Source organism: Callospermophilus lateralis, unplaced genomic scaffold (genome assembly GCF_048772815.1).
Source record: "Callospermophilus lateralis isolate mCalLat2 unplaced genomic scaffold, mCalLat2.hap1 Scaffold_129, whole genome shotgun sequence".
NCBI lineage: Eukaryota > Metazoa > Chordata > Mammalia > Rodentia > Sciuridae > Callospermophilus > Callospermophilus lateralis.
This window is the reverse complement of record NW_027512465.1, coordinates 1,133,880-1,205,968: the sequence shown is the minus strand read 5'-3', so window position 1 is coordinate 1,205,968 and position 72,089 is coordinate 1,133,880. Positions and strand designations below refer to the sequence as shown.

Sequence of the window (72,089 nt, the reverse complement as noted above, 5' to 3'; positions counted from 1 at the left end):
ATTATATATACTGATTATAACACAACGAGGAAAACTTACATATCATACATTAAATATTAATCCTTCCTTCACACGAGAAAATACACTTATATTTCTTCATCTTTTTCCACTTGCTATTCTATCTACTAACCCTACCATTATTCTGGGCCATCTATACTGTAAAAATAGTTTAAGTAAAACTTTAGATTGTGAATCTAACAACAGAGAATCGTAATCTCTTATTTACCAAAAAAGCATGCAAGAACTGCTAATTCATGCCCCCGTGATTACACCCACGGCTTTCTTAACTTTTATAGGATAGCAGTAATCCGTTGGTCTTAGGAACCAAAAAATTGGTGCAACTCCAAATAAAAGTAATTGACGTATTTTCTTCGCTCATCCTTACATCACTTATAACTCTTTCATTTCCCATTTTCCTTACCATAACTGATCACTACAAACACAATAACTACCCAAACTACGTAAAAATCTCTATTATCTGTGCATTATCGCTCTGCATTGCACCAATACTAATATTTATTAATTCAAACTATGAACTCATTATCTCAAACTGACACTGAATTACTATTCAAACATTTACCCTCTCCATAAGCTTTAAACTAGACTATTCTATTCTATTTATACCCATAGCATTATTCGTTACAATTATAGAATTCTCAATATGGTATATGCATTCTGATCCCTTCATCAACCACTTCTTCAAATATCTCCTCTTATTCCTCATTACTATAATAATTCTAGTTACATCTAACAACCTATTTCAACTATTTATTGGCTGAGAAGGAGTAGGTATTATATCTTATTTATTAATCGGCTGATGGTACAGTTGCACAGACGCTAATACAGCAGCTCTCCAAGCCATTCTGTATAACCGAATTGGAGACATCGGATTCGTTTTAGCTATAGCATGATTTCTACTCAACTCAAACTCATGAGAACTACAACAACTCTTTATAATAGATGTATCCTTACTTCCCCTACTAGGATTACTCTTAGCCGCTACAGGAAAATCTGCCCAATTCGGCCTTCACCCCTGACTACCCTCTGCCATAGAAGGCCCAACCCCTGTATCAGCCCTACTCCACTCCAGTACAATAGTAGTACCAGGAGTTTTCCTCCTCATCCACTTCTACCCACTAATAGAACATAACAAGACTATTCAAACACTTACTCTCTGTTTAGGAGCTATTACTACTCTGTTCACTGCTATCTGTGCACTAACTCAAAACGATATTAAAAAGATTATCACATTCTCCACCTCAAGCCAATCAGGGTTAATAATAGTTACTATTGGGATTAATCAACCCCACTTAGCATTTCTTCATATCTGCACACATGCATTCTTTAAGGCTATATTATTTATATGCTCAGGATCAATTATTCACAACTTAAATGACGAACAAGACATTCGAAAAATAGGACTATTTAAAGCACTTCCATTCACCTCATCCTCACTTATCATTGGTAGTCTAGCACTAACAGGAACTCCTTTTTTAACCCGATTTTACTCTAAAGACCTAATCATCGAATCTGCAAACACGTCACATACCAACGCCTGAGCCCTTACTATCACCCTCTTTGCCACTTCCCTAACTGCTGTCTACAGCACACGGAATCATCTTCTATGCTCTAATAGGACAACCTCAATTCTCTGTATTAACTTCTGTCAATGAGAATCACCCCCAACTACTTAATTCAATTAAACGCCTCCTCATTGGCAGCATCATTGCAGGATTTATCCTTTCATTTAATATCCCACCCATAAACGTCCCAATTCTAACTATACCCACTTACCTAAAACTTACAGCACTATTAGTAACCATTTTAGGATTTGTAATCGCTATAGAACTAAACTCAATAACCCTTTATCTTAAAACCAAAATATACTCAAATACATCAAAATTTTCAACCTTACTAGACTACTTTCCCACCATTGTTCATCGATTGACTCAATTCTAACCTCAATCTTACCATAAGCCAAAAACTCTCATCAACTCTATTAGACCTAATCTGATTAGAAAAAACTATTCCCAAATCTACTACTAATTTTCACTCAACATCCTTTATTATAACCTCTAATCAGAAAGGCCTCATTAAACTATACTTTCTATCATTTCTAATTTCAACACTTCTAGCAACCATAACCGTATTCTATTTCCACGTGTAATTTCAATTACAACAAAAATACTAACAAATAATGATCAGCCAGCCACAACCATCAATCAACTTCCATAACCATACATAGCTGCCACCCCTATTGAATCCTCACGAATTAACCCCAATTCATCTCCCTCAAACATTATTCAATTCTCTGCCTAAGCATCTAACTGATGCTTCCCCTCCCCTGCCTCTTCCTGTCCTGTTTTTTCTACCTTTCTTCCTTCCCTCCCTCCTCCCATTGTTTTTTCCTTCCTTTGCTATGTTTCTTCTGAAACTTCTGGATTTTTTTTTTTTTTTACAGATTGGATTTCTCTTATTTCTAACTCTCCCAGTTTCTTTCCTACCTTATGTTCTGTCTTCATGGCTAATTTGTGCTGTTTTTGCTGCCGGTAACTTTTTAGCATCAATCAGTTTTACCTTTCTGAGTCAACCAAATCCATTGAAAACTTTTTTTGAGTTTGTTTTGCTCTTTCTTAACTTAAAAAAACTATAATGTCATCTTTAGAATTGTCATACTTTTTTGTAGTTTTTTTCTTTTGAAGTACCTACTATGAATTCTTTTTATCTAAAGATATAAGTTAATGAAACTTCCATCATTGATAATACATGCTCCAATACTCTGCCACCTTATTCTGTACTATTCATTTTCATTTGACTGAAGATATTTGTTTTATTTGTGGTCTTTTGGATATGTGTCTTTCTGCATTTATCTTTAATTCTAGTACTTCTTGCATGCAGAGGTTTTATATGTGTATGCTCAGCAAGGAGAAAGTGTTATACATTATTATTACGTGAGTATCTTATTGAAAGTGCCTTCATCTTATTCTCTTTGATGCTATTTCTAGTACATTGGGAATTTGTTATATTTCTCTAATAGTAAAAACCATAAAATATCAATTACCCTGATTTAATAACACACTGTAGATGAGTATCAAACTATAATGTTAAACTCTATAAATAAGTACGAACACCATGTCAATGAAAAAAATTAAATATAACATGGAAAAAGGCAAAAGAGTAAAAAGTAAATAAGATGATTAAATAATATCTTTATATTTACATTCTGCACATCTACTTTATTCAAATGCCTATTATATTAATCAGTTTCAAAACGGAAAAATTGCATACTATAATTGCAGACACCCTAAGGCCCAGGAACAGATTTGTCCTCAGTATTTGCTACTACATTAGACTTAATCCAGTTGAAATTGCCTGCTGGAAAAGACATTGCCTGCATCTGAGAAGCAGTACAGAATTCCTGTTGTGGGGTGGGAATGGGAAGGAGTTAAGCATCTTATATAATTTTTTTTCAAGTTCTCAAATGTATGGTAGTCTATTGAAAGCTGAATTTATAAGGACAGATTTCATTTAAAGATTCATAAAGATCAAAATAAAAAAGGTACAGAAGCCCAAGGATAACATTTTTGCTGCCATGAATAGAAAGCACAGAAAATGATGGGTGCTGTAAAAGCATTTTCCAGTTAAACACAGATTGGTTAGACCATTGTTAAGCACATACTTATTATTTACACTCCCTACCTTTTCGGGAGAAAGAGACCTCCTTATTCTTTTTGATAGTGGCCTTCACCATGGCACTTGTTTTGGTCATTGGAATGTGGGTGGAAGTGTTAGTGTGCACATTTTACTTCAGATATTAAATGCCATTATCTATTTCTATGTATTCCTCTTGACAATTCAGACGTCTTTTACTTTTGGGGCTCCAGCATGAACACACATAGATTAGAGCCACCTCTGACAAAGAGCCTATAAATTGATTCACATAATCTTTAATAAGAGAATAAATATTTATTTTCATGACACAGCAATTACAGGGTTGTTTTATGTACCATCCAACTGACTAATATAAATACCTAAAAATTAATCAGAGCGCTCAATATTTTCTCCTCAGACACTCTGTTAGATATAACTTAGCCCCTTCAAGCAGAACATGGTGGTACAGGCCTGATTGCAGCAGTTCAGAAGGCTGAGGCAGGAGGATCACAAGTTCAAAGCCAGCCTCAGCAACTTAGTGAGAACCTCAGCAACTTTTCTTTAAAAAAATATTTATTTTTTAGTTTTTAGGTGGACACAATACCTTTATTTTTTTTAACATGGTGTTGAGGATTGAACCCAGTGCCCCACACATGCCAGGCAAGTGCACTACAGCTTGAGCCACATTCCCAGCCCACCCTCAGCAACTTAACAAGGCCTTGTCACAAAAGAAAATATAAAAAGGGTTGAGGATGCAGCTCAATGGTTAAGTGTCCCTAGGTTCAATCCCTGGTACCAAAAAACAAAAGCTTAGCCCCTTCAACACTGGAATTTAATATATGTTGTTTCTTAAGATTTACTTCTCTCCTCTGCCGACCCATTGTTTCTTAAATTGTGGTCTCCTCTCACCCTTTACTGTCCAGTTTACATATATTTCACTCAAGGCATACTTTTACATTTTCTAAAGTTCTACATTTCTTAGGATAGTAGTATTATAGTGAAGGGATTCTGCTAAGATAATTGAAACTATATATATTTGGAGCAACTGACTAGCTTAAATGAGAGAAAATAAAATATAAAATAAACAAGATGACTACTCAACAAATAGAAAGATAATAGAATGAAACACAAACAAATCAGTTATTAACTTGAATAAAATTGAACTTATTTATTCAGTTAAAATGCAAAGATTACCATATTGAACAACAGTAACAACAAAGTCAACTACATACTGCTTCTAGGTTATTCACATAAAATATGTCAAAGAAAGCTAAGAAAAGAGGTATTGAAAAGATATACCATGTAAACATTATCTAAAAGGTTTGTGCGAAAATCAAACTAGTAGACTTTCAGGCAAAAAAACACAAAATCTTAGTATAAATAATATACACATACACACGTCTCTCTCACATATATATTATAAAGAATTTTTTATAAAGTTAAATAGTTAATACAATGTGATATTGGTGAAATAATATACATATAGACAGTGAAACAGAATAAAGGTTACTGAAGGAGATCCACACATATATGAATGCCAGATTTATGATTTAAATATACCTCCTAAGGAAGAAAAGCAAATAGTAGAGACTACCAAATGGAATCTTAACTACATGATAAAACCAGATATTAATTTTGAGTATTCTTTTAAAATAAAAATTCAACTAAAACCATTTCCCTCCCCAAGAGCCTAAATTATCCTGTAGCTAGAAGAAGCTCAGCTGAGTTTCAAGGAGAAGGAAATGTTTAGAAATCCAGGCTGGTGATCAACAGTGTTAGAGGACTGGTAGCAATATGAGGGTTATGAAGTTGAGGTTCAGGGATAAGACATAGGATTCAGGCAAGACCAATATGTACAGTTATACAGTTGTGAACACAAAGTTGTCCAACATGGGAGGCAGTAAGGGCTAAATTCCAATCCTATACTTCTCCAAACCCCAGCTTTTCTTCCCAGAGAGGATAATTTTTTTCTAATTCCCTCAAAAATATTATGTAGACTAGTGATAGCTATACAATTAGGGTAATTAGCAAGTGACACATAGCCCCAACCCCAGCAGACACACAGGTAGAGTTTTTGGCATGATTATGAGAACAAAGCAGCAGCCAGATTATTAAATTTAGGACACGAAGTCAGAATAAGAAGAGTATTCCTGCTTGTCTTCCAGGCTCTCAGGTCTCCCTTTTTAATTACTTCTCAATATAGACAGATTTGCTCCTAAGTCCTGGGGCAAAGGCAGTGCTGAAGGTAGGATTCAAATGGCTTCAATTTAAGTATAAAAGAAAGGGAGAGAATAGTTAGAGAAGGCATTATGTCATGTTCCAGTTTGCCTCTACTCCATAACTCCAAATTAAGAGACAACAAAACATCTTGCTATTAGCTTGTTGACTTTCTCAAATCCATTCTCTAGATCAGTGCCATATAGTATCTGTCTCAGCATATCATTTCTTTGCTAAGAAACCTCTGCTGACTTCCCACCATATGTATGTGAAATAAATCTTGAAGTGGCTTACAAATGCATACATGACATGATGCATTCACATTTCTTGAACTCTATTTGTTCTTTTCTCTATGTTTTCGCCGCAGTCCGGTTGCAGCAAAATAACCAGGGGGTGACGAGGAACTTGTGTAGTAGTGGAACAACCTGCATGTTCATCCTTAATGTGGAAAACCACATACTTCACTAAGCACATAGGCAATTTTGACAATAAGCATAAGACATAAAATCTAATAAAATCAAGCATACAAGTACTATCAGGCATAGTGGCACATGCTTATAATCCCAGTGGTCCAGAAAGCTGAGGCAGGAGTATCCAAAGTTTATTGCTAACCTCACTAACTTACTGAAATCCTGTTTCAAAATTATAGAATGACTGGGAATGTACCCCTGAGATCAGTTCCCAGCACCGGGAAGAAAAATATAAGTACTAACCAAGTGTTCATTTTTTATGTGACAATAGGGACAGAGTTTTTTATTCACCTCAATATTTCAATGAATATAAATAGTTCTTTCTAAGTTTATGTGCTAATAAGTAAATGTGTATTGACTTGGGAGGAAGGGGAATAAGTAACCAGCTGTTTTCTGGTGAAATAACTTATTGGGGTTTCCCAAATGAGCAATAATTGGCTTCTTCTTCGTCTTTTTTTTTTTTTTTTTTGTTCCAGGAGTTATACTTAATTTACTTTAAATCAAGAAAAACCAAATATTTTAAGCTTTTAACTTACACAGCCTTTTTGTTTCCAGTAACTTTTTCTGTTGTCCATTCTAACACAACTTAGAAAGTGGTCGGGTTTTAATCAGTGTCCTGCTGCCTTTCACCACCTAAATGTGTTTTTTAGGTTGACTGGCCAGTTATCCAAAGCAGTGAGTCACTCAATTGCAAAGCAGTTGGTAGAAGAATTAATTTGAGTGATGAAATAATATTTTTGGCATTTTTTGAAAAAGTTTGTGAGGGGAAAGAGGACTCGTTAGTGTCTAAAGGATGGTAGTGTGGCTTTTTATTTTTGAAAGTGTGTCTCAGAATTTTCAAATTTAGAAAGAAGTACTGAAGTATATAGTACAAACTCTGCTAACTGCCAATGCCTTTGTAAAAGATTGGAGATAGACTGACCTCTGGGTGGGTTGAGAGAGAAAAGAAATGGGAAATGAGCAGATGATCATGATGGAAAAGGCTGTCTATGCCCATTGGTCCCCTTTTGTAGGAGAAACCTATTTTCTTCCCTGGCAAAAATCAAAGTTTTCTTTCTGCTCTAGAGAGGAGAAAAGGGGAAAGAAGAGCCTTAAAAAGAGGGGAGAAGAGGCAAGGGAAACATATTTCTTAATTTTCTGAATAGGACATTATTGAAGCTGAGCACTTCTTAATTTCTTTTATTATGATATTCATGATGGTTGCCTTTCTCTCTTACTAGCTAATTTTAATTTGAAAATACCCAAACACTTTGCTAATTAAACTCTCTAAACTGACATTTTATATCCCCTATATATTTGAATTTTCAGACCTTTAAGTGTGATTAATAATAATCAGCTTGTGTCATTTGTCTTTGAAAGGAGCAGTATAAAAATATAATAGGTCACTAACTTTAGTTAGATGGCATAAGGCTTCAAGCAAAAATTCAATTTATCTTTAAATATACCCAGGAAGCTTTGTAAATTTGAGAAATGACAAATCATTAAAAAAATATTCAATTATAAATCTGAGCACCTTGAAATGATTCCCCAAAGTAGTGGGAATATAACCTATCTTGCAAATTTCCATGAGGACAAGAAAAGAATATACTGGAGTTGTTGGGCATTGTCTGTCAATGTCAATAAGGTTAAGGTGGTTTATAGTTTTGTTCTGACTCTTGTGTATCATTAGTGATTTTTTATAGTGTTACTATCAGTTATTAAAAGGGTGTTAAAAATTCAAAGTATGGATTTGTCTCTTCAGTTTTGTCAGCTTTTATATATTTGGAGCATATAAAAGTTTGGTGTATGATGTTATGGTTCAGTGTTCTTAAAAAAACACATTATGGTATTATGAAATGTCTTTCTTATCTCTTATAAAACTCTTTATCTTGAATTTAAATTCATCTGATGTTAGTATAGCCTCTGCATTCTTCTTGGCTTACTATTCATGATGTATTTTTATCTATTATCTATTTCTTGTTTTCGTTCTATTCATATTTTTAATTAATGTAATTAAATAAAATTACATTAAATAAAAATTAAATTTTATTTAATTTATCATTAGCTTTTAGCTGTATTGCTGTACATTATTGTTTTAGCAATGTTTCGAGGAATTATGCAATGCATTTTTTAATTTATCACAGTTTTAATAGTTTAAACTGTGATACTTTCTCACATCTCCCCAAGTCTTTTGTGCTTTGTCTTCATACATATTACAGCTGTATACATTATGTTTTTTACCTTAGTCATGTTTCCAAGAAATTAAAAGAATAAATATGTATACATATTGCCTTTTATATTTACCTACATTTTACTATTTCTAGTACTTTTCATTTCTGTTTATGGTGCATTGTCTTTAAAAATATCTAGCCCAAATTCTTCACATTCCTGTATCATGTTGCTTCTCTCATTATGAAGTAATATCTATTTTCCCACCCTCTGAGTCTGGGCTGGTCTTTTGCCTTGTTTTAATGAACAAAATATATATTCAGTGAAAGTGATGCCATGCCAATCCTAACCTAACACCTTGGGAAGGTGTATACCTTCTACTTTTATCCTCTAGTTATCTAATCAACAAATAAAAAATTTTAGAATGACTGAATGACTAAAAGCATTTGAGGAGATAAGGCTGACCCAACCAGTTGAGCTAGCAGACATGTAAAGGAAGCTATTTTCTCAGTTCTACCTTTGGTTAAACAATCCCTGCTAAAGGAAACCACATAAGCAGTAATAAATACCTAGAGCAAAGGACCCATCAGGTTATGTAAAACCAAATCATAGAAAAAGGAGAAATAACAAAGATTTTTTTTATTTTAAACCATTAACTTTATTACACAGTGACCTAAAACACACATTTCATCTGTTTCTACCTGGTGGATCATCTCCTTTTATCCTGAAGAGGTTCTTTTAGCATTGTTCATAGTAGAGATCTATTGGTATTGAATTTTCTTACTTTTTATTTATTTGAAAATGTCTATTCTGCTTTCAATTTTGAAGAGTATTTATCCTGGATTAGCGGTGTTTGTCTTCTAGCACCTTAAACCTTTCCATTAACTTTAACCTCTCATTTCTGATAAGAAGTCAGCTATCATTTTAGTTATTTTTACCAATGCATAACACACCACTTTTTTCTAATTGCCTTCAAGACCTTTTTCCTCCTAATTGATTATTTACAGTTGACTCTGGTGCATCTAGATGTGATTTGCTTTGTAACTAACCTTCGTATTCACTGAGTTTCCTAAATATGTTAACATCTTTTTTTTTTTAATTTGGGATAATTTTAGCCATCATTGTCTTAAATTTTTTTTTCTGTACAATTTATGCCTCAATTCTTCTAGAAATCTAATTATATGTATGTCACTTTGTACTGATAGTAACCGATTCTCTATTTTTTTCTTTCTGATTTTTAGACCAGATCATTTTTACTGGTCTATCTCCAAGTTAACTTTTTGCTGTTTTTGTACTATACAATCTGATGATAGATTTGTTTCATGAATTTTTTATTTCAAATACTATACTTTTTATTTCTTTTAAAAGAAATTTTTCATTTATATGTTGACACCCATACCTACTTATTCATTATGATTAAGCTTTTCTTTAACTCCTGGAAATTAGTTATTAAAACTATTTAAATTTTTTTTTCTGCTAATCCTAACATCTGGGTCAGCTCACGGAACTTTTTTAATATGTGATATTTTCTCTTGTGGTTCTCATTTTTCTATCTGCTTTTTATTTTTCATTCTGGCAAAATTTAATGATATTCTACATGCCTATAATCCCAGCAACTCAGGAGACTAAGGCAGGAGGATCAAGAGTTCAAAGCTAGCCTCCACAACTAAGGGATGCACTTAGCAACTCAATGAGACCCTGTATCTAAATAAAATGCAAAAAAGGGCTGAGGCTCTGGCTCAATGGTTAAGCACCCCTGGGTTCAATCCCTGGTAGCAAAAAAAAAAAAAAATTTAATTATATTCTGGTCATTTATAGATGATACATCATAGGAAGTCTGGATTATGTTATCTTCCTATAAAGGATATTCTGTTTTATGTGTCATGCAGGCTGATTACTGGTGAATTGTTTTGCTCATATTAGATTTGGTATTATTATTATTATTATTATTATTATTATTATTATTATTATTATTATTTGTTACCAGAGATTGAACTCAGGGAACTCAATTACTGAGCCACATCCCCAGACCTATTTTGTATTTTGAGAGACAGGGTCTTGCTGAGCTGCTTTAGCACCTCAATTTACTAAGGCTGGCTTTGAGCTCATGATCCTCTTGCTTCAACCACCTGAGTCACTGGGATTATAGGCATATTCCACTGTGCCCGGCTAGGTTTGGTATTTTTCTTTTTTTCCATATTTCATGGTGCATTTTACTTGAACATAATGGTGGGATTTGTTTTTATGTTTTAATACATATGTACAATATAGTGATAAAACTTAGCCAATATCATTCTCGAGTATTTCTCTTTTACCTGCTTTCCTCTCTCCCCTGATCCCTTTCCTCTATTCTACTGATCTCCCTTTGATTGTCGTGAGATTCCTTTCACACACACACACACCTTTCTTTTCCTTTTTCCTTTCTGGCTGCCACATACATTTTTAGCATGAATCAATTTTGGTTTCAAATGTAGGTCTACCATTTTTCCTTTACTCTTTTGTGTGTGGTTCTTTTTGCTAAGGCTTATTTCTGAACTCTTAATTAATTACCTGATATATTAGTGAAGCTGCTGCAACCTGACTCTGCTGGAAACCTAATTTCTTCCAACATTGCCATTTAGCATCATCTTCAGTCTTTATAGCAGTCAAACTCTGCTAAGCCTTAAAGAGTCTCATCTGGTACATTCATATCAAAAATGAATTTCCTCCAGGCTTTTAGTATTCTCTCTCTAACACACACACATAATCACATTGCACCCACCATACATAACTCAGATATTCTTGTCCACAAAATTCCAACCACTATGATAATCTTGCACTTTGATAATTTTCTCCTTAACTTAGTATGACCACCATCTTACTTGAGCTTCATCTCCCTGTATAAGTGTGTTTTGTGCACCAGGCCTACAGTCATGTCTGAAATTAATACCTGAAAATGTTTAGTTTTTCTAGTTTTATACTCTTTTGTGTCAGGAAAACAAATCTAGTACAGTAGATCTATAACAGTTTCAAGTAAAAGTACTAAATTACTTATATCCTTGCCCATCAATAGTGGTAGAGGCACTTAGGTGAACTTACATAGAAACTGCAACATCTTACATACTCAACAACAATTTCATTGCCCATGGAACCCAAAATTAATTGAAAGAGTAAACCCCAAAATGGATATCTGAAAAATAAACTGGTCAAAATTAGTAAGGCAGTCAGACTTAAGTAATCATATATTTTACCAATAGCACTAGCTTAAAAGTATAGGTCTACATTAACTAGAAAAATACAAGTTAATGTCTAGAGTCATAAAAGTTTCTATTACAATCCACTAGGCAGTCTCCTATGATGCTTTAATATTATATGATAGTTGTGAAATAATTACAAACTAATAATGAACATAATCTATTTGCAGATTAAAATGTTCTTCCCTGTATTATCTACAAAGTTTAGATACACCTCAAAATGTCCTGGGAAAGAAATTTCTTAACTCTCATCAAAACGAACTGCCAGGTTTTTTCCTACATTTGACATGACACAGTGTCAAGATTTCTGGTCCTGAATACACACTTTCTATAGGGAAGAGACATTTATCTTGGCAATTAACAGATCATTTATCTCATTTCATACAGCCAATTTTCTTCATAAGAATAGAAATGTTTATGTATTTATTCTGCTGACTTTAATCTATAATCTAATCAGGGATCAACAAACTTTTCCTGAAAAGAGACTGATAATAAATATATTAGACTTTGTAGGCAAGTCTTCATTGCTACTCAAGTGCCAGTGTAGCACAAAAACAGCCTAGACTGTGGGTAAATAATATAAGCTTCTGTGTTCTAATAAAACTTTGTTTACAAAAGCAAGTGTTATTGTTGGACACCTTGGTGTGCTCCAACAGTCGCAACTACTCAGAAAGCTGAGGCAGGAAGATTACTTGAGCCTAGGTGTTCAGGCCAGCCTGGGAAATATGAAAGAAAGAGAGAGAGGGAGAGGGAGGGAGGGAGGGAGGGTGAGAGAGAAGAATGAAAAAAAAAGAAAGAGAAAAAAGGAAAAAAGAGAACAATTTAAAAAAACTGTCAGGCTGACAGCTATGATTTGCTCATCACTGTTCCAGAGTATTAATTAATGTTTATGCTCACAACAAATGTTTGGCTAAGCTGTGTATATACATACATACATACATACATACATGAAAGCAATTTTGTTCTTTTTGTTTGCTTTCTTTTATTTTTTCCATTTTTTTTGTGATACATTATAGTCGTAAATCATGGCAGTATTTGTCGTTACATATTTCTACATGCACAATATAACACTACAGTTTGGCCAATATCATTCCCCAGTAGTTTGCCTTCACTCCTCCCTCTCCTGGTCCCTTTCCTACACTCTACTGATCTCCTTTTGATTTTCACTTTTCTTTTCCTTTTTCCTCTCTTGCTTTCACATACGAGAGAAAACATATGCTCCCTTGACCTTATGAGTTTAGCTTATTTTGTGTAACAGAATGTTCTCAAGTTTCATCCGTTTTCCAGCAAATGACATAATTCACCTTTATGGCTGAATAAAGCTCCATTGTGTGTATATGCCACATTTTCTTTATTTATTCATCCTTGATAAGCACCTAGTTTGGTTTCATGTTTGGCAACTGTGATCTGTGCTGCTATAAACATGGGTATGCATGTACTACTCTAGTATTATGACTTTAATTCTTTAGGATAAACATTGAGTAGTTGTATAGCTGGGTTATATGGTGGTTTCCTGCCTAGTCTTTTGGGGAACCTCCATACTGATTTCAATAGTGGTTATATTCATTTACAATCCTATCAACAGAGAAAAAAGTGTCCCTTCTTCTCCACATTCTCTCTAGCATTTATTATTGTTCATATTCTTTTTTTAAGTAGTTGGACACAATACCTTTATTTTTATTTATTTATTTTTAATGTGGTGCTGAGGATTGAACCCAGGGCCTCGCACGTGCTAGACAAGCGATCTGCTGCTGAGCCACAACCCCAGCCCCATATCGTTCGCATTCTTGATGGCTGCTATTCTGACTAGAGTAAGATGAAAGCTCACTGTAGTTTTGATTTGCATTTCCCTAATTGCTAATGATGTTGAACATTTTCATAGATTTGTTGCCCATTTTTATTTCTTCTTTTGAGAAGTATCTGTTTAATTCATTTGCCCAATTAAGCTGGGTTATTTGAGGTTTTGATGTTAAGTTTTTTAAAGTTTCTTATATAGTCTGGATATTAATCCTGTGTCAAAAGAGTAGTTAGCAGGCCTGGGGATGTGGCTCAAGTGGTAGCGCACTTGCCTGGCATGCATGCAGTCCAGGTTCGATCCTCAGCACCACATACAAACAAAGATGTTGTGTCTGCCAAAAACTAAAAAAATAAATATTAAAAAATTCTCTCTCTCTTTAAAAAAAAAAGAGTAGTTAGCAAATATTTTCTCCCATTTCGTAGGTTCTTTCTTCATGTTACTATTGTTTCCTTTGGTGTGCAGAAGCTTTTTGATTTGATGCCATTCTGTTTATTAACTTTTGTCATTATTTTCTGAGCTTTAGGAGTTCTAATAAGAAAGTCATTGCCTGTACCTGTATGCTGGAGTCTCAAACCTATATTTTCTTCCAAGGATTTGCATAGTTTCTGGTCTAATTCCTGGGCTTTTGATCTCCTTCAAGTTTGTACAGGGTCTAGTCTTATTTGTCTACATATGGATAACCAATTTTCCTGGCACCATTTGTTTAAAAGCCTGTCTTTTCTCCCAATATGTTTTGGCACCTTTGTCAAGGATCAGATGACTATGAACTGTGTTGGATCTTTTTCTGTGTCTTCTCTTCTCTCCCATTGGTCTATGTATCTGGTTTTATGTTGGAGCCATGCAATGGTTATTTCAATAGCTTTGTAGTATAATTTGAAGTCAGGTATTGTGATGATGCCTCCAGCTTGCTTTATTGACTTAGAATCGTTTTGGCTATTCTGAATAGTTTATTCTTCCAAATGGATTTCAGGACTGTTTTTTCTAGTTCTGGAAAAATGACATTTATTATTATTATTATTACTATTATTTTAATATATATGACAACAGAATGCATTACATTTCATATTACATATATAGAGCACAGTTTTTCATATCTCTGGTTGTATACAAAGTATGTTCACACCAATTTGTGGGTATTTTGATGGGAATTACATCAAATCTGTATGTTGCTCATAAAAACAATTTCAAACATATACAATCATATTAGTAGTGATTTTAGTGTCCAAAAAGAGATCTACTAAACAATAATTACTGGACTGGTTTGGTGACTTGTAGTCCTAACTACTCAGAAGGCCAAGCCAAGGAGGATTGCTTGAGTCCAGGAGTTGGAGATCAGGTTAGGCAACATAGCAAAACCCCCATCTTAAAAATAATAATAATTACTGATGTCAAAACACATCTCAATCATTATGATAGTCACTAACTCTTCAGTGTTTTCCTTGAAACTCTAATATACAATTAGTGAATGTCAATTTAGGACTAATTGTGCTGTTTTATAGAGGAGAAAGTTGATTATAATGGTAAATGAAATCAGCTATCATGAACTGATTTGTGTTTATTTAATTACAATTATCATGCTGATGACTCTACATATTAAGTCTCCACCTATAGTCCCCTAGGTGCTAATTTTAAAAACATGAGTTTTCATTAAAAATAAGAAAATAATCCCCTCCATATGCATTTCAATAATTCAAATTGTATCATAATTTGACTATTAACACAAAGGAAAATCAATGCAACTAATTCAGATTTAAATTTAAGATTACACAGTGCAAAAGAGGGAATAGTCTTGGAAAGGGAAGTAGAAAAATGTAATATCCCTCTTAGATTTCAGAAAAAATAAATTCAAAAATGTGATTTTTTTTTTAAAGGTAGTGTTAACTTGAAGTGGAAAACAGAAAGCAAAAAACCTTTGAAGCAAAGTCAGTTGTGTTTACAAGGGCCTTTGGGTTTCTTTGATGTTTTAGTGCTTCTGGTTTTTAAAATGTTGATTTGTGGAGGATGGGCACAGGGATTGAATCTAGGTGCTTAACCACTGATCCACATCACCAGCCCTTTTTTACATTTTTTTTTTTTTACATCCATCATGTGGATTTGGGTAAGACTGAGCTTTCATACTAATCGCAGAGAACTTACTTTCCCATATATGTTTGATCAGTGTTCCCCACTAAGTATAGTCTTCATAATAGTGTTTATGATCCTGTTTCTAATTTTATACTGCATGCATCAGTTAAAATGCTGAAGATTCAGGAGGGCTTGCTTTGCTTCAATGTATGCTCTGGTAGACTATATGTTATCCCAAAGAACATATTTTCTCCTCCACTCTCCCTGTCTCCTCCAAGAGGTGCTTGTGATCTTCCAAGCACACTTTGGGAGGATGTTATCAGCCTTACTTTGTTTCAGTGAGAAGAGAACAGTTTCCAGAGTAGGCACTATCTAAAAATGGCTCCTTAGTGATGAAAGCATTTATTGCCAAGACTTTTGTTGCTTTGTCAATTGTCTATATTGGCTGTAACAGCCAGGATTTTGCTGTTTAATTATTTAAACCACATAAATGGGCAATCTTTCATATATTATCTCATTTTCTTCTTAAAAAACGAACTATACAATTTTAACTTTGACCCATATTTGTATAGATGAAATATCTGAGACTCAGAAAAGTTAATGATTTGCCTATAGTCACACAATTAGAATTTTGACTCTTACTACAATCCTTTTGGCTATATTCCTTACTTCTGCTGTTGTTCTGGTAAGGAAGTAATTTATATTTCTGAAAACTAAATGGATCAAGCCAAACAGTGCAGGGCTGGGGATGTGGCTCAAGAGGTATCGTGCTCGCCTGGCATGTGTGAGGCCCGGGTTCGATCCTCAGCATCACATACAAACAAAGATGTTGTGTCTGCTGAAAACTAAAAAATAAATATTAAAAAAAAGCCAAACAGTGCACTGTGGAAATTGAGATGTATAGGCCACATGTCCCCAATATATGTTCTGCATTTATTTCAACACACCAAATATTTGACCTCCATGAAAAGAATGCCAAGGTAAATTAGGCAGAACCAGAAACAGGAACTCATATACATGCCATATATTAGTGGCAATTTCAGATGTTTGAGTTTCTTTCTTTGTACAGTTGGAAGTGGAATAATATTTGTCAGGGCTAGACAAACAGTAGATGCTGGCAGACGACCTTGCCTTGTATATGACTCACTCCCATTAGTACAGTACACTTCGACATGACTTTTTAATTGTGGGGAATGCCTCAGCCCTACTGGTCATGCCCAGCCTAAACCTCCATCTTCCCTGGATTTAAGGACAAGATACTTGTTTAAATTCCACTTAAGTTATATGATCCCTTTACTTAAAGTTTAATATTTTCTGCATTTTTATTCTATTAAGTCTAAATCCTTATGCTTGATTTTCAAGGAATTTCAAAATCTGACCTAAGCACACAAATATGTCATCCTTTATAGAATCTTTTCCTCTTAGCAAAATGAGGTGTCCTTACTGTCCTTTAAACATATTTCTTTCTGCTGAGTCTTTCTTATGCTGTTTAATTCACTTGCCTTTTATTCTCTTTTTAGAATCTGAATCCTATGTACTTATCCAGGTCTAACTCAAATCCCAAGACTCATCTCTTTTAACTCTTTAGTGTTTATAATTTGTACCAAAATACATTTTAGCATTTATTTTGTGGCAGGGTAGGGCCCTTGCCACCCTCCCACTACACTAACTCTTACCAAAGAGGAAACTGGTGTTACCAAGAAAGACCTGTTTATTTTTTAGGAGTTCCCACTCTCGAGATTATAATGAGGATCTAGAGTCACCTCCACCCTTGGAGATAGATCCAAGATTGGGGTCCTTAGGCACAGGTGTAAAGGTTGATCCATTGCCTAAACCTCTTACACTGGCACAGAAGATGATGTACACACACACACACACACACACACACCCCAAAACTCATAAAGGAAGGAAGGAAGGAAGGGAGGGAGGGAGGGCAGGGAAAGAAGGAAGGAGACCCTTTGAAATCCATTGAGAAATGATATTGTTCTGGTCAACCTGAGAGAAAATGCATATTTGTTGTCATTTTCTGACTTACCATATTGTGACCAAGCATAGTGCTCTTATTTTTATTAATTTTTTACTAAGACCTTTACTAGGATTCACCTGGTTTATAACTTTCTACCTTTAAATATAACTGAATCTGCTGGGAGGTGGTGGCAGAGTCTGTAATCCCAGATATTTAGGAGGCTGAGACTGGAGGATCGCAAGTTTGAGGTAAACTTGGGGAACTGAGCCAGACTCTGTTTCAAAATAAAAACTAAACTGGGCATGGTGGCACACACCTGTAATCCCAGCGGCTCAGAATGGTGAAACAGGAGAATTGGGAGTTCAAAGCCAACCTTAGCAACTTAATGAGGCCCTGAGTAACTCAGTAGGACCTATCTCTAAATAAAATACAAAAGAGGGCTGGGGATGTGGCTCAGTGGTTGAGTTCCCAAGAGTTCCATCTCTGATAGCAAATAATAATAATAATAATAATAATAATAATAATAATAATAATAAATGAATAAATAAAATAAAAAGGGCTGGGGATGTAGCTCAGCAGTAGAGCACCCTTGGATATTTGTACTAGGGAGTATAAAAAAAAAGAATTTTTCAATGCATATTACTTTTTGTCTAGTTTATTTCATTCACAATCTCCCTGTTTTTGCTATTATCAGTAGTTCTTTATTCTTGCTAAGTATGTTTCCAAAATTTATTATCTGTTTTCCTATTGATATACATTGGGTATTTTTTTTAAGGAAACCAGGTTATATTTATACAGTGGAAAATTATTAAGCAATGAAAATAAGAAGTACATTCACATTCAGCAAATTGGATAAATCTTATAAAAGTACATATGGAGCTAAAAAAGCCACACACCAAAGAACACATGTGTATGATTACACTGAATAAAGTAACAAAACAGGCAAAACTAATCCTTGTTATTAGAAGTTAAAATAGTGCCTAACTCTGGGGTAGTGGAGGGAATAATTAGGGGAGCAATGAGAGAGGGCTCATGAAGGTGCATTTGATGTCCAATTTCTTGACCTGGGTTAGGGTTTAGTGGATATGTTTACTTTGTGATAATTCATTGTGCTATACGTGATTTTCTTTTGTCTGTTATATTTAATTAAAGAGAAGTTCTATTAACAGTAAAAAAATCAATCTCTACATCCATGGAATAGTTAGTAATCAAATGCCTACTATATGGTTAATATGAGTATAAGGGTTCTGAGGCATGACATGTTCCCACAGTCCAACATTGGGGATTTTTTTGACTATTACAAATAAAACCACCATGAATAGTTGTGCACAAGTCTCAGTGTGGATGTATGCTTTTATTTCTCTGGAGTAAATATCTGGACAGATGTGATTTAATTTTTAAAGCAACTGCCAAACAGTTTTCAAACAGTTGGTGCCATTGTTTGTACTACATGTTACAGTCTGCAGTTCTAAGAGAGATACCATAGTCTTCATCTTTGTCACCATTTGTTATGATCAGTCTTAAATTTTGTCCATCCTACTGTATGTGTAATAACACTGCAGTTTTGATTTACATTTCAAATTATGTTGGATATCCTTTCATGTGCACATTCACCATATTTGTATCTACTTTGGTGAAGAAAAAAATCTTCTGCCCATTCTTTCAAATTGGGTCATTTTTCTTATTAATAAGTTGCAAGAATCATTTGTATATCCTAGATATCATTCTCTTGAGAGATATATGTTTTGCCAATACTTTGTCCTAGTCTGTCAGCTTACCTTTCCATTTCCATAACAATGAATATAGAATAGACAAAGTTTGTTGTTGTTGTTGTTTTTAATACTGGGGATTGAACTCAGGGGCATACCACCACTGAGCCACATCCCCAGTCCTATTTTGTATTTTATTTAGAGACAGGGTCTCACTGAGTTGCTTAGTGCCTCACTTTTGCTGAGGCTGGCTTTGAATTTGCAATCACCCTGCCTCAGCCTCTTGAGTCACTGGTATTACAGGTATGTACCACCATGCCCAGCATGAGACAAAGTTTTTAAGTCTGATTTATTTCTGAGAGGAGAAAGAGAAAAAAGAGAGCATGAGGCAGAGAGAGTCTCTGCCAAGCAGCTTTTTATATTTTCTTCCAGAATTTGTATAGGTTTAGCTGCTACATTTAGGTCTGTAGTCTATCCCTACCAGTAGTGTGTGAGGGCTCCCATTGATCCACATCCTTGCCAACTTATTATTACCTTTTTGATTATAACCATCTTAATAGATGTGAAGTAGTATCTCACTGAGGTTGTACATTTCCCTAATGGTGCTGGGTATCCTTTCATTTGCTTATTGGCTTTTGCTTATTTTCTTTGGAGAAATGTCTATTCTAATTTCTTGCCATTTGTCTTTTCATATTGAACAATAAGAATTGCTTATATATTCTAGGTAGTTATATTCTAACTACATGAATTGTAAATATTTTCTTCTATGATTGTATTTTCACTTTCTTCGATGGTAGCCTTTAAAAGTTTTAAATTTGATGAAGTTTATTACTTTATTATTTTTTTTTTTTGGTGCTTGGGCCTTTGGTGTCTTAACTACGAAGTCATTGTCTACTCCAAGATTTACTTATGCTTTCTTACATTTGGTTTTGGTTCTTACATATATATGTGTTGTCCATTTTGAGTTCTTATATTTATGTCTGTGGTCCATTTTGAGGTAATTTTTATGTGGGGTAGGGTTTACCTTAATTCTTTTGCATTAAAGACTACATCATTTTGAAATATATTTTCATTTGGAATGCAATTCTAGGATGTCAGTGTTTTTTTTCTTTCAGAACTTGAAAATATTGATGTGCTGTGTTCTGGTTTACATGGTTCTTGAATGAATTTTGACATTTTACTATCACTCCTTTGTACATAATGGTATCTGTTTTCTGTATATGCTTTTCAATTTTTTGTTAGAACTGATTTTAAGCATTTAGTGTATATTTGTGTCATCTTTATCATTTTTCTTGTTCATTGAGCTTTTTGAATCTGAGTGTTCATCAGATATGGAACATTTTTATTTATTATTTCTTCAAATGTGTTTTTCTCACCTCTTTTAGGAACTACCATAACACATATATTCGACTGGTTGAAGCTGTGCATAGTGATGCTCTGTTCAGTTCAGTCTCTTTCTCCGTGTTTCATTTTGGAGAGTCTTTATCACTGCATATTCAGTTTGCTGATATTGACTTCGTCAATGTAGAATTTGCTGTTAATCTCATTCAGTTTAATTTTCACCTTTGCCATTGTTTTATCTGAGTTTGAATTAGATCACTTTTATATCTTCTTTTTTCTCCTTTACATGCTTATGCTTTTCCATAGCATCTTGAACATATGGTATACAACTGTATTAATGTCCTTGTATAATAACTCTATCACAGTGTAATTAATGATCATTTCTATTAATTTTCTTTTCAACATGGGTTATATTTTCCTACCTCTTTGCATGCCTCATACATTTTTATTGGATTCCAAACATTGTGAATTTACCTTGTTGAGTATTGGATATTTTGTATTCTTTTAAATATTCTTGAGCTGTGTACAGCTTTTTTCTGAACTATCTTGGAAACATTTTTATCTTTAAGATTCTGCTAGACAGGAGTTACCTTCAATTTTGGGCTAATTTTTGCCTTTTACTGACTATGTTACTTGATGCCCTTTTATTATAGATTTTCCATTCCAGCTGGTGATTACAAAAATTGATCTCCATGCCAGCAATCACCACCACCTTTCATCCTGTTCCTTTCTGAAGATTCTTTCTTTGGCCTTACATGTGTGCCCATTGTTACTTAACCACAGACTTCAGGGGAACCCTCCATAGATGTCTAGAGAGCTAGTACATGTACACACTCTCTCTCCCTCTGCAGTTCTCTACTCTCTCCTTTACTCTGATCTCTGACTTCTACCTGCATCGGTCTCTTCAGACTTTTAAAATCCATCTCTTCAACTCAGGAGATTTTCTATTTGAGTTTCCCTTCTCTGAATGTGGCCTGAAAAATTCTTTCCAGGGCGTAAATTCGGATAATCCTAGCACTCATGTCTCATGCCTAACTTTATCTTAGAGGTCACTCTTATGCTGCTTACTATCTAATATCTGAGAACTGTTGTTGTTTGTATTTTGTCCACTTTTTTCCAATGTTTCATATGCGAGGGTAAATCTGTTGCCCCTCTTGGAGAGATTTAGTCCTCCATAATTTTTAACACTATTCTCTGGCACATCATTTACAGTAGATGAGGTTCTTCCTGGTAACGGCAGTGTTAGGTCTTGTGAATGCTCCTAGGCAAGTGCCTTCACAAGTTTCCAATGGTATATGTTATTATGCTGCCAATTATTTGTTTCAGATATGTTTTTCTTGTCTCATTTAGATTGTACTCTGACATTTAGGAACCCTTCATACTTAGAATTTTATGTCCCCTCCACCCAAACTGGATACATTTACCTTTAACAATTACTCAACCCTTACCCCGTAAGAATTCCCTTTGAGGTATTAAAGAATAATGCACTTGAGATTATTTATCTCCGTGCCAACAATCACCACCACATTCTATCCTGTTACTTTTCTGAAGGTTTTTAACATAACCTTATATTAAACATCAATGCCACATATTTAAATGCTATGAGTAAAAGTGAATGCTGATTCATCCACTAATTGTATGTATCCTGGTAGAAAGAACTACCACTACCTTATTGTGGCCAGTTGAGAAATTTTATTCTCATTATCCACCAGACTAGTTAATATGTCTTTAAGGCAATAAGTTTAAAAAATAATACTGATAAATCAAAATATTGAAAACTCTACAAACTAAGCAGCTAGTTCTTCAGTAACTGGAAGCACTAACTATGCATATAAAATTATATCTGATTATGAGTCAAAGTAAATATCAAGAAGATAATATGCAATTAGATCATTTTGCTATTCTGATTTTTCCATCAATGAATTATCATTAATCTCTATTCTATAATAAGAAAAATTCTACAACATACCATATTCTATAATAAGAAAAAATTAAAACTAGTTTTTAAAGATCTGCTTAAATATTCCAGTATCATGTAACCAGACAACTACTCTCCACAACAACTATGTTTTTATTCAATACAAACATTCAGGGGTACATTCCTGGAGTTGAGGATGCATGCTGCTGAGAGGTAGACCTTAAATGCCTTGTTCCCATAGCTTATTTCCTCTCAGTACTGTTTATATATGGGGGCTTAATAGTTAATATATGTGTTTAGGTTAATAGTGTAGTATATTTATGATATCATTGGAACCATGAGTTTATCCAACAAATCATTTGTTAACTCTCTCATACATTCTAGGCATTTCCCTAGTCACTGATATAACAGTAGTGAACAAAACAACTAATTTCCTGCTCATGTTGGAAATTGTGTTTGAGGTTGGGTTGGAGCAGTCAAGTAGATAAACAAATGTAAGGTAAGTAGTAAGAGAAGTCTAAAGTGGTAAGGCAAGTCTGAAGAGAAAGAAAGGCAGGGTGATGGGCTTGATAGTCATGGCAAGAGGCTCTATTTTGTGTAGGGTGGCCAGGGAAGGCCTTTATCACATGAAATGCCACTGTTACAAAGACATGATAAAGTGAGGGGGTAGTTAGCTAGTCAGATGATTTGGGGAGTTAAGGTTGAGGCAAAGTTGCAAGTGTATATGCTCTGAAGCAGGGGTGGGCTTGGTGTATTTAAATGGAACTAACAGAGCAAGAGAAGAATGTTAGGAAATGGGGAGAAAAGGATGAGGGGAGTCACATTGATTAAGAGCAGTCCATTATAAGGCAGGGCAGTACATAATAAAGTCATGGCTTTTTTTCCTTTTTTTTTTCCCCGATACCAGAGATTGAACCCCCAGGGACACTTAAACACTGAGCAACACCCACAGTCCTTTTAAAAATATTTTATTTAGAGATAGGGTCTCACTGAGTTGCTTAGGGACTCACTACATTTCTGAGGCTGGCTTTGAACTCAGGATCCTCCTGACAGCCTCCTGAGCTTCTGGGATTACAGATGAGTACGACCAGGCCTGGCTAAAGTCATTGCCTTTTATTTAGAAATGGGAAGCTATAGGAAGATTTTCAACAGAGAGACACAATCAAATTTATATTTAAAAATATCACTCTAGTTGCCATCAGGACAATAGATATTGGGGGAAAATGAGGGCAGAAGCAAGGACAGAAGAAGGCTATGGAAATCATTCAGGTGACTTATGATGTGGGTTTGGCCTGTATATTGGCTTAGCAGATGCAGAGGAGTGGTCAGATTCTGGGCCTGTTTCAAATGCTTACTTGGAAAGAAGGAAGTCAGAAAAATAAATAAATAAATAAAATGCTGTATGATTTATATCAAATTCTAGAAAATGCAAAACAATCTATAATGACAGGAGATGTTTGTAGACAGCCAGAAAAGGAGAGGGGAGGGATTACAAAGAAGGACGAAAGACTCTTTTGATTTTGGTGATAGTCTCATGGGTACATTCATGTCAAAACTTATCTTAAACATTTGCAATTTATTGTAGGTCAACTATATCTCAATAGAATTATAAAAATAAAGACATAATATTGTCTAATGGACTGGAGTTGGAATGTGAGAGAAAAGAGATGAAAGATGGTTTTTAAGTTTTGGGCTTTGAGCACCTGGATAATGGGAATTAAATTGTCATTCTTATTTCTGAGATAGGGAAGACTGAAAGGAGCAGATTTTGAGAGAAAAATGAGTTCAGTTTTTAACATGTTGTTAGAGATGCCTACTAGATACATTTTATAACATAATAAACACATGGTAGAAAAGAAATGAAGAATGACTCAGTTCCTCTCTATGAACCACTGGTTCTCCAGAAAGCACAGAAGTACACTGGACCAACGGGGACTTCTCATGGCCCCTGTAGACAAATGTTTGTGCACACCTTTTTTCCATTGTTTTCTTTATTTAACATTATGAACATGGTGGACGACATTCTTTTCTCTAAGTTTTAAAGATTCAGTTAATTTTGGGAAACAACTGATGGGTTCATTGTTGCAGGTTGATGAATAACTTTAGCAGAGACTATAGTAACAAGCCCTTGGTCACAGACAAATGAGAATGGCTCCACCAAGGATGGGAGCATTGCAGACACTCTTCCTTGGGCTGGCTAGCTTGTGCCTTTCCCCTTTCCCCCCCTTAACTGTACATATCAGTAATTCAGCTATATTATGATTTAAATCAGATTTTGCTCCTCTTGTCAGAAAGTACAACATTTGCTTGTTAGTTGATGGGTTGTGATGAAAAGGAGTCTACTCCTTGGGTTTGAAACTTAGCTCCATTACTCACTGGATGTGTGACTGCCTCAATTTACTCTAAAATAAGGATTGGAATAGGACCTACTACTACTGTAAGGTACTATTGTTATGAAGATTAAATGAATTGATATGTATAAAATCTTCAGAATAACAACTGGACATAAAGAAAGTGTTCAAGAAATGTTAGCTAATAGCTTTCTTCTCTGACAATCGGTTTTGATAGTTTGTTCCCACTAAGTTGTGGACTTTTTTGGACCAGGACCAGATATCTTGTCTTTTGATTTTCATCCACTCCCACACCATGCTAGGGCTTTGTCCAGCATCTGGCAAGAATGGTAGCACAAAATGAAAGTTAAAAATATGCTGTTGAATTAAATGATTTCTTCCCTTATGGATAAAGATAAGAATCTCAAGATCTTAGCCTGAAGACTACTGTCCATCTCTCTGCCCTCACTTGTCCCCGCCTTAAAAAAAGCAGGCCATAGTCTCCAGTTTACACCCTCACTCACAGTTCCATTCACTTTCCCACTTTCCCCTTTCCTAATCAGAGGGATCTTGGGGTGGGGCTTCAAGGAACCTCTAGGAGTTTGAAGGGGAGGGAGCTTGGAACCATAGACTAGCTGTGACAAGTCATGGGTGGGATTTGGTAGTTCAGAAAAGGAGGTACCAGACCAGGAATGGGCGATGGGAGTGATGTTTGAAGTGGAGTAGGCTAGTTCAGGATGGACCAGAAATGAGACATTGAGGAAAGCCAGAAAGGACCAGTTGGCAGAGTGGCGGGGGATGGGTGGGTGACCAATGGAATCATGCGGAGGGTGGCTTCTGAGGGCACAGAAGCAAAGGCAGGTGATTGGACGAGAAAGAGAGTCCTAGTTGCCACGGCAGCGACTAGAGGAGAAGGTCTTCAGTTGAGGAGAAGGTCTCCACTAGAGAAGGACGGGGAGCTCTGGCTCCCTGTGTTCCCCAGTAGAGCCAGTGCATCGACCCCCATATATTCCTGCTGACGCGTCAACCGGGAAAGGCTGAAGCCTTCCCGGGCGCCACCCCTCCACGCCTTGCTACCCACCCACCCCCTGAGCCCAGACGCCCGCAGCCTACTCCACCGCGTCACCGCCTCCCCGAGGTGACCACAACATGGCTGCGGCGCCGGGGCTGCTCTTCTGGCTGTTCGTGCTCTGTCCGACCTGGCGAGTGCTGGGCCAACCTGACCCGAGCACCGGCCGGCGCTTCTGGAAGAACAAACTCTGTGCAGACGACGAATGCAGCAGTGAGTGCCCAGGTGGGCGGGCGGCCCGGGGTCTCTGCGGTGGCTCTTTGGGGCTGCATGGGGCTCCAATCCCCCCCAGTCCCCAGCCCCGCGGGCTGGGCTAGGGGGTCGCAGGACGACGGATGGGGCGCAGGAGTGACAAGAGCCTCGGGACCCTGCGTGTGTCTTCTCCGCCTCTGCCGGCACCCCGGCCAGCCCGCTCGGGTTGCGGGGGGCTTCGACTCCCACTTGTTACCAGCGTTTTATTTTTCTCTACTGACTGAGGCAGGGGTTGGGAAACAGGATTCCCCAGGGACAGCTCTCAGTTTATTCCCTTCCAGGATTCGCCTAGGATCTCAGTGGGTGATGGGGTTGCGCGCCGCGCGCCCGGGTCTCCCTACGCTGTAGCAGAGTGCTTTTCTGCCCCCGCCACAGGGACCTGGGCCTGTGCGGTATCAGGGCAGATGCTCTCCAGGGCTCGGTGGCCCTAATCCCAGCGGCAGGTTGATGGTGGGGCTCCCTACGCTGTAGCAGAGTGCTTTTCTGCCCCCGCAGAAAAAAAATTGCTTGAGAAAGCAATTTTAGAGACTATCAATCCTGATCTAGAAACCAAAGAAAACAAACAAGAAATGAGTATAATTTGGGAGATTTTTAAGAAAAGTGAAACCACAGCCAAAAGGGTAGACATGATGGACAAGGAACGAGGTGATATGGAAATGGGAAAGGAGGAAAGTCCGCTGGCAGATGAGGAAGCCCAGGGACTCTTTGACGGAAGTGATGAGGAAAACACTCAGACTTCAGGGATATGTGAAGTATTTCAGGATAAAGATTCTGACGATCTTGAAAAAGACAACCCTAAGGAACATCTGAACACTTCAGGGTCTACAGAAAAGGCTATTGGAAAAGAAATCTCAAAAGAGGACCTTGAGGACATAGGGCATATCACGGACGCAGAAAGCCAGGGTCCTGCTTCTGCAGATCTTGAAGATGATATACTCCCACAGAGTCCACATATAGCCCTAAAGCCAGAGCTTAGCGATCAGGAGGAAGACTTGCCCATAATCCGCAGCTTCTTTACAGAACAAAAGTCCTTGCAAGGCTTCCTGAAGTACTTTGATGTCCAAGAACTGGAAGCCATGTTGCAGGAAATGTCTTAAAGCTGAAGTCGGCACAGCAGGAGAGCCTGCCCTATAACGTGGAAAAAGTTCTAGATAAGGTCTTCCGTGCCTCTGAGTCACACATTCTGAGCGTAGCAGAGCAAATGCTTGATAATCGTGTGAATGATATTAGAGACATAGGAATAAAGGAAAGTAACATATTTGAAGAGGCTGCAGTGCTTGATGATATCCAATACTTGATCTATTTTGTGAGGTACAAGCACTCCACAGTGGAGGAGACTGCTCCATTGATAACAGTGCCTCCTCTACAGGAAATCTGGGCTAAAGCTGAAGGTAAATTTCTGCCTGCGGCTTGAGCTGGAGAAAAGGAGTTGTTCCATCCAGGTGTTTTTGTGTATTATTGTAAGTTCTGTTCAGTTTCCATGTGCCTAAAGGAGAAAGAAGGCTGACTCAGGAGCCCCATATGTTCCTTTATTCATTCTTTGGGGCTAGAGCATGAAAGGACATTGCTTATTCTTTTTTTCCTTTAGGACAGTTGGGATTGGTTAGCATGTTCAAAGAGAAATTTTATAAAAAGCTAAAGAGAAAGATATATATGAGAAACTAATGCACAAAAGTAGACCTGTTAACAGTACAGATTTTATGTTAAAATTATAAAAGGGCTTTATTAAACACAATTTCTTAATCATAAAATATCTGTAGTAGATCATGTGGGTGTGGAGTGACTAGCATAACTTTTTTTTTTTTTAGAATTTAATCTCTTTTTATGTGGTTCTGAGGATCGAACCCAGTGCCTCACCTGCACTAGGCAAGTGCTCTGTCACTCAACCCTAGCCCTAGAATAACTTTTAATGGATAGCTTGCCTGAATTCCCCTCCCCAGCATTTATCTTTTGTGGATACCATGCTATTTCCAGTCTCTTGGGGGAGAGGTCACTTATTCTGGTTTTACTCCTCTGGGTTCTAAGGTCCTTGCATTCATATTAATCAAGGATGGAACCAGGATGACAAGCCTTATAATGTAGGCTTGACACATAGAAGTCTTTCAATTAAATATTCGCCAAACTGACAATGAGCCAATATCCTGATAAAAGCTTTCTGTTTCCTGGTTTCATATTTGATCATCTCTATCCATTGTTTTTCAAAATGAAATATTTCAACTGAGAGAATATGATAAGAATTCCAGAAGGACATAAAGCCATTGGAAAATTTACATCCCAAGAATGCTAATTTTACCTGATAATTTGGGGAAGAAAACAGTTGTACATTTAATCAAAGCAGATATATTTTGGATAAGAATGCAAAGTACAAGTGAATGTTCAGGGTAGAATATGAAGCTGTAAAGAGATAATCTTTGCTCTGCATCCTATTGGTCTATGTCCTGAGCTCAGGAAGGAGATAGGTTTACCATTTGGCTCCTAGGTTACTTTGAACATATTTGAAAGGCACATTAGCAAGCTAGACTTATAGAATTCCCTTCTCTATACTGGCTCGGTGAGACCAGCACACTTGTAGATTAAAGAGTTCCTGTTATTTCTGAGCAGAATAGACATTTCACATTTTTGTTCTGGACCAGAATTCTCTTCTGCACATTTATTCATGTGGGTGTATGTTGGTTTGCCAAGGGAAGGTAAGTTATTGAAGCCTCTATCATAAATGTATTTGTTTATGAAATACTTTGGATTAAAGGCTTCTTTATAAATTTGACTGTATAGTTCAGTCATCCTTTAAATGGGATGAAAACAATTAACCCTCCCGTATCCTTGCCCAGTTGTTCTCATGGGCGCATGCCAGGACATGGAGGGCAGTGTTGAGGTATCTGGAGCTGTGTGCTGAGGGGGAGTGCTGATCATTGGGCTTAAGTGGGGGTAGATAGTGTCATCCAGCTGGCTCAATGCATTCTTCTTCCCTGTAGAGATGCAGCCACCCCATGAAGATGATTTTCCTAAAGAGAACACAAATCATCTTAATAGAAATCTTCATGAAGAGCCTCGCCTCCTGAGTCATCATTTAAATATGAACCATCCTGAAGAGCCCAGCCTCTTGATTCAACCTGGGACTGAGGACATGGGTGTCTTAGAAGTGTCTCAGATCCCAAATACTGAGAAAGCAGACCCAGGTAAAGCTTGCCAATTTTTCTCTACAAAGTAGAGGCATTATCATAATGAAGGCTTTCAAGGATATTTGTTGCCAAAGGTACAAAATAGAGCAGAGAGTGATATAGGTACATGTGAGTTCAAAAAAAAATCTCTTAAGTGAGAGAAAATCAAGAATAAAGATGACTAGAAATCAAAAATAGGCCAGAGACTGTAACTCACCTAAAAGCAAATGTTTAGCTATGACTAGCTTGTGTAAACCATTTACAACTAAAGTATTGTTCTTCAAAGGCCTTATGCTCTAAAACTGTAATTTTCAACCTGACCAACAGCACCAGAAACTCTGGGGGTGGGACCCACAATCTGTGTTTATCAGGCCTTCCAGGAAAGTCTGGCCTGGTACAAGTTAGCTTGAGAATCACTGTTCATAGTCTCATAAATTCTGTGTTTTTTCCCTTTTCTTCTAAATGGAATGTAATATAGCTCAAGTCCTGTTTGACTTGCTTCCTGGACATGGTAATTAAACTTTTTCAAATGCAGTCAATGGTCCAGATCTTTATTCTATATACTTACAGGAAACAGTACAGAACTGCAATCCATTTTAGACTGACACTTATGAATACTTCATCATAGTGCACAGTATCCAGTGGGAGATGAGAAACAATTTTTCAAAAAAATCCCCAATAATGGCATCAATAGCATTCTACTTTTGTGTTGCTCACTCTCATTTTATCATTTTATCAGTAAATTAGATGATGACTAATTGTTTTATTTTATCCATCCAGTATGGTGCTATGAAGCCATAATTACTGTATTTTGTGTTTTTAAAGGTTCTGGCCTGTAAGCATAGCTATAGCATTTTCCTGCACCAGTGCAGGGCTTAGCAGCACTGATCCTGACCCCGCCCCCATCTGCACACACAGAGTGTAGGAGAACTCATAGCAGGGGGGATTCAGCTAATTTGAGAAGGAATAACATATCAGTTCTCCCATTTTCCAGAAGACATTGCATCCATATATGAACACTACTGACTTCTGAACTGTCTTTAACTCCATAAGGTTCTGAAAATGAATCACGCACCATTAAGATTTGTTATTTTCATGCTCCAAAACTTTCAAGATTAGGGAAAACTTGGCTTACAAAATTAAGCATGAATTATTTCCCTGGCCTTTTAGGTTCCACCACAAAATGATGTCAATCACCTTTATAGGTAAAATCTTCCCAAATGTCATTTAGTGTGTCTCAGGTGCTGAGATGCTGAGCCAATGGGCAGACTTCACCAGCAGTCAAATTCATAGACCAATAGTGAATGGAGGGCCTGGGGTTGTAGCTCAGTGGTAGAGTGCTTGTCTAACATGTGAGGCACTGGGTTTGATTCTCAGCACTGCATACAAATAAATAAAATAAAGGTCCATCAAAAACTAAAAAAAAATTTAAAAAGTAGGCAAAAGCTTAAAAAAATAGTAGTGAATGGAATCTCAGGGTTGAGAAAGACCTTAGAGGCAACTGGTCCAACTTCCTTTTTTTTTTAGAAAGAGGGAGAGAGAGAGAGTTAGTTTTAATAATTTATTTTTTAGTTATCGGCGGACACAACATCTTTTTTTTTTTCTATGTGGTGCTGAAGATCGAACCCTGGCCGCACGGCCAGACGAGCACACTAGCGCTTGAGCCACATCCCCAGCCCAACTGGTCCAACTTCTTAATAACTGCATGTTGGACTCCTAGCTGTTTAATCAAACGTACCCCAGGCTCATGTAACTCATACTGAAATTCCACCCCTACAAGCTCTCAGGTCTAACTGGAATTCTACCTCATTCACAGAGCCTCAATGCAGGTCTGAATCCAATTCTCTTTAGTCTCTCTTGGTATTACTGTGTTCTTTTTAAATAGCTGTCATCTGTCCACTCAATAAATAGTTGTTGAGTATCTCTGCCAGATGCCAGATGCTGTGTTAAGCCTTGGCTCATTCCACCTGTAAATCTGCAAACCAAGACTCCCTCTCTTTCAGCTTTCCTAAAATTTTTAACATAAAGTTTCACCAGCACTAAACCCATGTTTGTTGAATGTGACCCTGACTATGTATCTCTGGTTTTAAAAATTTTCCTTTAGTAAATATTGTTCTGATTGCAGTTGTATGGCCATGGAAGTAGTGGAGAGTAGACTGGAGATTGTTCATTTTATAATTGAAGGGTCTGACAGCTCTAATTAGGATTTTGAAGTTTTCTTCTCTGTGTTAATTGTCTTTAGGAGAGCCACATATTCCAGGCACTGTGACTCATATATAGTGAAACACTCGATGAATATTGAAACTGAAGAGAGACAATTCTTATTCTATAGCATAAAATAAAATAGCCATTTCCCCTTTCAATTTTAGAGCTACTTATAACAGAAGGTACTCCTGTTGATGATGCTGATACAGAAAACCAACTAAAGGAGACAAAGGTGGAAGAGCCAGCAGATGCCACCCTTTTGGACAACGTGCTTTCCTTATTATATTCATTCTTGCTTTATTTCACTAAGATGGTAAGTTTAACATAGTTTCTTCAATTAGAATGTTGATTATTTATTAGTTTTTAAGTGGCTTCTGGTCATGAAGTGAAGAACTTAAAATGTCTTTATGAAAATGACTCCTGACCCTTTGAGTAGATAGCTCCTAAAACAAAAGCCATAGGGGTGTGGCTTAATGGCTACTTAGTTTAGCATATGAGGAAGATTTGCTGTCTACCAAGGCTGGACATTTGTACACCTGTAAAAACTTGGTTCTTCCCCTCAGAACCTTTCATTCTGGCAGGGAGATAATAGCATTCACTTGAAACACAGTAAGATAATGGCAGAAAGAGAGGTATTTATTTGATGGTAGAACATTATTGTCCATAAATGCATTTATTATGGTTGGAAGGGTGATCAATAAGGTCAGAAAGTAGTTGAGATGTGTTTGAAGCACAGGCAAAGGGCAAACAGGAGTGTGACATGTGGTTTGTTGTTGATGAGACAGGCTGGGGTGGAGGATGGTGGGGGAAGCTGGCAGTCAGAAGAAATGTGTTCAGAGAAATGGAAACATGAAGAAAAGGATATTTGGGGAGGCCAGGAGAAGGTGAATAGTTGGTGTTGTATAAAGTGTGAAGTTGGAGGGGGATGGTCTCTTGGAGAGGCCAGCAAATCTTAAAGGAAGTCATGAGCCAAAGTAGCATTAGACCATTAATAGTGGGGATCCTTAGAAAGTTTTAAGAATGAAAGGAATTAGGTTAGATCTGTTTCTTAGAAAGATTCACTTAAGGCTGACCTTTCTAAAGAAAATCATGATCCAATCAAGACATTTAATCTGTCTAGAAGCTTATCTAAGCATTTTAAGACTTACCTCCCCGTCATGGTATTTGTTGATATTGGACTTTTAGAGTTTAAATAGGAATGAGAAAGCTTTTAGAGATTGGAGGATAAGATGATCCTAGGGCCATTGTGACATTAATCCTTCTCAACTGAAGTTGTTTCCTGTAGGTTGTGTTATTTCAAGACTTGTGTAAGAAAAGTGATGTTGTTGTTTTCATTGTAAAATCTATAGATTTTGAAGCCAGGTAGATCTGGTTTCAAATCCCAAGGTTATCATTTAAAAGTTTGGGCAAATAACTAAACTTTTGAATATCAGATTCCCCATCTGAAAAATGTAGATAATGCTTACTCCAATCATAAGAATTAAATGATTTGACAAGGTAAAGTGTCTGGTGAGGTGTCTGGCATTTTGTAAGGTTTTTACCCCCACGCACCCCCTAATTCTCATGTAGGCAGTCAGAGGTGGTATAAAGACAATGAATACCTGGGGAGGAAAGACCACCAGGGTGGAAAAGATGTGATGGGGAGAAATGAATCATTTTTCAGTTGGCTCCATGTTTGTTCATGGTGGTGGCAGCCACCTGGGTAAGGAGTATGTACAAGCCAGGCAGTTACAATAATGATATTTCCAGTGATTAAAACAGTCTTCCACAGTCATAATTTGATTATCAGAATGAATCAACATCACTTGGAAAGTTTACAGCCTCACGATATGGGAAGGATTTCTTTATTCATATTTTTAGGTATGCACAGAGCCCTCCTTTAGGTCTAGGTCGGGGTACACGAATGTGGTGCAGGTATGGTCAGTGATTTTGCGGTGATAGGTAAGACATTGACGTGAGTGGCAAAGAAGAGGCACAATGTTACGAGACTGATTTGAAAGGAGCCTTCAAAAAGGCATTTTGATGGCCCAGTATGTACAGGACATTGTGCGAGGACTAAAAGAGTCTAACAGGTGTAAGGCATGATTGTGATTTTTGAAAGCCTTAAGAAAAGGACTTAAATAATATATGTAAAAATTATGAACAAGTCAATGTAAAATCTTAAACAAGTAGTATGATATCTGATAGGACTGGAGAGTAATAGGCTCTGATGTGTTTGGGAGATGTGCACCAATCAGAGTCATTGATCAATGGAATCTTAGTAGAATCTTAGTGTTAGAAGAAACCTTGGAAGGCTGTTAGTCTAGTTTCTCACTCATTGCTGTAATTTTCTTTACTGTGGCCCTGACGAGTAGTTATGAGGCCTGTACACCAGTATTTCCTAGCATGAGTCACTCTCTTACAAGGCTATATGTTCTTCTGTTGTCTAGTTCATCCTTGTATTGACTCCAAATTTTCCTCCACATGATTTCCTCTATAAAAGTGAATTCTTTTCTACATAGAAATCCTTTAAATATTTGAAGTTATATCTTAAATTAAAAATTATTTTTAGTATTTTTATCATGGAAAGTTTCAAATAAGAGCAGAGAGAATAGTAGGGGACTATAGGTAACCATAACATACTGTACATTTCAGAATACTAGAAGAAAAGATTGTGAAAGTTTTACCATAAATGATGTTTGAGGAGTTAGATATATTTAACTTGATTTAAACGTTACATAGTGTATACATGCATCAAAATGTCATGTTACCTACTTCAATAATTATAATGTTTATTTCTATGTACTAATTAAAAAATAAATTTAATTAGAAAAGCTTTAAAGAAAAGCATAGAGAATAGTATAATGAATCCACGGGCCATCACCCAACTTAACAGTAATTCCTTGATAGCCAATATCAGTGAGTTTTTTTTTAATTTATTCTAATTGGTTATACATGATAGCAGAATGCATTTCCATTCATTGTACATAAATGGAACAAAACTTTTCCTAGTTGTGCACAACACGTGTAGTAGTCCTACATGTACCTCGGGTAATGAAGTTCATCTCATTCCACCATCTTTGCTATCCCTATGCCCTCTCGCCTGTCCTACCTCTCCTTTGCCCAATCAAAGTTCCTCCATTCTTTCCATGCCCCTTGCCACCCACCTCACCCCCATTATGGGTCAGCATCCACTTTCAGAGAGAACATAAGCTTTTGGTTTTGGGGATTGGCTTACTTCCCTTAGCCTGATATTTCCATTCACCCGCAGATGCCATAATTTTTTTCTCTTTTAATGCTATAAGTAACATTTCATTTGCATATGTACCACAGTTTCTTTATCCATTCATCTGTTGAAGGGTTGTTTCCACAAAACTATGGAATGCTTCACAAATGTGGGTGTCATCCTTGCTCAGGGACCATGCTAATTTTTTCTGTATTGTCCCAATTTTAGTATATGTGCTGCCAAAGCAATCACACTCTGAGTTTTAACAAATGTAGATACCCATGTAAAAACTACCATAATCAAGATATAGAACAGTTTTTTCACTAGAAAAGGGGTTTCCTTGGGATCCTTCCCAGTGAGTTCCTTCACCACCTGTTCCAGGCAACCACTGTTAACTTTTTTTTAAACTATAGATTCATTTTTCCTACAGTACTATTTCATATATATGCCCCTATAAGTGGACTCATATCTAGGAGTGCAATTGCCTCCTACGTTTAATGTATGTTTTTATCTTATGAGATACTGTCAAGCCATGATAAAAATGACCACAATCATTTTATACTTCCACCAGCAATTTAGGAGACTTCCACTTGATTCATCTTCACTAGCACTTGGGCCATTCTAGTGGGTATGTCTTTGTGAGTTTATTTCCTGATAATTAATGATATTGAGTGAACTTTTTTTTTTTTTTTTGAGATAGGGTCTCACTAACTTGCTTAGGCTCTTGATAAGTTGCCAGCCTCAAACTTGGGATCCTCCTACCTCAACCTTCTGAGTTGCTGGGATTACAGACATGTGCCATCATGCCTGGATCAAATACTTCTTCATGAGCTTGTTGACCATACTGTTTTTGTATGTCAACTCTCTCTGGCTAGCTAGAATCCAGACTTCTCCCAACTCAGTGCCAACTGTGGGATTGGTTAGCTTATAGTTGTTCTTGGCCCTCGCAGGTACTGCTTAGAATGTAGCTCCAAACTGAAGACCACCTCCATGCAGATTTCTGGAACTCTTTTTCTTTGTGGCTCCCATCTTTCTGGTAGTTTTCTCTACATGTTTTTGGCTGCTTAATCTCCTGGAACTCTGGTCTCTTTCTCCTCAGTGAGACTGTTAGGCCCCATTTGGGTTCCCCTTCCCAAACTGAGGTCTAGAGGGTGCCTCAAGGTAGAATGCTCACCTATTTGTTCTCCTGCTCTTAGCGGTGACAGTTGCATGTACCTTGTGGCTTTCTATCTGAAAAATAGCTCTTTAAAAATATATTTTGACTGGGCATGGTGGCACATGCCTTAATATCCTAGTGGCTCGGGAGGCTGAGAGAGGATCACGAGTTCAAAGCCAGCCTTAGCAAAAGTGAGGTTCTAAGTAACTCAGTGAGACCCTGTCTCTAAATAAAATACAAAATGGGGCTGAGACTGGGGATGTGGCTCAGTGATCAAGTGCTCTTGAGTTCAATCCCTGGTACCAAAAATATATATATTCCAACTTTCTGGTTGCTTTCAGTGGGAGAACAAGTCTCATATAAGTTACTATCTATTGATTTCTCCTTTTGTTGTAACTTTTTGCAATAATTGAAAAAAATATGTTTGTGGGACTTCTAGGATATATTGTAGTTTTGGTGAATAAATGACAATCCCCCTGGTACAACAATTTAACCTGTTTTCTCTATTGCCTTTTTTTTTTTTTTTTGGTGGTGCTGGGGATTGAACCTCGGGCTTTATGCATTCTAGGCAAGTGCTGAGCTAACAACCTCAGCCTCTCTCTGTTGCTTTATATTTCTTGGAAATTGGTAGTCAGGTTTAGGTTCAATTCTGTTTCTTATGAAAACTTAATAGGAAATATTGCATTGACATATGCATGTCCTCTCCTTTGATGTTGACCACTAGTCAACAGTGACGTTGGTGAGATTTGCTAATATATTATAGGTTGCAAAATAGCAATGGTCTGAGTTGCTGGGATTTTTCTTTCTTCATTTAAAGGCTGGGATGCCTACACAAATAAAAATTTGATTATTCTTTTTTTTGGGGGGGTACTGGGGATTAAACTCAGGGGCACTTGGCTAGTGAGCCATATCCCCAGCCCTATTTTGTATTTTATTTATATACGGTGTTTCACTGAGTTGCTTAGCAATTCTCTTTTGCTGAGGCTGACTTTGAACTTGCTATCCTCCCTCCTCAGCCTCCCTAGCTACTGGGATTACAAGTGTGTGCCACGGCACCTGGCTATGATTAATTATTCTTTACACAGATATTTGGTTTGTATAGTTAAGGCAGGAGATAAATATTTGTTTCCTTTTCTTCATTTAAACACTTTTCAGAATATTAAGGTATTCTTCTAGCTTATCAAATGATACCCAAAGGGGCTTGAAATCTTTTTATTGTTTCATTGTTTTTATTTGTTGCCATAAAATTAATTAGTTCTTTCATATATTTAAGTTTTTGTCTTAAAGGAATTTTTTAAATTATAAAAACCAGGTTATCTAAGAGAAAAGAATGATCCAGAGGGATTCTAGCCAGGTGTTAGACAATGTGATGATAATAGGGCCTGTTACAAACTGGAAATGTATGCTCAATTTAAAGTATTTAGATTCAGGCTGGGGTTGTGGTTCAATGGTAGAGCGCTTGCCTAGCATGCATGAGGCACAGGGTTAGGGTTAGGGTTAGGGTTAGGGTTAGATTTAGGGTTATGGTCAGGGTTAGGGTTAGGGTTAGGGGTTCGATCCTTAGCACCATATAAAAACAAAATAATGTGTCCACCTGAAACTAAAGATACATAAATAATTTTTTTAAAAAGTATTTAGATTCATTATACTTGAAAACACTGCAAGTGAACAAAAATATGAGACTGCCAGTATCCTTTCTCTTGAAGAAACTATTGGAAAATATTGAGGAGGTGGATTTCTGACGAGGAGGTTGGTTTAGAATTGCCATGATTCTTTGTGACTGTTTTGTTATAAATTTAAGGTTTCCCATTTCTTCTAATTTTTCTGTTTCAGCTGTTTACTACATTGCCTGATGAGTATCAACCTGGGCCTGATTTTTATGGACTACCATGGGAGCCTGTAGTTTTCACTGTTTTCTTTGGATTGATATCCTTTGTCATTTTCTTTTGGAGAACTGTTCTTGTTGTGAGTAAATTAACTTACTTATACCTTAGCACATAAGCACAAGGATTATTTTATACAGTCACTGCCCCCCCCCTTTTTTCCTTTTCAGTTGCTAAAACACAAATTAGTGGTTTAAGTCAAACTAACCTTATAAAATAATTTAGTGTGGGTGCAGCTGGTAGAACTGGTAATTCTTACAGCCATCCTGACCAGTAGTTTCATACGTATCAGAAGTCTTAAAAGTGGGATAAAAGATGGGATAGGTTAGATAAATATCCTTTTATGTAGCATATATGTCTAGTAATCTATATTAAAGAAATAACTATGCTTTGAAGATTTTGGTAATGTTTTTTAGTGGAACAGTGTATTAGATTGAAGACTTAGCACAACATAATTCATTTAGGGGTTATTGTATGTTTGCTTAATGGAATAGTAGGCAGATTTATCTATTTCAAAGCTTTGAGGTACAGAAAATGCTCACAATTAAATGTGAAGTGGAAAAAAAAGCAGAAACTAAGATTTAAATGTTGATGAACTGTATGTTAATATAGACACATATAAACAGGGGGAAATGCGACAAAGAAATACAGTAAAATGAGAAAAAGGAGATGAGATAATTTTTCCAGTCTTTTATATATATTTTTCCCAGATTTTATGATTTGATCATATGTTCAGAAAATACCTTTTTATTTGTAAGTATAGATTATGTGTTGTCCAAAAATCCATTAAATGTTTTGTTCATTAAGTCTTTTTTTTCTGAGCAGAATTAGTCTATCTCTGTGTATGTGTGTACACATATGTATAAGCGTATATATATATAAGCTTATACATACTTATGTTTGTACTGTAGGTCATTCTGTTTCATAGTTATTTAACATAATTGGAAGAAAATTATTTTAGGTAAATGGGCTTTGCATATGAAAAGCCTAACAGTTAAAGAGGCCAAAAGCATTGGATACAAATCTTTTCAAATCTGAGTATTCTTTTTCTGATTTCTTAATTATATCAGACATATCATTGTTAAGATAAGTTTCCTCTCCTTGTACAATTGAGTGTAAAATCTCTTAAAAAGTATTCCCTTCTTAAATAGAAGAATCATTTTCCTGGATTCCTGTGAGGAATTTTCACAGTTCAATCTCATTGAACTTTTTCTCAGCTAAAAGGAAAAAAGAAATAGAAGGATAAAGAGAAGGAAAAAACATGAAAACACTTTATATTTCTCTCTTGTTTCTTTCATTTCAAGAACCCCGGGACCTGTTTCTCTTTTCACTAGGTTATGTGGGATCTGGTTCCTAGTTGTTGCTTCTCAGTTTCAGCATTTGACTTTGGAGCTTTAGTCTCTTCCTTAGATGACTGCTTTTATGCTACTTCCCATTTTCCTCTGTTGTCATTTTGAGTAAAAGGCTATGACATTAAAGAAATGCCATTTCTTTCTGTGTTGGAGTTTTCTGAATGCAATTTCCTATTACGAAGATCCCATGGATGATCCATGGACACATCTGAGTATCCCATCACCATTTATAACATTTGAAAGGACAAGTATATGCTAAGTTACAAAGAAATTTAGTGATGTTTTTTAAAAATTTCTGCTTAGGTTTTATTATCAGGCAGTTTATTGCTGTCTTTAGGAAATGATTGTTTTTGTCCTTTCCAGAATATGTTAATTGTCATTTCTCTTGTTGCTTGTGCATTTTCTTGTAGCAGTCTTCCCTTTCAGATTTCTTGCTATATATTTAGTGGTTTGTAGAAATAAGATGATGTAGCCTCTTAGTTTCTAAATTCAGCCAATAGCCAAATTTAAATTGGAGTTCTAATATGTTTTCTGGTGAGTGAAAGTGGCATATCTTAGTACAAAGATTATGCCTTTAATATTGTTTCCTCAGATTCCTTTTGAATAGTCATTGTTTCTAGACTTTATCCTGGTTATTTAGAATTCTCAAGTAAATGATTTTGAGTACACACACACACACACACATACACACACATCTTTACTGTGAAATAAGGTACATATCTTAGTGTTTTCATGTCAGAGCCTATTTATGAAATATCACTACCAATTAAATTTAAAATGCTTGTTAACCTTTACTTATTTTTAATCCTATAAATTTATTATCCTGAACCAGAATGTTATTAAATTCTCACTTGGTTATGATTCTGACTGTTGTTTTAGGAATGCTGTTTCTATTGAGCAGATGTTTGACATCAAATTTAATCTTTTTTCTCTCTTCTAGGTAAAAGATAGAGTATATCAAGGTAAATTTTTAGGTTTCTTAAACTTGTATTGTATTGGTGTTTGATGTGTGTTTTATGTATGTTAGAAGTAGATACAGTGACTTTTAATGTCTATTACTTTTTTACCTCCTGAAAATTTTACTATTCCTAGGTTGCTAGCATGGATAATAGAGTAGATGATGATGGTTCCAACTCTGAGATAGGAGATAAAGAGGAGGAACAAATTGTGGATAGGGAGATGATAAGTTTTAATTTGGAGCAGATTAACTTTGAATATTGATGTAATGCAGATGTATTACATTTGAAGAGTATTTCTATGCTAATGATTTAATCATGCATTAAGTAATCGAGTAGATAATTTAAAGAATGGTAATGTGAATCAGTATGCTTTCATTTCTGTTTTTCTTTGCAAAGAATTAAATGATTCCATTTTCTGAAAAGAAAGTGTTTTGAGAAGGGAGGAATATCAAGCTACAACACTTTACTGTATTTCCCATCTGTGAAATAAGCTTAAATTGAAATATCATTTTGGATGGGAGGGGTACCTGGGATTGAACTCTGGGGCACTCTACTGAGCCACATCCCCAACCCCCTATATTTAGAGACCAAGTCTCACTTAGTAGCTTAGTGTCTCGCTCTTGCTGAGGCTGGCTTTGAACTTGGGATTCTTCTAGCTCAGCCTCCTGAGCCACTGGGATTGCAGGTGTGCACCACCGCGCCCAGCAAAATATCATTGTTCTTATATTTTTCTTAAATTTTAATAATTTTATACTCTTATTGCTAATAAGCATAGATTGCTTTTTATAAGCATAATAGTTATGCTAAGAAGTATTTCCTCATAGTACCATAAAACATGTCTTTGCTTTTAGTAGATTGAGTAATTGAATTTCATTTAGTGATTGTAATAATCTTGTGTATTTCCCCCTTTTAGTCACTGAACAGCAAATTTCCCAAAAGATAATCAATTTCATGAAAGAAAATGAAGAACTGATACACAAATTTTCAAAGTATGAAGAGAAGGTATAATTATTTTTTTGTTTCTTTCTCCCTTGGTTCTAGCTTGAATCATTTCTACCTGTTTTAAATTAAAAATCGTATTTTAAAATTTTTGTTTCATTATTTCCTACAAATCACCCAAATTCTAAGCAGTCATATGTATTATGTACTGCTTTCTTCTGGAAAGGGTCACTTGTCTGGAAGTAACTTGTATAGTAGCACTATAATTTGTGTATCTTAATTCTGAATGCTTTATTTACATAGATGAAGGAATCAAAGAAACAGGTCCAAGAAACCATGAAACAAAATATGATTCTTTCTGATGAAGCAACTAAATATAAGGTAAAAATCCCTTCTTTGGGGGGAATTACATTCTAAACTCAAAAGTAAATGTAATGAGTGAGTAATCTTGACACGTTTTTTCCCAGCATAAAATAAAGCTTCTTGAAAAAGCTAAAGAATTTCTGGATGAGAGAGCTAAAAGTCTTCATGTTATGTTAGAATCTGAAAGAGAACAGAAAGCTAAGAATCACGACTGGGTAAGAGTTTTGCTGCTAAGTGTTGCTGTAATTTGGCTTTTGAAATATTTTGTAAAATTAGTTAAGTTGAACTTAGTCCAGCTGTTAACTAAAGTAAGATTAGGAGTCAAGGAAGTTGAACCCACTTCTGTGCCCATTTTGTGGAACTTTTAAGTACTGATACAACAAATTATTTTTATGGGCCTAGGAAATATTTTTATTCTCAACCTTGGATAATTTTCATATTGCTTTGCTCTGCCCTTGGAAACATGCAGATCAACTTAAAAACTATTGTCCATTTGAACAGTATTTGTTTACTGTTTACTTGAAAGAGTAATGAATTAATCAATTTTCTGTACTTAAAAAAATTTTACTTACATATTTCATTTTCAATTTCTATAAGTTTCTGTAATTACATAAAAGTTGCAAAAGATAGTAGAGAGTGTGTTCTGAAATATCCTACCCCCAAGTAAGCTTGATCACCTAGCTGAGGTAGTATTTATCAGATTTCTCCACTGTAAAAATTCTTTCCAATCCTTTTCATATTATATTCTTTGGAAGTTACCATGCACAGCCCACAGTTAAAGTATGAAGAGTTACGAGCTCAGAATGCAGCTCATGGTAGAGCACTTGCCTAGCATGCATGAGACCCAGGATTCAATCCCAGGCATTGCAAACAAAGATTGCAGAGTTATGTCCACTTCCTTAAGGAGCGTATATCTTTATAAATTTTTGGGAATTCTTCTGTATGTGAGATTAGTCTATTCTCCCTTAAATTTTATCATTTTTTACTTCAAATAAGAAAATTTTAAAAATGATCTTGGGAAATTTTTTTCTCTATCACTAGAAAAAAAATTACTAATTTGAACTGGTTTATTTGAAACAGTAATTAATTACTTTTCTATGCTTTAAAACATTTTATTATTGCATTATGATTTTCTATACTTTGACCTTTTTGTCTGGTTTTCTCATAAACAGTAAGGTTGTGGATGCCATGAAATATTTATGACTTCATTTTCCCTCATCTCTTTCAGTTCTTGATTTTTTGCTTAGTCCAAAGCTGGATCCCCTGCATTTACCTGAAATGTAATGGGATGGCTTGACAAATATTTTATTGTGTTTATATTTTTTAGTATATATATGTGTGTACACACACACACACATACACACACACACACATATCAGTATTTCTACTGAAAATCCTAATGCATATTTTGTGTTCTGTTTTCACCTGGCAGATAATGGAAAATAAGAAATCTATAGAGAAGCTTGAAGATGTCATTTCAGTGAATACTTCTGAACTTTCAGAGGTAAAGCTGCCAACTCTTGCTAACGGGATATTAATACTACATCTTAGTTTTGTTGCGGACCAAAAATTTGAAGTGTGCTAAAATGTGCAAAAAATGAGAACTATATGATGTCTGGTTTGGGAAAGTATAACTTTGTTTTTTCTTTGGAATTAATTCACTAACTGTAGTGTTTTGCATTAGCTTCAAATTGTCCTTAATGAAGCTAAGCTTCGTGAAGAGAAGATGAAGTTGGAATGCTGTCAGCTTCAGAAGGAAAATACCATGCTTACGAAGACGAAAGAGCAGGTAAAGAAAATTTGATGTCATACATAATGTAAACTAGAGAAGTGAATATCATTATCTTGTATCTTTCTTGGATCTGTTTCTGAGGTAAGGAATATTCATGTAGGACCTTTTCTATATATGCAGAGTTTAAACATGCTCCCTAAATTGAGTGCATGTATATGTTCTCCATCTGTTTTGGATTTTTGGATAATTGCTTTTCTTATCAAATGTCAATCAGTTATTAACTTGCATAGCCTCAAAAAAACTTTTTAAAACAGAAAATTAAGTATTTTATGATCCTCTTTTGAGTAGTTACTGATTCACCGGCCAAGGGAAGGTTACATGATAAGGAGTCTAAATTTAGGAGACAGTCATATGTGCCCAGCCATTCCTGCTGGAGGTAAATTATTTGAATTGGCAGCAATTTTCTGGGGAATGCAATAAACAGGGTCAACTTCCTAGGAGCTCTGATGTTCTTACTGCAGCTGTGAGAGTTGGGGCCACTCTGCCCTCTTCCTTAACCAAGGTCTCAACCCCCTCGATTGAGGCAGGCCACCGAGGAGTATGGTTCTCTATTTCTTTGTCTAAGTCTTGTAGTCCTGATGTATCCAGTGCAGAAACCCCTCCCTAACCCACTGGAATTCATGTGTTTTGACTTTTCAGTTGCAGCAGGAAGTCAAAGACTGGAGTACATCACATGCTGAGCTCAGTGAACACATCAAATCATTTGAGAAGACCCAGAAAGATTTACTTGTAGATCTTAATCACAAAGATGATACTATTACTGTAAGTTTATACTCCAAATACATGTTTCATCTCATGAATTCTCCTGAAATCTTCTGAATTAACATCGAGAATCTTCCAACCTTTTGCTTCTTTTCTAGGCTTTGACTAATTATATCACACAGTTGAATCGGTTACAATGTGAATCTGAATCTGAGGATCAAAATAGAGAAGATGAGTCAGATGAATTAACCAACGGAGAGGTAGCAGGTAAGATCAGTCTCAGGGAGGTTGAATCCTTTTTTTGCTTTCCTGTCTTTAAAAGTATTTATACAGATGCCACTTTTCAGCTAGCTGATTTTCTTCTTAAGCTTCAGGGTTGTAGACACATTTCACTGGATCTATAGATATGTCTGTTGCATTGGCAGAGGTGGGTTGCTGAGGTATAATGTAGCAATAGGCATGTGAAGAACACTGACTTTTTCTATCCCATTGAAAACTAGTAAGTACACTGCAGTTACAATAGTCACATCCTATACAATACTTAGAGTATTGAACATTGTACAGTAAGAGAAATTTATTTCTTAACTTATGCAGATGATAGTTGATTTTGATACTCATCATCTCTATGGCTCTGTGGTTTTAAGGTCCACAGTTAGTCTTAAGAGTCCGGAGGTAGTTGGAACCATAAACTAAGGCTGTGAGAACAGAGGCTAGAGACTATCAGAAAGCTAGAGAGAGGGAGTGTAACAGTGTTTACTGATGAGGAAAACATTTCCAGATGTTTTCTCCCAAGTTGGATATTGCTTACATAGCAAGTATTTCAAACCACACCTGGTAGTAGATTCAGGGAGAAAATAGAGGTTTGAATCTTTCTAAATAAGACACTTACTTGCCCAGGTGAAGATAGATCTGAGAGAGAAGAAAAGCTTTTATCTTACAAGAATAGCATAGATAACATTTTAGTTGTGCAAACTAGAAATTTACCTTTTTTTGTTTTGTTTTTAAGCAGACACAGTACTTTTATTTATTTTTATGCTGAGGATCAAACTCAGTGCCTCACACATGCTAGGTGAGCACTCTACCACTCAGCCACAACCCCAGCCTGAAATTCACCTCTCTCTCTTTTTTTTTTTAAATCTAAGCTTGCAATTCTCTTAAAAGTCATTAGTCTAATCAGTTTAGTTATTTAATTGATTTTTTTTTCTTCTGGTGTTTGAACACAATCATTATTTAGTTTGGGGAAGTTAGGAGAATATAGAGTTAAAAGTAAGGAAAGGAAAAGCTAAAGTCTTTTGTTTTTTAGGTGATCGGAATGAGAAGATCAAAGATCAAATTAAGCAGATGATGGATGTCTCTCGGGTATAGTTCTTTGTAAGAGTCCCATAGTGCCTGTGAATTCTTCCTGTGCCTCACTTTTAAGAATACCTCTCTTTTCTGCAATTTTTAGACACAAACTACAATATCAGTAGTTGAAGAGGATCTAAAACTTTTACAACTTAAGCTAAGAGCCTCAATGTCCACAAAATATAATCTAGAAGGTGGGTTCTTCTTGAGAAGAAATTGCCATGTTGGAAAGACTTAAAATTTTATTGGAAAGATAAAGAATGGCTTCTTGCTTTCATGCTTCTTACTTTTCTTTGCACTACTCCCTCAAACAAGTTCTTAAGTCCTTGTACACATATAGAGATAAGCTCTTTTATCCTTTACAGACCAAATAAAGAAATTAGAAGGTGACTGCAATTCACTACAGTCTTCTAAAGTTGGACTGGAAGAGGAATGCAAAACTCTAAGGCAGAAAGTGGAGATTTTAAATGAACTCTACAAGAAAAATGAGATGGCACTACAAAAGTAAGATTTTCATTGTTTGTTATTGTTATCACTGTGTGAACTAATTGATAATTTTATCTTTTCTTAAGATTATTTACAATTTCTTCTAGTTTTAATAAGTAGAGATTTGTCTTTTTTCCTTTGTGTTTTGTTTCCTATAAGTTGCATTTTTCTTTCCATCGTCAGTCTTAAGAGTCCTGAGGTAGTTGGAACCATAAACTAAAGCTGTGAGGACATCATAATCAATTGTCAAATTCATATGAAGGCAGGAAGTGGTAAAAAGGTATTAAGAGTCACTGATGTGGAAATACCTCTCAAAGTTCTGGACCCTTTCTATGATCCCCCTATTTATTTTAATTACCTTTCATTGTGATCAGTTATGTAATTCTAATGTTTAGAACTTGTATCTCTAACTCTGGACCTTTAAAAATACTGAGTGATTTGGAATGACATGTTTTAGTAGAATAAAAACTTCAAAAAGGAATAATATTTACTTATTGATGGTACAAGTTTTGGACTTGAATATCTCAGATGTTCACACAAAATTGAACTGTGACAAGGACCTTAGGAGTTATGATTACAGAAGTACTTGTTTGTAGTATATATTTATATATTAATCTTCTTAGTGTGGAGCTAGTTATATTTTGAAAGTTCATTTGAAGTTTTTAATCCACAAAAATACTTGAATTCTCTAAAAATAGGTTGTGTCAGATTTTATTTGTTTGCACCTGATTTTACTCTTCGGCATATATATTGTAAAGCAAAGACAGACCTTCTTACAGAACTAACTATTTTTAGGTATTTTGACTTCTGTTGCCTAATTAATGCATTAAATATTGAAACCTTTCCATTAACTTTTCTAAAATTCTGTGATCTCCAAGTGACCTTTTTAGAATCTCAAATTTTTGTTCAGGCCAGTTCTAAATTCCTGGCCTGTTTCAAAGAAACATTTCTCATTTTATCACTTTTTTTTAAAAGAACACTTGTTTTCTCTTTCCCTACTAGTAATCTGAATGACCTAAATGGCAATTAATTTTCTTTGTAATACAATTAAATTGTAGCACTATTTTTCTCAACTCCTCCAAAATTCATTCAGTCATCATCTGTGGTTTGTACTCTTTTTACTCATCCCCTGGTACTATGTTAGTTCATGCCTCTGTCATCTTTTCTGTTTCTAACCTAGATCATCTGTCTTTATTCTCCATTTTTTATATTTGTATATAACTTATTTCAAATTCTTAGTAGTTTTCTCTATAGCCGCTTGAGTGGACTTTCTAAATATAAGTCTGTCCATGTCAATATGTGCCTGTGGTTTATGAAGAATTTGCTTTCTATTTGATGACCTGTTCTTTTTTTCTTCCTTGTATCTTTTTAATAGTTTAAATATTTTTAATTATTTTCCTCATCCCCTGTATAAGCTTGATGTAATCATAAATTATAATGGAATTATAATTATATAATTATAATTTTATTCATCTTCTCATAATTTAAAGGCCATGGTATATATTCTGGATTTAATAAAAACCTGACATAGATTAATAGGTTTATTATTTTTTTTATGGGCTTTAAGTAGCTCCTGAATCAGATAACTGTTGTGGCATTATATGTTAGTACTTCATATACTGTGAACTCCACAAGACATTCATTCAATTTATACACATATTTAAAGTTTCTGTAGTTCTGCATTCTACACTGTTGGTTTCTTATTTGAAATTATTTTTATTCTATTTGAACATTGTCCTTTAATGATAGATTTGATTAGTGTATCAAAGGTAGTACAAGGATAAACAGAGAATAGTATTTTATCCAATAAATATTGCTACCTTTATAATCCGTTCATGTTGACATGAACTTCATGATTAGAGTTAAAACCAGTTTCCATTTTTAAAGGATCTTTCTTTTGGCTACTGAATTTTGACTGTTACTTAGTTTTAGCAATTTAAAAATATCCAATTAATTACCATCTGTTTTAAATTTTTTCTTTAAGGAGTCCATTATCATTGTTGTTTGGTCTTATCCCTCCCCTAGTTTCTGTAGTCCTTTCTCTGTTTTTTTAACAGTTGTATTGGGAAGTGCCTAGGTGTAGTTTTCCCCACCCCACCCACTTTTCCTCTTGCAGTTATGTTGCTTGGGACCATTAAACACTTCTTGAATTTTTGAGTCTTTTTCTAAATGTTGATTTTACCTCATTCTCTCTTCTGATTATAATAATGCATATTAGAATTTGATTTCCCCTGCCTCCTACATTCTGGATTTACTTCTTCTGGATATTTTCTTCTGACCTGTCTTAAAAGTGCTAGGATTTATTTTACTTCCCAAATCTGCTGCTAAAATCATTCATTGAGTTTAGGATTTTAAAAAATTCAGGGTTTAAAATATTATTTTAGTTGTAGATGGACACAATATTTTATTTTTTATAGGATTTTTTTAAGAGAGAGAAACAGAATTTTAATCTTAATTTTTTAGTTTTTGGCAGACACAACATCTTTGTTTGCATGGGATGCTGAGGATTGAACCCAGGCCGCACGCATGCCAGGCGAGAACGCTACCGCTTGAGCCACATCCCCAGCCCGACACAATATTTTATTTATTTTATGTGGTGTTGAGGACTGATCCCAGTACCCCACACATGTGGGGCCCCTGCTTCACCACTGAGCCACAACCCCAGTCCTGTTTCAGTACTACAGCTCAAACCCAGGACCTTGAGCCATGTGCTCTACTATTGAGCTACCTCCCCAGACTCCTTGCTCTTTCTCATAAGGGACTAGGGTCTTACTGCTTTCCAAGCTATCTTTAATCTCATAATTCTGCCTCTGCCTCCTGAGTATCTTCGACTGTATGTAGGTCACCACACCCAACTATTTCTTGGTTTTATAGTTTCTAATCCTTTGACAAAATTCATAATCTTTTTTTTCCTCTTTTGTGGTGCTAGGGTTTGAACCCAGAGCCTTGTGCATGCAAGGCAGCACTCTACCAACTAAACTATATTCCCAGCCCTGAAATTCATAATCTTGACTTTACTTTTTTGACTATATAAAGCACAGTGATTTTAAAACATGTGCGGATAACCCCATTAACTGGTTTCCTTTTCTGTGGGATTTTTTCTCACAGAATTTTGTCTTATGGAGTGCCTGGTCAGTTTTGATTGGCCAACATTGTTGTGATAATTATAGATAAAATTTGAGGACTAAGATGAAGTTATCTTCTTATAGAAAAGTGTTGAGGTTACTTGAGTAAGATTGTCACTTTAAACTTAGTCAGCAATTAAGATAATTCAAAAATGACTTGTCTTTTCAATGTTTCAGTATTGTTCCTTTTGGATTTTTTGCCTGTTCATCACTTAAGTGTGCAGTACTTTCTAATCTAAACTCAAAGACTAGGGCTTTTATTTAGGGTCCCTTTATTGGTAGCCTCTTTTTTCCTCTAAGCCCAGGAATTTAATGAAGGCTTGGTTCAGACTCATATCTTTGTGTTATCTTTAATAGGAGAAAAGTACCTTAAAGTGCCAGCCTTACTTGTAATTCTGAGATTCCTTTTTCTAATGGATCTTGGCCACATACATATATCTTCACTGACTTTTTAGCTTGGATCCCTTCAAACACAATTTTATATTCTTATAAAGATGTTTTGATTGTTCTTAGTGCTCTCAGACTAACTCTTTGATAATTGGAAACAAAATTCTCTCTGTCCTTTAAGATTCAGTTTTCTCCATATTCCTTCTTTAGCCAGTGGGGAAAATTATTATATTCCTTTAGGCATCATTTATACCTGAAACAGTGAGCTCTTTTATTCTTTAGCATCTTACAAGGTAACTAGTATATTATAGCCACTCATAAAATACTTGCTGAAGAATTAAATGAGAAGCTATATAAGAATATATAATCCCCCTTTTTTTTACAGTAATCCATTTTTACTGTAGTTCTTCTGATTTATGGAAAATTAAGTTTCAAGTTAATTATCTTTTGAATTGGAACTATGGCTAAAGTAGTATAAGGATAGCAGAAAATAGTATTTTTTACATCATTAAATGTGGCTACTTTGTGTCAGTAGATGAACATCTTGAGTTTCATGATCAGAGTTAAAACTTGTCAGTAGATAATACTCTGATAGTGGGTCAGTTTGGCTTCTTTTTCTGGTTGATAGACATTATCAAAACTCAGATTTGTCTTTTTGCTTAATTTACAATTCTTTTGAAATAGATATCTAAAGTGTGAAAAATGTTCTGTGGTTAATTGCATAGCTAAAAGACATATTCTAGAAGATTTTTTCTTTGACTGACTATATCTTTATTATGGTACCAGTCTTGGATTGAGAAAAGAGTTCCTCCATGACAAAGATATACTTAGTGTCCTACCCATGGCAGAAATGAGAAAAGAATTATCCCCTGCTTTATCCTAATATGTTTAATTATGTTAGGTTGATCAGTCCTGATCTTCCACATTGAAGTAAAGTGAGTTTTTATTATCTTACACACAGGAGACTTGCCCTTGGGGCACATGTTGTTTTCACATTTATTTTATTTACTGTTAAGTAGAGAATTAAGAGGAGAAGTTAGAAAATGTAAGTGATTTGCCAGAGTTTGATTTATGAAGTTGCAGGTTTGAATTCCTATTTTATGTGCCTAAGCATTTTATAGAATTGGGGGAAGTGATATTCACAAAGAGAAACTTTTGATTTGATACCTGGCTTTATTTTAGGAAACTGAGTCAAGAAGAATGTGAGAGACTAGAAAAAGAGCAGCAGCTGTCAGCTGCAGATGAAAAGGCGGTTTCCGCTGTACAGGAAGTTAAAAATTACAAGTGAGTTCAGTTTCTAAAGGAGGGTGTCAATGTCTAATGAATTAGTGTTAGCTTTCTTTTTAATCTTTTTTTTTTACATTATGTAGATAGAAGAAAATAGCATGGAAGTATAAATAACAAGAGGATATGAACACATTCAATTCACACAGGAGAAAAAATAAATTTCAACTTAACAAATGAAAAATGTTAACAAAAATTTACTTGTACCCAATGGGCAAGACCATAGGGAACTTGGTCAATGCAAACAGTTCTGGGGGTTTTGTATGTCGTAGTAATTCTTTAAGAAATCAGTTTGCTGTGTGTTATATCAAGACCCACAAAAGTGTGGCATTTGATAGACCTTGGAAATCTTCTATGGATATAATTTGAAAAAAAAGAAAAAAAGTTTTAAGGAGGAAGATATTTCTAGCAGAATTACTTGAGAACACACTGATGAACAGTTAAGGAAATTATAATTTATCAATTCAGAATCTCTAGCAATTAAATGATAAAGGAGTTATTAGTATTAGGTTTTTATTTTATTTATTTATTTATTTATTTATTTTTGGTGCTTTACTACTAAGCTGCATCCTTAGACCTTTTTTTTTTTTTACTTTGAGACAGGGTCTCAGTTGCATAGGTTCCCACTTAATTGCTGAGACTTACCTCGAACTTGTGATCCTCCTGCCTCAGCTTCCCAATCATTGGGATTACTGGCATGTGGCATTGCACCTGGCCTGTAGTATTAGTTTTGATCACTGGATTCATATAACTATAGAAATGTTTTTTTATGTATGATAAAAGTCTTTAAAAGTATAGCTGATGGAATAAAGGGAAAATGGTCAGAATGTTTCAAATTTTATTCAATTGTTGTAATTCTTAGGCGGAGAATTGAAGAGATGGAAGAAGAATTACAGAAAACTGAGCGCTCATTTAAAAACCAGGTAGTAATTAATGCTGTCCTGTAGTTGCAGAATTTTTTGATATCTAATACAGACAATTATAGGCTATTATAATGAGTCCCTAAAAACATTTTTTTAATGTGTTGTCTTTTTCAGATTGCTATGCATGAGAAGAAAGCTCATGATAATTGGGTAAGATTTTTTCCCCCTTTTCTTTATTTTTTGCATAGCCTACCGCAACTGAATTTGAATATTTTCTCTTTAATAGCTCAAAGCTCGTTCTGCAGAAAGAGCTATAGCTGAAGAGAAAAGGGAAGCTGCTAATTTGAGACAGAAGTATGTGATTTTTGGTATCTTACTGTATGTTTTATAGTGTTTTAAGGTTATGCTAGATATTATCTATGATTGCTGTTTCATAATTTAGCCCATTCTTTCTCAATATTCAAGACTACTGGAAATGACCCAAAAGATGGCAATGCGGCAAGACGAACCTGTGATTGTAAAACCAATGCCGGGGAGACCAAATTTACAAAATCCTCCTCAGAGAGGTAGGGGGCACTTTGTAAAAGGAGCTATTTTATTTCTTGGTGCAGAATGTATGTAAATTACTTTTTATTTCTGTGTGTAATGGTTATGAAATAATCTGAATGATTTGCTAAAGCGGGAGGTGTGGGGGTTGGTGTCAGGGAGAAGGCTGCCTGAAAGTAGTAACACGGCATTGTTGTCTTTAGGTCCACTGAGCCATAATGGCTCTTTTGGTCCATCCCCTGTGAGTGGTGGAGAATGTTCCCCTCCACTGACAGCAGAGCCAGCTGGGAGACCTCCTTCTGCTACTCTTAATCAAAGAGATATGCCTAGAAATGGATTTGGTGAGCATTCACATGTTTCTTTATAGTAAACTGCTTCAAGGTTTTGTTTTTTTTTCCCTTTTGAATATTCTAATGAAAACATAGAATTTGGGCCTGTACAATATATAGAAGATAATTTCTTTATCTTAGTGAATGTTTTCTGTAAAATCTGTTCTAGAATAGAAAACATTTTTTTTTTCCTGGAGGTCCCTGTATTGTTTTTTTCTTTTAAATTTTACACTGTGAAGTGTAAACCTTTATCTTTAAATTAAATCTCTATGGTGTTCCTTTCCCAAATATTATAAAAGTAGCCTTAAACTTTATGTAGCATACATATTTCCAATATGAAATACTGAGTCTTATTTCCAATTCTAAATAGGACTGTAGTCTTGGTAAGATTGGAAGTCAGGTTATACAGACTAAAGAAAAGCCAACCTACACATACTTCAAGTCTATAGCTTAAAGTTTAGGACCAGTACGTTTTAATTTGCTGTTCTAACAACCCAAGGCAGTTCTTTATTTTACTTAAGTCTCTTCATAAATTGTGATTTACGTATTGGGCAACCCATTTTTTTAAAAATATTTTTAATTGTAGATGGTGTGGTGCTGAGAATCAAACCCAGTGCCTCACACATGCTAGGCAAACACTCTACAACTGAGCTATGACCCCAACCCCTGGGCAACCCATTTTTAATGTTGCTTTCTAGTTATTGTTGAACCCTGACCTGTCCACCAGTGGTTTATTTCTTCTGAAAAATACGTACAAGGGCTCTGATCTTTCTTTCCCAATGGTCAATGGATGGACCTTTACCTCGTACTCAATGGTCTTCTGAGGCATCTGGGAAACCCCTTGCCTCTGGTAAAGAGACCAAGTAATTTCAAAGAATCTGTAATTGTGGATGCAGGATTTTTATTCTTGTCATGTTAGAATCTAAGTCTGAATCCATTTTTTGATCTCTAACAGACCCAGGATGTGGTCCAGCTCACATGAACAGCAGCTCCAGAAGTTCTTCTCCAGCTAAGGTGACGGATAAGGGCAAGGTAAGTTCTGTAGTTACTGTGAATCACGTGGTCGTGCAGGAACATGTAGCTTTCCTACAGTACTTGCTCTTTGCTTTATCCTTCTTTGTGTTCTATTTGTAGTATCCCATTTGTTTTTCAAAAAGCAAACTGTTCCCCAAGAACCTGAGACCCCCTCAGTTTCTACCATTACTTCTTTGACTGAGCATCCAGTTGGAGTAAGTACTTAGAGGTTGAGAACTGAATTGGGTTTTATTCTGTGCATTTCTGGGAAGGATATTCAGAGCATGACACTGATCTTGTTTGCTTTAAACTGCATGCAATATTGAGCTTACTTCTCTCCTTAACTTGGAAATGTGGCTTAAGTGTGTACAACTATAATGAACTACAGAATGTGAAAAGTTATCACTCTAACTTTATATGGTGTTTTGTGTTGAATGTTCTAAGGCAAAGTAAATTCATTATAAATTATATAATTCATCATTTTTATTTTTGTTTGGAAGAATGCTATTTAAGAATTCCTCCATTTTTGCAAACCCTATTTTGAGTGATTTGAATTAGATTGGTATCAGATTTTCTGAAAGTGAAATACTGTTTCAGTGCAACAATGATAATCTGAAATGACCTCTTGAGCCAGTCCCAAGCAATGGTCTCATTTGTTCACATAAGTGCATTCTCTTGTAACTGTGTTGCTATTATATCTGGTAGGTCTTCTGCAGCTCTATAATAAAATAAATTTTTAATTGTTTAGTTTCAAACCCACTACTCATAGGAAATGATAAATCAATATCTCAAATGGTGTACAGTAAATGAAAGTAAATATTAAAGCCTTGTCTTCCTAATTTGTGTATATAGCATTGTGTTGGAAAATACTTCTCAAGTTCCAGTGTATACATATTCCAGGAATATACATCTCTGGAGCAATCTAAGGGCAGCTTAGATAAGACCCCCAAACCCCTTTGTAGTAGAAGATTTAAAAGAGAGCAAAGACCCGTTGTTATAGAGGAGTAGAGGTGGGAAAAGCATGACTTGGAGGCAAACCTGGGATTGAGATCCTTTAATATGCAGTGTGGCCTTTAATAATGATAATCCATTTGCTTTTATTCCCTCTTATTTAAAACAAGACAGTCTACTTAAAGATCTCAGAGGTTGAATAATATATGAAAGACTTACTGAAGATACTCTGAATAGCTAGCTGTAATAATAGTAGCTATTATTACATGAGTACAGAATGTATTTTTCATTTTATTCTGTTCATTCTTAATATGGAAGTAATGAGCTATTGTGATGAAAGGGAAGTGATGGGGAGGGGGAACTCCCTTTGAAATAGGTTGTAGTGAATACAGCATGACATACTGGTCAGAAATCACCTCTGTTAATAACCTCTGCCAGTCCTCTTGCCTTTCCCTTTCCTGTGCAGATATAATCAGTAACAAAGTGCTCCCTCTTGTGGAATCCTTCTAACTTCTGTAAGCTGTCAGTGGGAATACACAGGAGGGGTGGGTAGAGCTTTGTTGCACTGATGGTGTTCTCTGGACAGGTGCTTGTTTTGGGTTTTAGCTTTTATCGGTGTTGGTACTTTGTCTTAATACATAGGAATTTTAAAACTTTTAACTGCTTTCAAATCTTAAATTGCAGGTTAATATGGCTATGAAAGGGCCCCCTCCTTTCTCAGGGGTACCCTTCATGGGCCCCCCTATGGGACCCCCAATGGGACGGCCTCCACCACCTCCCTTTTGGTATGGACCGCCATTTCAGCTCGGTGGGCCTTTTGGGCCTCGGCCAATTCCTCCACCATTTGGTATGATGATCTGAACAGTAGTGATTGACTTATAAATCACATTCATCTTTCATTTCTATTGCTTGCTAAAACAGTTGGTTGCTATCTCAGGTCTTAACAATGAAAGGATACAGCTGACTACATTTTAACTTTTCCTCCAGTTTTCTGGGACATATGGGACACTACATAATCTTATACTGAGATAGGCAATAGCTATCTCATAGACAAGGATAAGGGGCTATATAGAGAAAACCAGAAATATTACTTCTGCAGATATTTGTTGAAAATATGTTGATATGCACTGCAATAGATGGAAAGGTGGATGAGACACATGCCATAACTTAAAATTTTGTCACAGATATGAAAATCCTATAACATAAAGTTTGTAATCACCCATAATGGAAGCATAAGCAGTAGGTTATTGAATATAGAAAAGGAAAAGTCAAACCCTCCTTACCTTGAGAAAAGTCAGAGGGAAGTGTTAAAGAGGAAGATTTAACAGTGACCTAATAAATGTTGCTGATTTAATTAGGTGGCTGTGGAAGGCCTTTTCCAGGAGGGCATGCACCTTGATTCTGATGGCATGTGTAAAGTCCATGCTGAAATACTTCATGAATTTTTAATGGATACAGTAATTAATAGTGGGATTTCCTTTTATCAAAATTTCTTTGATGTAGTAAAGTCCTTATTTCATAATCTATCATCTTGTCATGGTAATATAGTGCTTCCAAATATAAATGGAGCTCTTATGAGATAGAATTAATTCTGCAATTATATAGTAGGGAAAGAAAAAAGATAAACCTGGAGCTAGGTAGAGCCATGTTTAAATCCTTAATATGTTGCTTCATGGCTGGTTGGCCAGGCTATAACCTAAACTTGTTCCATTTCAGTTTGCCTCATCTGGCAAGTCAGGATGTTCACCAGTTGATGTTCTAGGCTTGGGAGAAATTAAAGACTATATTAACATACTTGAAATCACCCAAGTTCAGAAATTTCTGGGTATTTACATAACTTCCTTTTTATTTTCCAGGTCCTGTTATGCGTCCACCAATAGGTTTCAGAGAATATTCACCAGGTGTTCCACCTGGACAACGGGATTTGCCTTTTGACCCTCGTGATTTTTTTCCAGGGCCTGCACCATTTAGACCTTTAGACTCATTTGGCCCAAGAGAGTACTTCATTCCTGGTGCCCCATTACCACCCCCAACTCATGGTCTCCAAGACTATGGGCCACCACCTGCTGCAAAAGACTTAATGTCTTCAGGCTTTAAAGATGAAGCTCCACCTACACCCGATTCTCAGAGTAGTGAGGGCTGTTCACAGGCCTTAAAACAGGGCCCATAAAATTAACCTCTGACACTTAGTCAGAAAGTGGACTATGAACTATTCATTATGTTGAAGGATTATTGGCTTCAAGATATAAAAGTTTATTTTAAATGATTTATGTTTTTAGAATGAAGCAGCCTTGGCGCAGTATACATTTGGAGCCAAAATATTTTCCCCCTAAATATTCCCCACTTAAACTAGAGTATCCATCCAACTTTAAAATATGCAATAAGGAATACCTTTGTTTTAGTTAATGTAGCATGTACAATTGCTAAATGATTTAGAATGTCATAATTATGGACATTTCCTGTGGAAATGCTTTAAGAACATGTATTTCCATTATCCTATTTTTAGTGTATTCCAGTTGATGACAGAGAAATGGTGTTTTATAAGCTTGATTTTTTTCTCTTTAAATATCTGGTCGCAGAGACTGTTACGCTAAAAATGTTTACTCAAAGATCATAAACTTCATTTTCCTTCTTGCTGAAGTTCTTTGTTGTAATAGTTCATAAAAAATTGTATATTAATATTTCCCAAGTGTCTGTTGATTCATTGGATCATCATGAGACTTTGTGCCATTGGGGAAGCATGTAAACTCACAGAACTGAAGATGGTGACTTGGCAGCATATTTCCTGTTGCTCACTGTTAAGGAGGCTGGATCTTGGTCAACTGTGGACTTATACAAAGGAATTTCTTTTACTTGTGAGAAGTCTTGTGGCTCTATTTTTGTAGCACATTCATGTTCTTTTTTCTAATGACTGTCCATGTGAGAATGGTTTTCTGAGAATGAGTTTACATTGGTAGCAAGAGTTGTTTGACCTGAAGTTCTACTGCTTTTGCCATTATTGCATTACAACAGTAAAATATAGGGTGGTATGTTGTGTCTATAAAAAATAAGGAAATTTCTTTTAAAAAATGTACACACACACTCTTCTCTTTCCCATACCTTGCCACTGATTTTCAAGGAATATGATAAAAAAATTAGAAAAGTATAATCCTCTGAGAAAGAATGAATGAAACTCTAAGGCTTATGTCTTTAATCAGCAACTATGGGCTGAATTAAATTCTTTTTTTTTTACAGATACTCAAATATATTTTATTTAAAAATCAATTAAAGCAAGTCCTGAATCTGTAACTACTGTCTTTAAAACAATGTTTCTAAGAACTAGCTCTCCAGAGCTGTAATTTTAATTACAGCAATTTTAACAGTACATTTTAAGAGGTTTAAGATTTAAATAAAATTATAAAAGCCTGGTACTTTTGTTTACTGCGAGACCATATTCTTCCATTCTTTAAAGTTCTAGAAAGTAATAGGATTGTTGAAACCTAGAACATATCATTGTTCTTTTTATGTCCCCTAAGTATTCTCAAAATAGGGGCAAAAGCTTCAGTGTGAAACAAAATCTCTGTGAAACAAAATCTCTAAACTACTGAAGATGACTCAGAATCAAAAAGAATTTGAGTCCGTTAGGAAGAATTCAATCTACATAGCCTCCATTTAATATCAGAAGCAGCAGCTATGTGTAAGAGGAAAACCATATAATAGCTTATGCCATTTTTAACCATGTAAAATAAAATTTAAGTCACAAACACCAATTTTGAATGTATCTTTCAACCTCTACAGGACACAAAGCAGTGCTGAAGTTACTATAACTTCTAATTTTAGAATAGCATTTAAATAAAGGTGATGTCAGCTAGGAAGATAGATTTTCAAGGAAAGGCAGATTTATTTTTTTATTCAAAGCAACAGTAGTTTACCCTCTAAAGCCTTTTTTGTATTTATTTTATTAGTAAGCTATAATGCGTTCTACGTAGTTTATCTGAGCAGTTCTGAACCCACCCATAGTTGCCTCTCCTTACATCCATCTGATTGTACCACTTCTGTAGCAAAGCCCAAGGTAGTTGCCCATATTCCGGTTGTGAGAGAATACTGTCCCTTGATTCAATTATACTTTTGTATCTCAAAAAAGTTTTAGTAGTCCTCTCCAGCAAATTGTGTTTGAGTTTAGTTACTAAAATCATTTCATTTGTGAAGCAGTAGTGTTTCAACCTGAAAGTATTACTGCTATAGTTGTAATTATTGTCCAGCGACTCATCCCCTCCTACACTAGAAAGTAAATTTAAACAACTAATTTGTGAGATACAGATTGTTTTGTGTTAATTGCTTCAAGGTAAAACCACCTTTTTTGGCGGGGGATGTTTGGTCATTCAGGTCTGAATTAAAGCTAAGCTGATGACAATGTTCAATTTAAGTTTGTTTAATGCTGATGAAAGACATTCATACAAAGCATCCTCTTTTTTTTCATATAACCTCATTCGTTGGTGGCAACTGGGGTTGTGGTTCAGTGGTAGAGTACTTGCCTAGCACAGGCAAGGCCTTGGGTTTAATCCTCAGCATCACATAAATAAATAGAGGTTAAAAAAAAGCATTCTTATGTGAAGGATGCTAAATGTTTCTTCATATAAATCATCACTTTGAGGGGCTGGAGTTGCATGTGAGGCACTAGGTTTGATCCTCAGCACCACATATAAATATAAAGGTACTGTGTCCATCTACAACCAAAAAAAAAAAAAGGTTTGTTTTTTTTTAAATTATCACTTTGATATACATGTTTTATAGTCTATGAAAAAAAACAAAAAACAATGTATCAGTTTTGCTACATTTTAATAGTAGATTTTAAGGGAGCAACTTCAAACATCAGTAACATCAAACAAAAAGGTACTGAGTACTCCACAGGGTGCTGCCAATCACCTTGGAAAGTTTACATGACATGGAGAAGATGAGGCCCTTCTCTTGAGAAGTTTACAGTCTGGAAATTTTGACTACTTGGAGTTTCAGTTGAGTGAACATTTTATTAAGGCAAATTCTTCATTTCCTAGAACTACTGTAGACTGAACTATTTTTGCACTTGGGAAATTAACCCAATCCAGATGAAAGAAAAGACTAAATTTGGTTGAGAATTCTTTCAGGCTCATATAGTTTTATTAACATTCATCTAGTAAACAAAATTGACCTAACAGACAACTGAAAAATTAAAGACTAGATCTCTTGAAGTGCAAGGGCTAAAATAACTGTTATTCGTTTTAAAAAGCAAACAGATGGTATGATTAGGGTTTACACTAGTTTAAAAATAGGCCAAGTATTGCATTCCCTTCATGCATTGTTCATTTAAAATAGTGAATATTAAAATACATGGGTTCTACATGTAACCCACAAAAAAGCTCCTCACAAATCTTTATGTTCTGTGTATCAAATATCCACCTTGTGTACTATGAAAGTTTTATTTATGTCTCATCATTAAGTTAAAAGTAATGTAAATGGTGAAATTATAATAGGCTAATGACCTGCATATTTTCATATGAATGTCAATATATCTAAATAGGAAATAAATGGCAGTTGTATCTACCTATATTTAAAAAAATAGAATATCTTTCCAGATTTTGGATACTCATCACTTTATAAAGACAAGGTATGCAGGTTTTAAGGTTTCACAATCAGTTGTCAGAAAAACAGCAGTTGTTCCTGCAGTATCTCATTAGCATCTGACTCAATTATTTTTAGATGACATGATTTAAACCCACCCAAAAATTTATAATTATTCTGAGAGAGATGGTTTTAATGTTAACCCTAGAATCATTAATGTTAACCCTAGAAACAATAGCAATGTGATGTAGAACAACTAATCAACATGACTAAAAATATGCTCACTTTCAGAAAAACAATCTGGTCATCTGGAAAAAAATCACAGCTACAATCTGGGGGGCACCACTCCCATATAAGATATTGATCTGGTCAAGGCACACTATTTCTAAGTAGAACTATCAGATGAGGGTGAATTTAGGCCAGCTCTAAGGAACAGCCTATAAGACAGACCATAACTGATCCAGTTTCCTTTCAAAGCAATCTGGTACTCTCCTACCCACTTCAGTTCAAAAGTTTGAAGTTAATTCAAATCAAAAGACCATATTGGAGCAAAAGTGAGCAAATGTGTAAACTCTAGCAAATTCTTATTGCTGTATTTTAAAGTTTGAAGATGAGCATACCTACCACAGCAGTATTGTTCCAGGAAGCAGGGTAGGAACAGTGGTAAATTAGGAAAAAGACTATTAATTGCACAATTAATAGAAAAGTAAAAACATGTTTCAAAATCTACAATAAACCTTGTATCCAAAGGAGTCATAACAATGAGGTGCTGGACTTTAGTTCTGTGGTACAGCTTTGCAAGGGACTCACTGGCCTATAGGTATGGCTCACTTCCTGCCTCCTGAAGGATGAATATGCTACCCAGAGCTATGATGGTTTCTACTGAGTGGTAAAATTCACAGAAATTCCACATTACTCATGTCAGAATCATTCCTTGTGCAAAGTTTGATGTAGATGAAGATAAAGTGGTTTCTTGGTCAATAACTGCAATTTCTTTCTTTTAAAGTCAGTGGGTTTCTTGTATCTGTAACCACAATAGAAAGATGATTGTTTAAAATACTTTGATGATTGATTTACTCCAATGTTACATTCTAGATAAGAAGGACTAAGAAGAAACATGAACTAGTAACCATTAGAACAGTATGAATCCTATATGTATATTACTTACAGTTCTATTACAATTGGCCCAGGTTTAATCTCATCCATCTCCATGAAAGCAAAACACTTGGTGCTGGTAAACCTTTTTTTAGGCTTGCGTGTTTGAATTCAAAAAAGATAGCTGCACCTAAGGAATTAAAACAAACCACATAAGCCAGAGACCACACATTTCTTATGTGTCACCAGAAGCCTATGATTTTACAAAGTAACATGTGTCAAACAGTCTGATGACACAACTGTTGATAACTCACTGTGGCTGTCACTCCAAGCTCTTCTACCATGTCTCAGTGACATTTCTCCATATTATTTAATTCTACAAAGTACAACAAAATTGTATAGCAAGAATGTAAGTTATGTACACAGGTAGAATCCTAAACTACCAAAGAATATAAAATATTAAATACCACAAGAAAAACAGAAGTTACTTAAGTATCAGCAGTACCTATAGAAATGGTTTCAATAAGCACCTATATTAGATAGAATAGAAATTTAAAAGAGTTCCTTTGATATTTTATTTCTCTCCCTCCTGAAACCACCATGCCCAGATTGTCCTTTCCATATTCTTACAAACTAACTGCCAGTTATAGTATCTTTTTACCCAATGCATCTTATTGAAAGAAAAAAAAATTCTTTAACTGTTAGAAAGTAATCATTAGGTTCCTAAAAGGACTTAAGGTAAGTATTAGAGAACCTGCTTCCTTAACTCTGTATTATGAGAAAAACTTCCCTGTCAAATAATATTTAACCACATTATTACACAACTAGATAATGCAACTGCTAATTCTCATATTTAAAAAAAAATTGTTGATTTGACTTTCTTTAAGTCAATATTCATAACTATGTGACATAAAATCTTGTGTTAAGTACACTATCAACACAAACCCAGATAAGTACTGTCCTTAATAAGTCCTTAAGAAGTCAGTAACTGATAATTACAAACCTTTGGTTAATTTTTCAATATGCTTCTGGAGCTCAATGTCCACATTAAAATGAACATATGTATCTTCTTGAAGCCACAGGAGTATCTTAGTTTCTGCTTATGAGCATTCACATATACAGACGGAAAATCTAGAAACTGCAAAGGTTACACTTCCTAAAGAGGCATGGAAAGAGCTGAGAGGAGATTCCCAGGCTAAGAGATTCCTATTTGGTGTGAGCAAGTATGTGAGAGTTGTTGAAGTTCATGGGGGATGTGGAGAGAAATGAATATAGACTGGATAGGAGACCTCATGAAGGGGACAAGGAATCCTTTACATGGCCAAGTGGACAAAACTTGATCTTCATAGTCAAGTGGTAAAAAGAACAAACATGTTTTCCTTAGGGAATAGCCCACTATATTTTTCTATGCAAAAAAAAAAAAAAATCTGGAGTATATAATTTGTCACAATGGAGCTCTGCCACCAATTTCTAACTTTGATCAAGTATATGGCTTATTTAGAAAATCCTTTAAACCTAACCTTATCCTAATTTCCCTGTTAAGAACCAAAAATGGATGAGAACAGCCAACAAAAACCCTTTTGTTAATGAATAATTTTTCATATATATTATCTAAATTCTGGTTATACTGTTTACAACATACCCTGAATTTACAACAACCAGATGGTACATTATATATAGTTTTAATTTTCTGGGTTTTAAAATCTCAGTTTAATCAAATTCAACATGGACTCATTTAATAACTCCTCAGTGTTTATGTGTTATTCACTTATGTGTCTCAAAAAGCTCAAAAACAATTTAGTACATTTAATAATTAAAAAAATATTTACATAAAAGTATTTCAGTTTAACATATGCAAAGGTAACTTAACATTTACAGCATCATTAAATATTTTTGTGTTTTAAGTATACTTTCTGAATGAGTATGCAGTTTTACAAATGGTCTATCAAACAATGTAAATATTTTCCAGTACACTATATATTTGATAACTGATAACATTGGAATTTAAAAGTGTACCAGTATTAGTGCTGTGGATTATGTTCTTTAAATAAATCTTTTTCTTTGTGGTCATATTTTTCTTTTAATTAGCACTAATGAACCCATGGATCTGACTTTATTTCTGCAATTGATAAAAGTTCCTCCATTTAATTTCAGCACCGATCTGTTCCTTTGGTGCAAAACTACAGATTAAAATAAGTCATTTGTACTAACTATAGTTATTTCTGTAAAATGGTATAATTTATTCCTTAATCACATCATCATCCCACAGGATTGCTTTCAGGGCATGGATGTTATGGACGCACCCTACTTCCCTGTCCCCTGATTTTCATCTGCCTCTGTAGGACTCACCTATGTAGATACCTCAGTAGCACAGGAAGAAGAGGGGCTGAAGCAGGAGAGATGGGAAAACAGGACATGGGGCTTTGTGTAGAAAACTACACACCCATGGAAGGTGAGGAGTGCTATTGTTAATCTACATCCTGAAGGCTGTAGCTGCTGTTAAGGACAATGTGTATGTTTAGTCTGCACGTTAGCTGGAATCTGAAGAGCAAAAATCTATACAAACTCAAAAGCAAGTAGGAAATATATTTTGTAAGTCTTTCAGAACTATGTTCTGTTATGATCTCTTCTAGGATTTTGCCTCATTATACAATGCATTAAAGTAAGTTGTCACATATACAAGACCATCCCCTGTCAAAAACGTTGTCCCATATGAGAAAAAACATAATGCAATTTGCCACTTATTTACCCTTTACACTAAGTGTAATATAGGGATCGATGCACTGTCCAGCGTCTTTCAGACCAATTTTCTCAATCCTGATAGTGAGTAACGTCATTCCCAGTTCTGATGGCAACCTTGGTAATAAAGTACCTGGCAACAGAGAAACCTCAATAAATTTAGCTCCACCAATAATTCAGAGTAAATACTTTGACAAACAGAAGATATAGCCTACCTCTTAAGAACTAGCTAGGCATTGTGTATTTTTATTTCCAAAATTCATGAACATCTGATTTATACTTTTTTAGAAAAATATTTAATTTTACACATAATATATCTGCATTTCCCAACCATACAATCACCTTTAAGCAGAAATAATAATTTCTATAATAATAGTGTATAGTATGTATAATAAAAGTTTGTTAAAAACATCATTTGAGGAAGCCCAATTATACATAATAGTATAATATGCTCACATAATATTTATATTCCATATGTACTTCTATATTATACTCAGCATCTTAATATGAAGTGGTAGAACAAAGACAAGAAAAGCTTTTAAAATACTTGTTATTCTGTTCTAAAGTCTGAGACATTTAATATCAGAGTTGATCAATACATTCTTTCCTTTAGTTACTCCTAATAAAGAATAATTTACAATTTGATATTTATGTTTTAATTTAACTATATAGTCTAACTTCTATTCTTCTATTTTGTATAATTTATTCTCAGAAATTAGTACTATACAGACTGCCATATAAAAGGGCCATTTGTATAACTGAACATTTTCCCCAAAACCAACTAAAATTTTTAAAACTAAAAACCCACCCAGAACAACATGACAACATTCACCCTCCAAGAACATATGAAGAAAGAAATCAACTGTTCAGTATGTTCCCATTTTTGAAACTACCAATAGAGAACAGATGCAAATAAGCTGATTTTAATCAAGTATGTATACTGAACCTCAAAATACATTTAACAAAAGATTTTGGTTGATGTTTTTCAAGTTTCTATTCATCAATGTGTTATGCTACTTTTAATGATGAGTTATTTGAAATACATGAAGCAATCAACACACTAAATTTGAAAATACACATTTGATTGATGGCAAATATGGCTTGAGAAAATTTGGGGAAGTGATGGAAATGTTCTGAACTTGTATAGTGATGACAGATCCAAAACTCTATAGAGGTGTCAAAAATCAATGAATTTTATTCTTACAGAAGGGAAATGTTATGATAAACAAATTATACCTCAACAATGCTGTTAAAATGTATTACTTTCTAATTTAAACAAATATGAAGACAATACAGACAAATGCAAGAATGGGAAGGCCTGGAGGCTGCATTCCACTGTTGCATTAACAAACCTAAATGGGCTCAGGCTGATATCATTAAATATATACATAATACCTTTTATGCATCTTCTTTGATTGACAAATGAGGGTACTTTTAGAAGAGGGGCTTGTACCTGGACATCTGGGATGAACTTCAGAGAGCTAAGAAACACCTCTGAAATTTTATGAAAAATGTGAATATGTATACATTTATATTCATATACATACATATTCACATGTATGTATATCATATATGAATTTTTCTGCAGAAAAGTTCATTCTATTATGTAGTACATAGCTGTATAAATATGCTACAGTTTATGTACAAATTCTTGTGTTGATAGATATTTGAATTACTTCAAGTGTTTGGATATAGTTAACAAGGCTATTATAAATACTCTTCTGAACATCTTCTGGTGCCCATAAGCACCCATTTCTGAAACAGAGGAATCATTAAGTCACCTGGCATGTTACCTCCATACCTACTATGTAACGACAATCCATTTTCCAAGGTGGTTGTGCCAATTTTTATTCCAAGCCCAAGTGCAGTAGTGTTCCCATTGCTCCACATCCTCACTAGGTACTGTTTTCTCATATTCTTCATGTTAGCCAATTTTGGTATAAAGAGATCAATCATTTTAATTTGCATTCCTCTGAAGATTAATAAGGTTGAGCACCTTTTCGAATAAATCAAATAAATGATTTCCTCTTTTCTGAAGTGTGTTCAGATATTTTGCTCGACTTTTTATTGAGATGTCTATCTTATTGAGCTGTAGGAGGTCTCTATTATTTTGCTGGACAAATGTTTTACAATAGCTTCTTAGTAGTTTTCTTTTATAAAGACTTTTTTTGAAGTAGAGCATTTACATTTTAAAATGTACAAATTGTTAGCACAGTTTGCTGAACTTTCACAAAGTGAATACACCTGTATAACTAGCATCAGATCTAGGAAAGATATGATCAGCCTCCTGGGAGTGTCCTTCCCCACACCCCATCCAATTCACTCTTCCAAAAGATAGCAACTGTTGCTAACTTCTAACACCAAGTATTAGTTTTGAATGTTAAAAATGACTTTTGTCTGTCATGGTGTCTTCTGATTATGATAAATACTTACTGCTAGTAATATCAAATTTCTTAATATCTTCCTTTACAATCAGTGCTTTTTATGTTATATTTAAGAAAACTTACCCCACTCCAAAATCATAAAGGTATTATCTCGAAAGCATTTTATTGTTTTGCCAATCACTGCTTAATTCTATATGTCACACAGAATTATTGTCTATGGTGTATAGTAGGAGCTTTAATTTCATTCAATTTCACATAAATACTCAATTGTCTCAGCACTACTCATTAAAAAGACTGACATTTTCCACCACTGATCTGCAGTCCCACCTCAATCATAAATCATGTGGTAATCACTTTCTGAGTTTTCTGTCTTACCGGACTGTTTATCCTCTTATCACTAATACAGTATCTTAATCCTATAGCTGTATAAAAGGTCCAGGAACTGCAATAAAAATTCAGATGAGTTTCAGAAAGAGTCTATCTTTATAAATTGCTTCTTCTAATTTATGAACTAGTATGTATCTTTACATTTTAAAAATCATAACATTTATTTAATAGAACTTTATTTGACCTAAAAGCCTTCAGAAATAAAGACCTACAGATCCAGGGAAAACTCCTCTTTTTATGTTTATGTGCCATGAAGAATGGATGGCCATGTAGAAATGACTGGAAAGGGGGTGTGAGCTAATGGTAAAAGGCTGCCAGGGTCCTAGCAAGCCCTGTCTGGTCAGATTCTTCTTGGCCTCTCTGTATAGCCTTCTTTCCTTCTGGACCTAAGGCAGGTCCTGTCTGGAATGAGGGTTTTTAAGGGAGGGGGGAAGGGAGGGTAAGGGGACAGGAAGGGAATAGCAGGGAGGATAGGGGAGAGATAGAGAGAGAGAGAGAGAGAGAGAGCGCTTTCTAGGTTTTATGAGAGAAGGGTGAAGGACAGGAGGGCAGGAGGAGGGCAGAGGCTTTGCTGCTGAGGTTGCTTTCGGGATTCCAATCTCCTTCAGTTAGAAGTTCCCAGCAGGCCAAAACCCCACCCTTTGGGCTATCATATTCTGATTTGACCCTGCCCACCTTCCCCCTCTCCCTCCCTCCTCCTCCCTTTCTCTTTTTAAGAAGGGAATGTGTAGATCTTTCCATCTTCTAAGATCTTCTTTGATTTCTCTGTTTAGGGATCTGTAGTTTTCATTGTTTAGATCTTTGACTTCTTTCTTTGATTCTCAAGTATCTTTTTTTTTTTTGAGGTTACTGTAAATGGGGCAGTTTTCCTCATTTCCTTCTCAGAGGCTTTGTCACTGATATACAGAAATGCCTTTGATTTATGGGTGTTGATTTATATCCTGCTCCTTTGCTGAATTCATTTACTATTTCTGGAAAGATCTACCTTGCTCTTGGGATAGGCAGAATTAATATTATCAAAATTACCATACTACCAAAAGCACTATATAGATTTAATGCAATTCCAATAAAAATCTCAATGGCATTCCTCATAAAAATAGAAAAAGCGATTATGAAATTCATCTGGAAAAATAAGAGACCAAGAATAGCTAAAGAAATCCTTAGCAAGAAGAGTGAAGCAGGGAGTATCGCTATATGAGACCTTAAACTATACTACAGAGCAATAGTAACAAAAACAGCATGGTATTGGCACTAAAACAGACTGGTAGACCAATGGTACAGAATAGAGGACACAGAGACTAACCCACAAAATTACAATCATCTTATTTTAGACAAAGGTGCCAAAAACATGCACTGAAAAAAAGTTAGCATTTTCAACAAATGGTTCTGGGAAAACTGGAAATCCATATGCAACAAAATGAAATTAAACTCATAACTCTCACCATGCACAAAACTTAACTTAAAATGGATCAAGGACCTAGGAATTAAGCCAGAGACTCTGTGTCTAACAGAAGAAAAAGGTAGGCCCTAATCTTCATCATATGGGTTAGGCCCCAACTTCCTTAATAAGACTCCTATGGCAAAAGAATTAAAACCAGGAATCAATAAATGGGATGGATTCAAACTAAAAAGTTTTTTCTCAGCAAAAGAAACAATACGTGAGGTGAACAGAGAGCCTACATCCTGGGAGAAAATCTTTACCCCTCACACATCAGATAGAGCACTAGTCTCCAGGGTATATAAAGAACTCAAAAAGCTAAGCACTGAAAAAACAAGTAACCCAATCAAAAAATGGGCCAACTACTTCAACAAACACTTCTCAGAAGAGGATATACAATCAATCAACAAATATATGAAAAAATTTTCAACATCTCTAGCAATCAGAGAAATGCAAATCAAAACTAAGATACAACTCTAATCAGAATGGCAGCTATTATGAAGACAAACAACAATAAGTGTTGGTAAGGATGTAGGGAAAAAGGCATACTCATACATTGCTGGTGGGACTGCAAATTGGTGTAGCCAATCTGGAAAGCAGTATGGAGATTCTTTGAAAATCTGGGAATGGAACCACCATTTGACCAAGCTATTGCTCTCCTTGGACTATACTCAAAGGACTTAAAAACAACATACTACAGGGACACAGCCACATCAATGTTTATAGCAGCACAATTCACAATAGCTAAACTGTGGAGCCAACCTACATGCCCTTCAGTGGATGAATGGATGTTTAAAATTGTGGCATATATACACAATGAACTTTTTAAAAAGAGAATAAAATCATGGCATTTGCAGGTAAATGGATGGCATTGGAGAAGATAATGCTAAGTGAAGTTAGCCAATCCCCAAAAAACAAATGTGAAATGTTTTCTCTGATATTAGGAGGCTGACTCATAATAAGGTAGGGAGGAGGAACATGGGATGAATAGATGGATTCTAGATAGGGAAGAGGGGAGTGAGGGAAAGGGAGGAGGCAGGGGATTAGCCTCCTAATGAATGTGGAATGAATGTGATGGACATCATTATGCAAAGTACATGTCTGAAGACACAAATTGGCTGTCAACCTACTTTATATAGAAACAGAGATATGAAAAATTGTGGTATATATGTGTAATAAGATTAGAAATGCAAAAAAAAAAAAACAAGTAGATGTATAATGTGAATTGGCGTGAATATGCTTTATACAAAGATATAAAAAATTGTGCTCTATATGTGTAATAAGAATTGTAATACACTCCATTGTCATGTATTTAAAAAAATAAAATCAATAAAAGAAAAAGAAGACAATGGGGAGTGGGTAGGGAAAAACTGTGGAATGAACCCAAACTACCTTTCCAATGCACATATGTGAATATACTATAATGAAACTCATCATTTTGAATATATATAAGATGCTAATTTTAAAAAATGTAAATAAATAATCAGTAAAGTGGATCAAAGGGAACAGTGGGAGGGAGGATGGGGAGGGTGAAGGAACTGAATTGGAGCAAATTATATTCCATGCATTTATAATTAGTCCAAATGAATCTAATGTCAAGAATAACTATTATGAACAAATGAAAAAAAGAATAATGACTTCACTGTTTTTATAAAATGCATTCTCATAAACAATTCAATCAAGAGAAATGAAAAAAGTAAAAGAGAATGTACAAATCAACATCTCACCAACCATAACAATTATTAAGTCACTCTTCCATCTTTTTCCCTAATTTCAAGATTACTCCAGTTTTCTTTTCCTTTTGAAATTCTTTTCTTTCTTTCAACAAAGGTTTATTTTCTACATAAAATTCTAATATTTCTTTTGTTGAATTTATAATAAGGCCCTTGATATTATTTAATACTACTATAAATATTATAATAGTTCATTTTCTAAGCAACTATTACTTGTTTGAGATAGAATTGATTTGTCTGTACAGATTTTATATACAGAAACCGCATTATCTTATTAATGAGTTATGAATAGGTTTTTGCATATTCTCTATATATTCATAAATATGCAAATAAAGAACATCCCCCCTTTTATATTTCATTTTTCTTATCCTAGTGCAGTAGCTAGGGCTTCCAAAACAATTCTGATGAAAAGAAGTAATAGACACTCTTGTTTTGTTCAAATTCATCATTAAATGATTTTGGGCAGTAAATGTCATGTAGCCATGTTTTATCAAGTTAAGGATGTTTTTCTGTTCTTTGCCAAGAATTGTTTAAAATCAAGGCTGTATTTCAAACTTAACTGAGAACTTTTTCTGCATTGTTGACAACATTATGAAATCTTTCCCCTTAATCTGCTAATGTGAACTACCTTGATAAATTCTGCTAATAATATATTTTGAAAAATCACTCATTAGTTCATGGAGATTTTCTGAATTATTTTCTACAGCATCCTATGTATCATAGTTTATTCAGTCAATCTTCATATGACAGTTACATTATTTCTAACTTTTTATCATCATAAAAAACAACTCAGCAGAGAATCTGGTATATATGCAAGTGTTTCCCCCCTCTTTTTCCTGTATTTTGCGGGTGCATCTTCAGAGTAAATTCTCAGGAATGGGATTGCTAAGGAAAAAATATGTACTTATATGTTGTTAGAGAATGCTCAATTTACCTCCAAAGGAACTGTACCATTTTTCTATTCCCACCAGTGATTAATAAGTACCTATTTCCCCTAAGACTCACCAACAGTAGCTTTAATTTGTGTTTTTTATTAAAAATAATTTGAGTATCTTTTTATATGTTTAACGGGTATTTATAAATATGTGTGTGTGTGTATGTGTGTGCGTGTGTGTGTGTGCACACGTGCACACTCGCTCATGTTGTCTGTTCCTCTCATGTATTCTGCTTTGGTTATTAAAATTAAAATTTTTCTTTATATATTAAGAATGTTGGGTTGGGATGTAGCTCAGTGGCAAAGTGTCTGCCTTGCATTTGCAAAATCCTGGATTCAACGCCTAGTTCCAAAAAAGACAAAAAAAGAACCCACCCTACCCCACCCCCCAAAACCCCCAAGAATGTTACCTCTTTTATGTCTTACCTCTTTACTACCCTTTTTTTTTGACAGTCAAAAGACGATTGCTTTACAACTTTCAAAGTCTTTTTGATGTTAAGATTATTTTTTTCCAAGTTGATATTAAACTTGTTGTTACTTTGGGGTGAGTCAATTTTATAATCTGTCATCATCTAGATCTTTCAGTTAAAATGGTAGGGCTGATGCTACATTCCTTACCAACAATCTTTTTGCCTGAGACTACACAGTAATGTTTAATGTAATCATTATGCTTCGAATAATTTAATATGGAGGCAGTGATTGCAAGTCTGAATTTCTTGTTTAATTCAAGGTAGAATGTCAAACATTGTGCTCCATGATGAAGGAAGCTGACTGTAATTAAGATCATAGATTACATAGAAAGGTGCCTATTTAAGGTGTTTCAGAATGGTCTATGATGTGATCTCTCTCTGCATGGTCAACTCCTACATACTCAGTGAGTCCTAAATCTGGCTAGATTTATTGAACTCCCTCAGCCCTTCTTTTTGCCAACCTATGACATTGGTTCACATCTCTAATCATAATCATGTGCTTTTGGCTCTGTCTTGCTGACTACACAATAGGCATCCTGAAAGGTGTGGGAACTGTTCCTTTTGTAGAATGCACAAGGAATAAACAGATCTTTGTTGAAGAAATATTTTATTGAATGAATGACTGAATTTCCAGTTCTAGAGGTTATCATGCTCTAGTAAACAAATGAGTAGAGAATCTATATCAATGAGTGAAGAAATAATAAACATAAAAGAAGATCAAACACTAAAATAATACCATACCATCTATAGCTCCCAGGTTATATGAAAAAGGGTGCATGGTTTTGCATCAAAGATAAAACCATGATAGTTGTAAATTGAGACAATGCATTAAAAGGAAGATTTCTAAGTGAAGAATTAACATATCCAATTTCATAGTGTAATATGAGAACAAGTCAAGTAAATTCATAAAATCTGAAGACTAACAAGGATAAGAAAGAAATCACTACACACACTCCAGTGTAAACTGTGCTATTCCAGCTAGATCATCTGCTCTCAGATCTAGAGCAAAGATCAGAAGAAATGTTCTTCCACATGGAATTGCTATGTAAATAAGAAATAGCTAACACTTGTGAGTATTTGTGATGTGCCATGTACTGTCCTAATATCATTTTCGAAGCAAAAC

General features: G+C 35.3%; 1 protein-coding gene and 1 non-coding gene across 2 annotated transcripts; one reads left to right on the top strand and one right to left on the bottom strand.

Annotated features, from left to right (window-relative positions):
* The first annotated feature begins 31,825 nt into the window (after nucleotides 1-31,825).
* LOC143389962 (transport and Golgi organization protein 1 homolog) lies at nucleotides 31,826-56,379 on the top strand. Its single transcript, XM_076842652.2, has 24 exons — nucleotides 31,826-31,842; nucleotides 37,724-37,855; nucleotides 40,066-40,087; nucleotides 40,998-41,086; nucleotides 41,327-41,404; nucleotides 41,491-41,601; nucleotides 42,819-42,890; nucleotides 43,071-43,175; nucleotides 43,818-43,940; nucleotides 44,039-44,147; nucleotides 45,184-45,239; nucleotides 45,328-45,418; nucleotides 45,590-45,728; nucleotides 50,405-50,506; nucleotides 51,369-51,429; nucleotides 51,544-51,579; nucleotides 51,656-51,723; nucleotides 51,835-51,935; nucleotides 52,119-52,256; nucleotides 53,026-53,094; nucleotides 53,200-53,276; nucleotides 53,402-53,473; nucleotides 54,894-55,056; nucleotides 56,066-56,379. The coding sequence occupies exons 1-24, from the start codon at nucleotides 31,840-31,842 to the stop codon at nucleotides 56,377-56,379; spliced, it is 2,331 nt and encodes a 776-aa protein (XP_076698767.2). The 5' UTR covers nucleotides 31,826-31,839.
* Nucleotides 34,880-34,986, bottom strand: LOC143389973 (U6 spliceosomal RNA). Its single transcript, XR_013090195.1, has one exon. It is a non-coding gene; the product is annotated as a U6 spliceosomal RNA (small nuclear RNA).
* Nucleotides 56,380-72,089: the final 15,710 nt, after the last annotated feature.

What these genes read in the sequence shown, in the direction of transcription:
- LOC143389962 (XM_076842652.2), top strand. An exon ending in AAAAGATAGAGTATATCAAG is followed by an intron (nt 40,088 to 40,997) that starts GTAAATTTTTAG and finishes TCCCCCTTTTAG; the next exon opens with TCACTGAACAGCAAATTTCC. An exon ending in TGGGAAACCCCTTGCCTCTG is followed by an intron (nt 53,095 to 53,199) that starts GTAAAGAGACCA and finishes GATCTCTAACAG; the next exon opens with ACCCAGGATGTGGTCCAGCT.